The 63,794-nt window shown below is 30.6% G+C and overlaps 3 protein-coding genes and 1 non-coding gene across 7 annotated transcripts in view; 1 reads left to right on the top strand and 3 right to left on the bottom strand.

The window, feature by feature from the left end:
• Positions 1-1,320, top strand: part of LOC111629317 — a 37,449-nt gene extending 36,129 nt beyond the window's left edge. For 2 of the 4 annotated variants that reach the window (XM_023373199.1, XM_023373198.1), the window contains exons 2-5: positions 441-570; positions 643-786; positions 859-988; positions 1,057-1,320. In XM_023373199.1, coding sequence (XP_023228967.1) covers positions 690-786; positions 859-988; positions 1,057-1,297 — 468 coding nt within the window. In that variant the 5' untranslated portion in view covers positions 441-570; positions 643-689 and the 3' untranslated portion in view covers positions 1,298-1,320. Of the gene's footprint in view, positions 1-440; positions 571-622; positions 989-1,056 lie in introns of all 4 variants that reach the window. The other 2 variants (XM_023373200.1, XR_002757313.1) reach the window with 2 other exon arrangements.
• Positions 1,321-4,375: 3,055 nt separating this feature from the next.
• Trnat-agu lies at positions 4,376-4,449 on the bottom strand. The gene has a single exon. It is a non-coding gene; the product is annotated as a tRNA-Thr (tRNA).
• An 11,690-nt stretch (positions 4,450-16,139) lies between these two features.
• LOC111629309 (cytochrome P450 4c3-like) lies at positions 16,140-20,798 on the bottom strand. The gene is made up of 6 exons (XM_023373191.1): positions 20,551-20,798; positions 18,525-18,716; positions 18,277-18,450; positions 18,138-18,204; positions 16,413-16,592; positions 16,140-16,333 (listed from the first exon to the last, which is right to left on the bottom strand). The coding sequence occupies exons 1-6, from the start codon at positions 20,563-20,565 to the stop codon at positions 16,173-16,175; spliced, it is 789 nt and encodes a 262-aa protein (XP_023228959.1). The 5' UTR covers positions 20,566-20,798; the 3' UTR covers positions 16,140-16,172.
• Positions 20,780-33,017, bottom strand: LOC111629310 (cytochrome P450 4V2-like). The gene is made up of 6 exons (XM_023373192.1): positions 32,954-33,017; positions 21,538-21,650; positions 21,387-21,472; positions 21,128-21,318; positions 20,981-21,050; positions 20,780-20,912 (listed from the first exon to the last, which is right to left on the bottom strand). Exons 1-6 carry the CDS (start codon positions 33,015-33,017, stop codon positions 20,837-20,839), a joined length of 600 nt encoding a protein of 199 aa, XP_023228960.1. The 3' UTR covers positions 20,780-20,836.
• Between the last annotated feature and the right edge of the window lie 30,777 nt (positions 33,018-63,794).

Genomic DNA, 63,794 nt, shown 5'->3' with positions numbered 1-63,794 from the left:
ATGCCTTACGCCGCCCTTGGTCATAGAAATGATGTAATTTGAATATAAATTATTTATAAATACGTATGTCAAGTTATATTTTTATTACTACGTAAAATATATTTAAGAGTTTACGACCACTGTGCTGGATAAGACGTCGTTGAAACAAAAAAAGTTATGCATTCCATCACGTACATAAACAGTGTCGTAATTCGCCAAGTGCAAATCAGCAAATTCGTAAATTTTTGTTTATTTTGAACAATCCGGATAATCGAAAATCCGGATAATGGAGGTCCGGATAATGGAGGTTCTACTGTATTTTTATTATATTGTTTATATTGGCAGGTAAGTGCATAGCTGACAAGTGTTTCTTAACATAATTTATTGATATTTATTAGCATATATTGATGACATGTATTGAATTTCTTGTGAATGGAATTTATATTTTGCTTTATTTTAAGTGGCTGAAATATACGCGCTAAACTGTAGGTTTGAACGTTTCATGGAGTGTGGACATATTAGAGGCAGATTTACTCAGGAGTATGGTAAAGCATTTCCAAGTAACGAAAAAGAACTGAAGAGACAATGCGAGTAAGTACAAAAATTAGAATACGACATTAGTAATGCAATTATATTACTTCAGATTTCAACTATTTTGTGCAGATTATTCGAGGAAATGAGAAACTGTGTATAATTTTAGTCAAAACTGTATGACTAATATGGATAGAATAGTGGGGGATTCTATGGTTTCCGCAGCTGCACAGAAAATGAAGAATTGTTGCAACCCAGAAAAGCAATTATTCAAAGGTATGACATTTAAATAGATTTTTAAGATAAAAATTAGCGACGCAAATAAACACTTTTATATTTCTAATATAGAGTATTTAAAAGAAACCGTGTGTATAAACGATAATTATGAAACTGCTAAATTATGCTTCAAGGACAACCTGGATTCTGTAGTTTCTATGTACAAAAATACATCGAAAAATAAATTGCTCATTTATTGTTGGTAAGTTTTTTCTATCATCTAATTAATTTGTTAATTATTATACAAAACACGTTTATTCTATTTTAAAGTGGAATAAATCGATTGAGAAAATGCATCAACGATCACTATGAAGATAAATGCAACAAGAAGGCAGCTTCACTAATGGAAGATCAGCTGGAAATGATATTTTCTGAATGGACTTTCGCAATATGTGATCCTTATTTAGAAGTTATAAAAGATTGCCCACCAAAACCCATGTTAACTGATCGGGATAAATACAAACATTATTACTACATTCGTTACCTGTGGCCTTTCTCTGAGCTTAATTAATAAAATATACTCTTTTATTGACATTATATGTATATTTATTTATTATTTAAACATACGATTTCAAATAACATTATAAATAATACATTATTTCCTGCAGCTCCAGCTTACTGTTCCTCCTGATAAAATATACACATAATCCAATGTAGATTTGCAATTAGTCATGTGAGAGTAGCCAAGGGTATAAGGTAATTACTTATATCACTTACTGGCGCACGATCGTGTGATCGGCTCTCTAAACTTTTTATAGGAAGGCACTGTATCAAAATTGATCTGAACGGCGAAGTTCAGATACTCGTCAGGATTCCGTGACACCAGTTAATCAACTTTTTATACGCGGATTAACACGCGTATGCGATCTGATTCGGACACCCAATTAAGAGACATTCTTATAAAATAAAACATGAGTATAGTTTAATAAATCTCAAAGAAACGAATACAAATAACCAAATACAACGATTATACGACAAGCTATAGGCTCCGGCTTATATTTAAGCTAAGGCGCGTTCGAGAGAGAGAGCTCACAAAATTGATTCTAGACATACGACCTGTTTAATTGTCGTCTTCGTTTCTGTAGATATAGGACACCTCGCAGATAAAGTTCATATTACTTCGTATGGGAGATCAATTCGTGCACCAATATAAAAATATCACTTCTTCTAAGTGTAGACTCGGGACTTAGTCTATCGTGCTCCGTTATGGGCGTTGGCCATCAGGAGGAAACGTATGTGGAGTCTGGACACTTTCAAATCGGTCGGAGGACTCCCCGAATTCTGACTAATTTCTCCTTTTATTTCAAAATTTCGCCCAATCATCGTCCAGTAACTCTTTCGTGAGAACGGATGAGAGGGGGATGAATGAGGGGTAACCATTTCCCATCGGAGCGAGATTTTTAACCAGATATGGGAAAAACAGCGGATGTTCTCCTCGATGAAAGGAAATAACATTTGTTATGTGGGGTTTTTCCCACGTCTAAAACAATATTTTTCTCACCAAAACGAAGTATTATTTGGTGACATTATTTAAGCATATTTAATAAAAATTATTAAATGAGGCCTAGGGCCTTCCGGATCTCACAGTCAGATCCAGTCTGCATCTACGTATCCTTGAAGTGTTGTTTCTCTAGGCATGAAACATAGCTTATAATCAATCACATGTTTCGCACTTGTCCAATGCTCCTTTGTGTGTTTGTCGTTAAACTGACTAAGGCGTGTGACGGCAAATGCGATATCGTAGGCGTTAGTCTACTATGTGAGAAGTCGAATGACATTTGGTGACATCACGGTCGACTCAACTCACTATCATTAGTTGAAGTGGAACATCGACTAGTTTGCAAATCCGCTCGGTGATAGGGACAGTAACGTTTTTATAAAGTTGCCAATTCCAAGCTAAACAACTTCCGCATTTATTTAGCCAATAGAAAGGCACGATACAAAACGAAAGGAGTTATTTAGTAATATGACGGAGAAGCTGGTAACAGAGAGACAGCTCGAACTAACGATTAATTAACTTTTTGGACGAACATAAGAATATGATATCTCATTTATAGGAAAAGATAGGAAAAATTATGGGAGGATTACAATGTTTTACTGAACGCCAGTGGCATTGGTTCTCTAAAATCTCAGATAAATAGAGAAAAGAAAGATAGGCTATATTTGTTTGTTTTAAATAATAACTAAATAATATAATTGGCAGTTTTAATAACGAATTAGTACGATTTATTTATGTTAGGCATATAGGCTATTAAATTTAGTTACAGTATATTCTTGTGTGTGTGTGTGTCGTAGATCAATAAAAATATAGCTCATTAGAACATTATATTGCTAGATAAAATTAGACTAATGAGTCTCTAACGTTTGTACATTAATATACAGCATAGAATTTTAAATAATGAAATATTTAAAATTCGGAAAAACTATGTGAATCGTAATGTGCAAATAAATCTTTGGTAACCAAATTTAAAAATTAATTTCAAAAGTTATATTAAAAATATGTGTTCGTATCAAATGAAAATATAACATGTCTATCAATAGTCAATACAACCAAATGATTTAATTTATGAAATTTTTTCATAGATATGGAATGATCCCAAAGTTAATGTGAAACAAAAAGCATTGTTGAAAAAGAAATTGTCTGGAAAAACTGGTGGTTAGGTTAGCGTGGTATGTTAGGTTAGGTGGCCTTGCGAGTTGTTAGCATTATTCAATGAGAAGGTGAGAAGAGTTTAATATAACGGATAATCAGGTGACACTCGAAAAGTCAGTTTTTTTAGATATGAAATATATCTGTGAGTTTCACTATAGTTTTATTCAATTTGCTTCTATGAATGAATTATATGCTTTTAGACTTTTTGCTTATCATTCCTGTTAGAAGCCTGTAGCTGAAGAGCAAGCAGCCAGCCGTCAGTAAGCCTTTGCATAACTGCGATAAGCAAGACAATAAATGTGATGCTTATTCATTGCTGAATAAAATTTCCAAATACTGTTACATAATTAACATCATTGAAACAAAAGTTTATAAATTTAGGTGATAGATGCTATTGATAAAACACATATATTTCTATAATTGCACCATCACTTAATGATCCTGTGCACAAACAACTTTCAGTGAAGTATAAAACATTTATACTGCACTAAAAGTTATACTTGTTTAAACTTTATAAAGTACTGTACATATTTAGTTAGAAATATTTATTGAAAAAAGTATTTCTATTTAAAATTTTCATACATGATGTTAATACTATTGAATGTGTTGTATAATTCACTTTCAGTTTTAAAAAATTTATCATTTTTAATAAAAATATAGTGTGTAAGAAATAATACGAAGCAAAAATTAGAGTAAAAGCAGTAAATTCAAACAAAATTACAAAAGAACTGAATACATTTAAAACAAGAATTAAAGAAATTTAAGTGAATTCTCTTAAAAAGCAATTCCTTACAGGAAAATGTACAAAAATATCTTATTCGAAAAATTAAACGGTATGTATTTTTAAATATAATCGACTAACAAAATAAACTCGCATTAGCAACTTTTGTGGATAAACATTAATAAATGCGATAAAAGTAGTGAAAAACTGTAAATAGGCACCGGCGAGATTCGAACTCGCGATCTCCTGTTTACTAGACAGGCGCTTTAACCAACTAAGCCACGGCGCCAGGTAACAGAAAGCCATCTTTCAAATCGATTTAATTGTTACTTGTAGAAAAGAACTTTTCGCATATTTAGTTTTTAATTTATATATCTTCCTGTTTCGAATTTGTGCAAAGATTACTTCACACAGATATGTATCAATTAGTGTTGTAACGAATAGTATATTCGGCCTGAGGCCGAATACCGAATATTCGGCCAAACTATTCGGCTTGATAAACGCACGGACGAAAATTGGCGCGCAAACCGCATTATGGCAAGGACCCTGCTCTCTATTGGCCCGCTGTCACTACGCTTCGCCAATCGCGTTAATTCTTGGCAGTTGTAGCGGACAGACAAGAGTTTCATGGAAGTATGTGATAAATGATGATATCAAATGTGGATAACAATGAAATGACCTACACGTGTAAATAACGGAAAAAGAACAGAGAAGGACCGCGAAGTGAAAATGTGAAAATAAATATGAAATTGAGTTGATAACATAATCGAACAAGTCGAGGCAGCTTATTGGCGCGAAATTCGCGGCCGTCAATGCCAAACAATTGTTGTCATAGACTTCGGAAAGCTAAATGCTTGTAATGAAAGTCACTTAGCGTGCACGGGCGAAAGCCTGGGGCCGTTCGGGCTATCAAGCTGTCTCGAATCTGTGAAATCATAACTGTGACTTATATCGACGTCCTATCTGTCTCTTTTCTCCGTTATCACCAGGCTGAGTCACGTAATTGTAAAATGGGAACTCTACGACGGAAAAGTGACGAATCGAAAGTATCGTGAGCGCGTATTATGATGTATGCACAGGCATACGTGGATTAGAGCGATAGAGGAAAGAGAAAGGGAAGAGCAAAGACGAGCGCTTAAAAAGAAGAATAGGCAGGGTCAGACCCTCGGATGTGCGACGATTCTCGAACGAATAGGTGTGTACGTGTGCTGATCCTTGTAATTATAAATTGTGAATACATGTGACTAATATTATTTTTTTTTTTATTTTGTGCATGTTACAAGTTATAAATAAATATAAACAAACAACACTAACTCGATAACATTAAATCTAAATACCAAAATGATTAATTTACTGTGTTTTTGTTATTTACTACTCCTGCCTTTAGGTATTTGATATTCGGCCGAATAGTGATTAAATATTCGGTATTCGGCCGAATAGTGAAAAATAGGCCGAATAGGCCAAATACCGAATAGTAACCGAATATTCGTTACATCACTAGTATCAATATATAAACACTGCTTACGTATGTTTATAGCTACAGAAGAATAAAGACAATTTTTAGTAGTACAAAAACTAAAAATTATGTAAGGTATTTTGTTACATGTGTACCTTTACCGGTAACATTACAAACAAATCAATTTATGATAACCAACAAGCTATATTAATATATATGATGTTATCATGTACTGTACTTAGCATTTTCCAAGAAAACGAAACTGACTTCAGCAGCTTAGAATACTAAAACTGTGTGAAAGAAAATCTAAAATAAAAAGTTGTCGTTGAAATAAATGCAAACTGACAGCAGTCGGAAAGTCGATTGACATGTAGAGCACGACCAGCTTACAACCGGCAATCGGCCAAAGATTTTACATGACGAACTTTGACCTCGAATACCTTAGTCTATAGATAGAATAAGGACCAATGTAAGTGATATAAGATTAATGTCGTGAGGAAGCCGGAATTTTGTAATGTGTGATGAAATTAGTGTTCATGCGGTTGCTTTAAAATTTGATCACAAACAAAATACTTTCTGACATGCACATGCACAATGCTGCTAAAAAAGCAGATTTGCCTGTACTCTAATGATAGAAAACTGTTTTCCAATAATACTAGATTTGTCAATTCTTTGTACTAGGTATTTTCTAGGTAAAGGAAACTGAACTCCACAGCTTAAATGCTTCTGTTTCGACTTAATACAAAAACATAAATGTGATATGCTTCTAACGTTAACTCTAAAGCAGTTTAAAACCCGCAGGTACGGAGTGATGTGCATGTCAGTCTTCATAGCCGACAAAAAGTCAAGAAACGTTTAAAACACCCATGTGTGTAGCCAGTCTCCTATCAACTCCAATGATCGGATAAAACACGCCTATGCGCGGCCTGTGGACACATATGTGCGAGTTTTAAAAAGTTACTTTTGTCACGACATCGTGCATGTTAAATGCCCGTCGTAATGATCAAAATAAAAAGTTGTCGTAGAGATAAGTGTAAATTGATAGCAATCGTAAACTCGGTTGACATGTAGCGCGCGACCATCTTACAAGTGACAACCCGCCCATAGAGCTTAAGTGAAAAGAAATACTCGTATGATCCGAATTATATCACCTATAGAGTTTACGTGGAAAAATATGATCTTGAATATTTCGATCCATTGAAAACTCCGGCTTCTTCACGATCGACCTTATCTAGTTCTACATATAGTATTTGCAAAAAAAAAAAATGCTTAGTTGTTCTTCGGTTCCTTTGAACTTCGATCGCAGACAAAATACTTTCTAATTTACGAAGAGTTCCGTTCAATAATTCGTTTAAAAAATACAGCAACGAGTTGCTTAACTTTCCCGGAAACATTCGGTGACGCCATCTGTTATCATATTTTATTATAAACATTTTTTTATAGTTTTAACTATTATAAAATGGCAAGAAAATTAATTTAAAAGGTAGGGATAAGTTTTATAAAAAAAAAAAATTGTAAATGCTAATAACTAGTAAATCGTCATTAAGTCCGAATCTACTCGAGATACACACGAATCCCTTTATCTCCCCATCCCTTAATCGCCAAAATTTAATAGCATCAATCCCCCTAATAAATAAAAAATTTCAGAAATATTTCACAAAAAGCACAGGAATTATTAAGTATCAAAGAGGACAAACAAAATCGTACCTCCACCACACACACACACACACACACACACACACACACACACATTAACTAACATCTATACATACAGAAAAACCCCAAATGTTTTGTATTTCTCCACGTTTCAAGGTTCCCTGAGCACAAAAGTGGAAGGAGGGTCATGTTTTTGACCGATCGCCATACTTTCCCGGCTGTTATATAACAGCCAGGATAGTAATAATGTAGTTAAAATATATGTACAGGCTGTCCTCAACTTTTGCATATTCGTCTTTCAAATAACTCGTACTTTCAAATACTTTGTACTTTCCACTGAAAAAAAATTTAAAACTTTTCTACTTTAATAAGAGATTTTAGGCTTTCTATTCAGCCCTCTGGAAACGGAATCCCTCTTTATATCATGCAACTGTATTACTTTGAATAAGTAGTATAAGCATGGTAGTATAAGCATTCTACAATAATTACTTTTTCTATTATCATTTTTAATTTTATTAGCATTATTGCTAGTCTTTTATATTTTATTTTTTATTAATATATCGAAAGTTGTCTAGTGCTTGAGTGCAACAGTTTGCAAAATATTGACATAAACTAATTTGTTAGATAAAATTATCGTCTATGTAAAAATAATTTTGCACTTCAAAGTTTTAAAGTAATCTTCTCTAGCATAAAAAATTTAATTAATTTATGTTAAACTATTCATTCCTGCAGCTATATAACAGGATATATCATAATACTATGCAAATATTTTAATATTAAATGATAATTTACAGGCTCTAAAAGTTTTTATACAATCGAGAGGAGGAAAATTGTTTTAATGAAAGGAACTCGTTTGGTAAGTTTATCAATGTAGGCTTTTAAATTGAAATCGTAAACTTAACTCTAGATAAGCTCAGTGAGTTGTACCAGAAGTCACGTTATTTCAATTCAAGAATTTCTCCCTGAAAGAAGTTAGATAGATGATTGGCACGATTTTATTGCTAGCATGGAAGTATGATGTACAGGGGCAAGCTATTAGTAATTTGAGGTGGAGAGCATATATTTTAAATTAAATTAAAATATGATTAATAATTGCAGCCGGGCATTGTGAAGATGTCACAATAAATAATTGCTCGTTTATATTATATATACAGTAATTATTATTTAGATTTAATAAAATTGTAGACTACTAAATAATTAAAACTTAACGTAGAAAATGTATAATTTTTCATCTCTATTATAGTCATTCTGAAGGTAAAAAATTATTATATTTACCGGACGTTAATCATATATAAAATGGAAAAGTATTGGAATCGTGTCAAATTTGACCTTCCTAGTTTTTGCAAATCTTCACGTTTTAAAATCTCCTGACCCCAAAAAAGTATAAAAAAAGCAAAAAAAAAAATTGTGTGTGTATGTCTACTTTGTTCAATATCTCAGGATAGGATAAAGTTAAAGAAACGAAATTTGGCGTGGTAGCTTGTATATAAATGGCATTGATGCTGTTAAATTTCGGTGGTGAAAGGTCGAGGAAATTGGAGAGATAGAGGTTGAGGAAATTGGAGAGGATAAATTGTGAATGGATCATAACAAATGATCCATTCACAATTTATTTATCAGTAGTATGATTAATAATATAAAAGTTTATTTTTTGAAAGTAAAATCTCATAACAGCCGGGAAAGTTACGCAACTCGTTGTTACGTTTTTTCTTTTATTTAGAAAACAATAAAAGGTAGATTTGTATGTTGCTGATGGAGTATTGCATTCAATATCACTTTAACCTTGGCGACTCTCGATTTTCTTAAACTAGTTAGCTGACAAGTTTCTGATTAGTTTCTTAAAGATTGTCTTCTGTGCGTGACATAAACATGCGTTTGGAAACTATTACCTTTACATTCGTTTAAATTGGTAAGTTTCATTTAATTTTTATGCTGTTAAATTTAAATTTTATAGAAAATAGATAAATTAAACAAATACTTAAACATGTATCGTATATAAAAGTTATTTGTTTTTAAAATATATTATTTTCTGTATTTATTCAGTATATAGATATATCAGTACAACTGATGCGAAATACTGTATGAATAATTGTTACTTATTGGCTCAATCATCGAGAGATGTGACCATACCACGATTTAAGTGTAATCTGAACAAGTGATAGCAGCATAGGGTTTCGCGTTCACTAGTGGCTGAGTAGATGAAACCACTGAACACCGGTAGTTGCTCGTGAGTTCGCACTTTTCCAATTGGCTAGCAACGTGGAGAATTTCGGATCTTTACGTTAGTGACACCTAAATAGAGGCCAGTTTTTCGTGTATCCCGTTGCCGTATAGGAAAAAAACAACTAACCAACCAATTATAGAGGGTTTCATACTGTTCTCACATACAATACACAATATCAAGTGCCATTGTATGACAGATGACTTAATCGGCACTGGCTACATACTTGTCGAATCAACTTTGGAGAATTTCGGGTCTTTCATCTTTCTTATAATAAATTCCGTGCAAAATGTTCAGAAGAACAAAAAGGTAAATTTTATCATAAGTTTTGAGCTGTTAAAGTTTATTTTGTACAGAAGTTTAGATCTGTGAGAGGAATATATTTCCACTCCACAAATTCCACAATACAGTATATATAATATGGAACCATATTGTGAAATTATTTACTGCAACGTTATATTGTAGAAAATACATATTCTTTAAAAGTTGTACTTATATAAGAATTTATGAGCACATGTTGAAAAATATAAAAGTTTTCCGTATAAATGTTTGGAAAGTGTATTTATGGTGCTTTTAATGGCTGTATTAAAAAATCTTTCCAAGGTTACCCATTATACACCGTGGTTTTAGAACACAGAACCATATGTATCGTATAAGTGTGACAATTTTAAATATTGCACTGAAGAGGGGCTTAGCATTTATATAAGTCCGAAATGCATATGTGAAAACAATAAAAGAAGTGTCTAACCTGAAAGCTGTAATGATAGTCTACCGAACTTAATTTCGGATTAAAAAAACATACATTCATAGTACTTTTTAAAATGTTTTAAATTATATTTAATGGTTATATGTCGATTCTGTTTAATAAAATTCTTGAAATTGATTATCATTACAGAAAATATAAAATAAACTATAAATAATTGATTTTTCTTTGTTAACCATTAGTTAAGCTTATCTCAAATCAACTTTTAAACATGAATAAAAATTAAGCCTATATAATCGTTTACATCATTTCTTCCGTATTTAAAAAAGAAGAATAGATAAACGGTAAAAGGAAAATTTTTATAATAAATTACTATTATTAAGACAGCTGTGTTATTAAAATATAAAATGTCCTCTTAACAGGTTTGAAGAATTTACAAAAAAATGCCAGTTTCTTGACATTACATCATGATTTTCCGACTGTCATAATACAGTAGTTCAGTACTTATTATGTTTTTGTTAAGTACATCAACCGTTTCTACGATATGGAATAAATCATGGCTGTACGAATCGGAGGAGCATGAGGCTAACTATCTCACAAATTCGAAAACACAGCGACGTAACATAAACAATCTTTAACCGAGAAATTAAATTTAATTCAGTCCAAGATCTTCACAGTGAAATCACTTCTTTAAGTAACTTAGGCTAAAGGTAGATAGTTAACCCATCAGCTTCTGTCAAATTTAACAATTCGAAATAGATTAATTAATTTAGAATGAAGAATTTAGAGCAGAGAATAGTAATCCAGAGAGACTAACGAATTTTTTCATAGAAAAGTATTAAATCTTTTCTGCCATATGTTGGAGATCGCATGCATAACCAGAGGTTACAATCAGCTTTAACATATAATAAATCGATTAAATCCTTAGAGTAAGGAATAAATTCAAATCAGTTTGATTGATATTCGTCATTATAATATCAATGAAATGATAAAAAAAAGAGATATATCAATCTCAATTTGAACACAATCCTTCTAAACAAGAACCAGTTTTCCGTGAGAAATGTTTGGGAGCAGACCAGTGGAGAGCTTCTCTGGGACCCAAAAATAGAGCAGCCCCTTAGCCATCTTGGATTTGACTTTTTTCCAATATATTTTGAACAAATGAAAATTTTACATTCTGTTAGTAAAAATAATATTAATTTTATAAGGATAGGAACAACTCTATGTTTTCTTCAGACTCGGGAAAAATCTCTAACTTTCTCCTCTCGACGGTCCTGCATATGAAGCATCGAGAGGACCTTTTTGATAGATCTCCATGCCTTGAATTGCCTTATCCCATCAATCTAATTAATTCAAAATACACTTTCATATATTTTTACAGGCTAAAAGTTTATACATGGTAAAAATCATTTTTATAATGTATTGAAATTTCCTATCTGCAAAAACTTACATTTAATGCTTGTATGCAGCATTAAAATATTATTATTATTACTATTATTATTAACATTGATTTATTAAAATTACAGATGTAAATTTTGGAAAATATTAAAGAAAAAACAACTAATCATTTTTGAATCATAAAAATCTATACTAATATAATAAAGAGGTAATGTTTGTATGTTAGTTTGTATGCAGCAGGTAATCTCCAAAACTACTCATCCGATTTCAAAAATTCTTTCACCAATATTTAGAATGGAACCTCAGGGTGGACATAGGCTGTCGAATACATGTCGAAATTACCCCATTGGGGGGAGAGGGACAGGATTAAGGCTTACTGTGAAAAACTTGGCTTCTATTATACTATTTTAGATGCGGGTTTTTGCGTTTTTGATTGCGTTTTAATAGGGTACGTCAACAGAATGTACACTAAGAAGGGATTTTTCGATATTCCCCCCGGGGGGGGAGGGACAGGATTAAGGCTTACTGTGAAGAACTTCACTTCTATTATAAAATTTTAGATGCGGGTTTTTGCGTTTTTGATTGCGTTTTAATAGAGTACGTCAACAGAATGTACAGTAAGAAGGGATTTTTCGATATTCCCCCCGCGGGGGAGAGGGACAGGATTAAGGCTTACTATAAAAAACTTGGCTTCTATTATACTATTTTAGATGCGGGTTTTTGCGTTTTTGATTTCGTTTTAATAGGGTACGTCAAGAGAATGTACACTAAGAAGAAATTTTTCGAAAAATTTTCTCCCAGGGAGGAAGTGTTATACATTTAGGCCTATAATAGATACATTTTGAGCCACAACAAGGCGTGGCGGGGTCTGCTAGTTTGTAATAAATTTAGAATTTATTCATTAAAAAAGATATTTGTCCTTAGAGATTCGTATTAAAGATTTTTAAGTCAATAAAATAATAAGCGTGCCAAACCAGTTTTACAATTAAAGTCAAAAGAAAAAATTATGATAAAATTTGTTTTGTAATGTGACAAGATAATGCCATAATTTATCCTGGAGAACTATTAGTGGATAATTATAAAATATATATACTTATTATTTAACATATAAAAACTAATAACATCAATTCACGTATTGCATGTATTGCATTAGTGTTAAATGAATTTTGTTTTTAGCCAGGAAAAATTTAAAATAAGCTAATTATAACGTGTTCATACAATAAGTAATTTGTTTACTTACAATAGTTAAACGTGCGTAACCGGAATCGTAACGTACTGAAGTCTCCCGTTTAAGAACGTTTTCGTTTTATTCACGTAGACAGGTTTTACTGTATTGTGAACTTTTTCTTAAAAAAACGTCAACCACATTTCAATTTTATCATTTACTTTATTAAACGAGCAGAAAAACATAAATTTTAGTGTCAACACTTGCAACTTTTAAAACTAGTTTTGAAGTAAATAGATAAGTTTTTCTTTATAAAAAGAAAATTGATTAATTGAAACTAAATAAGAGATTTTAATCAGGCTGTAATCTGGCTAATTAATTGTAGATATTAAAGAAAATAATATTCTAATTGAGCATTATAAATATCAACCTAATATTAAGATTGATACGTTAATAACTACTATTATTCAAAGACCTATCAATTTAATTGACTTATGCTTGATAAATATATGCTCCATTCAATGTTGCAAACTACAGTAAACTAACTCTATAACTGATTAAGTGAAAGAAATGAAGGAATACCGTCATTAAATACCTCTGGATTAAAATACCTTATAAATATTTAATTTTTGAAATTCTGCACATAAAATAAGATAATAAAGTAAATTAAAATTTATTCATATTTTTTTTTATTGCTTTATTTTATGAAAAGATTTTAACGTATATTTTTCTTTGTAAATTAGTATTATATAGGCCTACATAATATCAATATGATTAATGAAAGAATAATTTTTGAATAAAATATCGAAGTAAATTTCTATATCTAACAAGTAAAAATTCGTTACGTTTTTACATTTTGCATCAAAATTTCAATAAATAATAATTAATTTAAAAAAATAAATGTACTTTATTAAACAAATACAATTTTGAAACTGTAAATTACTATTTCGTGATAAATGGTATTGTTTTTATACAATAAAATTCTTCCATCTTGAAAACTCGCATACAATATTTTTATTAGAGAACTAAGAGTAGATGAGAAAGTGAATGTAAAAAAAACTTCTCGCAAAATTTAATGTTGTTCATATATCGTTTTTAATAATTTTTCTTTTTTAAGTTTTATATAATTTTATTCATGCGAATACAAGAATAATAAGTTTAACTATACCGCTAAACTCTACAACTAATATCTAACGTAATAATAATACATATTAAAACTACTTGGACCTATTTAAAAATCATTGGAAAAAAAAAAGGTTTTTAAATAGATCCAAATTGCTATATTTGTTATAATTTAACTGGCTTCTTAGGTTATAAGAATTGCATATTTTATAAATTTACATAAATTATAAAATCAAAGTTTAGTTTTTAGAATTACCGATATGGAAACATCTTATAAATCACAAAAGTTTGATTGTGAAAACTGAATGTTTTTATTGGTTAATAAAATAAACATCTACGTGAGATTTATTTTTCAATTGAATTCTGTTTGTACAATTGATTAAAAAACAAAAATATTAATTCGAAACCAGAAAAATCCCAGCCTATTCAGAAAATTATCTATGTCATATGATTGAGGGGTTAAGCCAGCTCTCGGTAAGTACGCATAAATTATATGGTTCAGTGAGAACCGCTGGAAAAAGATGGGCATTTATTTATTAGTAATCTAACTTGTTCATTAATTTATAATATGCTATTATTCAATTTAGTCTTTATATCATCTCTAAAATAATGTTATATTCTTTCATACAATAAATATAACATTATTTTAGAGATGATGTAAAGACTTATGAATGCAAATTAAAATTATTTTAAGATGTAATATTTTTCTAAAATAACCATATTTCTTTAAAAAGCTTCATAACTTGTGATAATTGATTACACATTAATTTTTGATTTTTAGCGGGAAGAGAGGCTATCTTACAAGTTTTGGATCTATTCAATCATTAAAGTAAGATCGTGTATTTATTGTAATTAAGATAAATTCGATTAAAATAAAAACATTTTTGCATTAATTTTAATAAATTTGTAATATTGAAGTACAGTTAAATTTTCAAACTTTAGTATAGTTATCTTTCACTGAATATCATCCATTAGTTTCGTGAATTTTATTATAAGTAATAAATTAATACGATTAATAACCGAAATAATTTAATAAAAGACTCACACATTAAGTAATTTAAGAAATAAGAACTTAATACATAATTATTTAAGAATATTATGTGTATATAGCATATATAGATGCTATGGATATGTTACAGAATTATAATGGGCATTATAAACAAAGCCCTGCCATTATGAATATTGACAACTAGCATTGGTCATTATAATAAATTTTATGTTTATAATAATAATTTATCACATTGACTGATCAATACGAATAAAGCTATCTCCTGTCAGGCAAACAGCTTTTTCAAATCAAACAGACAAAAGAAATGTAGCTTTATGCATAATGTCTGGTCAATTAACTAAATTAATCAATATTTATCAGGCTGCACAGCCATTTTAGTCATGATTTATAATAGCCAGGAATTATGAATAATAACCAATTAATCATTTGCTCATAACATATATAAGACAAACATGTTGGCTCTATAAAAGTATAAATTAGTAAATTTTCATAATTTATGTGAAACAATTAATTTTCAACCAAAAACTTAATTTTTTTATTCAAATAATTATTGCATAATGTACTAATATTAACATAAGTCCTAAAATAGTAATGTAGCTATGTAGCTATATTTGCTGGAAATCTAAATATATAAAATTACTTGTCCTGACTGACTGACTGATTGACTGACTGAGTCACTGATTCATCATCGCCCAGAGCAAACCGCTAAACCTAAAGAGGTGAAATTTGGTACACAGTTAGGGTACGCAATGGGAATGCACACTAAGAAGAGATTTTTCGAAATTCCTCCCCACGGGGAGAGGGACAGGATTATTAAGGCTTAACCGGAAGAACGGCTTCTACTGTACTATTTTAGATGCGATTTTTTGTTTTCAACTACGTTTAGTCTTTATTGAGTACTAGGTGTATTAAATTGATAACATTTCAGACATTGTTATAAATATTTTTATATATTTCAATTTTTTAACCAAATGTTTGAACCGTTTTAAATTCGAATTTCTTTTTGCGTATTGATTCGATTACAGAACGATTGTAAACGTTCCAGAAAACTGATCAAATTGAAAATAGTAGGCTTGATTCTGAACAATTCTCATTATTCTCAGCGGTAAGTGTTATATAACAATTACTATGAACAATTGAATATAAATGGGGTTTGCTTGCAAAACCTTCGCGGGCGAAGTCGCGAGTAACAGCTAGTACATTCATGTTATTAATTGAAGTTTAATAAAATATTTTTCATTTACACCAGTTTATTTCATAATTCATAACAAAAACTTATTCATTATCTTCTTGGCAGGATTTTCATTTTCAGTGGTACTTTTGGACGAAGAACTAATTCACTTCCCACAAGAATTCGATCTCGTGGATCTAAAGACACTAAACTATATTTACGCAATACTCGAATAATTATTACTTTCACTGATAGTTGAGCATACTTCTGGCCTATTAATAAAGATTTAAGCATTACACACTATTATTTAATAAATTTACAAATGAACAACTACGTATAGAATAGACATACCTATACAATTTCTAGATCCTGCAGAGAACGGTATATATGCGAATGGGTTTCTGGAATGAGAATTTTCCACGGAAAATCTATCGGGATCGAACACTTCCGGATTTGGAAAAACTGTAGGATCTCTATGAAGTTCGTACAAATATAACATACAAGTAGTCCCTCGCGGAATGCAATAATTGCCTACAGGTTAAAAGTTTAATTATATAAAGTTTAGATATTTGAAAGGCATCTACAACAATGCGACAATCAAACATATTCAAGCAAGTTAGTTAAATATTTAACTGATAAATATTAAATTCTACAATCTTTCTTTCAGCCGGGTGACTGAAACATTTAAAGATGGGTTTGCAATTCGCTCGATCAGAATCGACTCAATTTGAAAACGTTCACCCTAATAACCGATAATTGGTGGCCGTTTTCCTTTAAGCCAATAAAAATCGTTAGTACAGTTTCTCTAAGTAAGGAATGATATCTGCCGAGTATGATGGTCGCGCGCCTCAAAACTGTGATAAAACATTTATTACTACAAAAATGTAACAATTTAAATTTTATTGTTGATTTCATAGGGCACTTACGTTATGTATAATTAGTCTACTTCATCTGCAGAACCGTGACGATAACTAAGATAATAGCGATTTCGACAAGCAATTCCATAACATTTCGTTGAACGAACAATATAACTTACTGTATATTTTCGAATTGTATTTAATACAGTGCGTATATAAAAATAGTATTATGATTATACAGTACAGATTAAATGCAATAGTAATTCAAAAACTTATTTTTATACTAGAAGACGAAGATACATTGTTTAAGTATATCTCGTCACCATTTCAACGTTGTGTTTAAAATAGGAAACACCAATATAATTGACAACGTCCTCTAATGTTAATATTTCAGCTTACCTGCATAGGCATATTTCAGCTTACTTAGAATACCTTCACAGAATTGCATTATGTTTAAAATAATGGCTGACGATCACAATAAAAAAATGAGAAGGCGATATCAATTAAGACAACATGATGACGACATATTAAGATATTAACGAAAGAGTAAGCTTACTTCCTCATAGTAGAACCTTCTTTCTGAAACAAGGCAACGAAATGATAATAGTATGTACTATTGCCAACGTGCTGCATTTGGAAGACAGTTCTCCATTGAACTGTATTGTCTTCCCGTTTTCCGTTAGAATACTGTAGTTTTATATATATGTTTTTGTTTAATTTTACTTTATTATCTTTAAAATTACCGACAAGTGACGTTCAATATTTTAGTTTCGTATTTATCACTCACCACAGACAAAGACTCTACTATTAATTAGAATCGAATAAAAAAATAAAATTTATCGAGACAATCTGTGTATACATTTAACTTTTTAACTTTCTCCGTCATGTGGGCACTAAAATGAATCTCTAAAAAGAATCTCATTAGTGCCTGTGGGCACTAATAAGATTTTTCTTAGCATTTTCGTTATAGGATGACCAAAAGACTCCAGAAAGTTTGTCACGTACATATTGCATTTCTCCCTCGTCATCCGACCGATCCATTATGGGCCCAGCCGATACCACGATAGGTATGATTCAAAGGCCCTTTTCGTGCCCACAGAGCGAAAATAGTTAAAACTTTAAAAAAGTCTTTATTTTGGAATTTACTAGTAACAGATAAGAATTAACTCTAAATTCCCATTATAATATTAAACGATAACAAAACTAATCATTGAATTACCAACTTGTACATCTTCTAATAACTCTCTCCCTATAAAAGGTACACTCGGGTAAATTCGTAAAGATTCCTAAATGAAAAGAACGAAAAAGTATTAAATATTATTTTAAATATAACATTATTTTGTTTAAAATAAACTTTCTTTTAACACGCAATCCAAATATTTAAAATGTTTTAAGTGTTCCGGTTGTACAGGACTATCGTTTTCTTCTCCGAAGAACAAGTCAATTTCATCTTGCAATTTTTTCTGTATATCTGGATGAAGACCAAGAAGATAGAAAATCCAGCACAGATTAATAGCCGTGGTATCGTGTCCCTGTGTATGAAAAATACCTTGTAGAGTATCAATTTATTCTACAAATTAACTAATAATAATATATTGAAACTAACAGCAAACATGAAGAGATTAATTTCATTCAAGATATCATCTTCTGTCAAACTGCGATCTCGAAAATAATGATGTAGAAGCAGGTCCATGAAGACTTTTTTCTTTTTAAAACTTTCATTGACAGCATTATCATTAAAATCGTGGGATATGTTGTGTTTTGTTGTTAGAAATTCTTGCTTTTTCTTCTCAAATATCTGCAAATAATCAGATAAATTTGCATTATATTTGTTTGATTTATATATTAATAATAATATAATAGAATATATAGGGTTTATAAAAGGCTTTTCAAGACATCAAAAAAGAATGAAAAAATTTTATCTATATTTTTAATATAATAGATTAGAGTTTCATTTTAGTATTATAACATAGTTTACATCTATTATAATTTACGATAGTTGATAATATTCTGCTGTTACAATTAATATTATCGCGTTCAAATTATGATCAAATAAAATAAGCTAACGTTCAGTACTTTGTGCTGGGTATTATTTCTTAGTACTGTATAATTAAAAAGATTGATCAAGCATACGTGTTGCGTAGTCTTTTGGGATGGGTAAGTGCGGCGTCGTTATAGAGCGTTACATAATTTAATGACGATCCTTTATTCAAAAATTTAGATCAAAAATATGTTTACACAGAAATATTTGCTAATGTCCAAAATTAAATGAATAAACGCATTTTTGAATAAAACTCTAACATTAGATAAGGAGACAAAAAATAGCAAACGTAAATTTATATCTATAAATTTATTTTATAAATTCACCTATCACAATCATTTGATTTCAACACCAAAAGTATTCAAATTTTTAATTATTGTTGATAAACGCTGGATGTTGGCATATCATATCTCTATTATTCTTTCACACATTTAATTAAAATTTCACACATTTTGAATAAATTTTGATAAACAATTATGTGAAGTCATTACTTCAGTGAAGAGAGTAGTCTTTCTAAAGACAATCAGTGGCATGTTTCCCTCTTGCATTTTGTTATGGACGAGCGCACTTCAATTGGTATAGTGAACATCAGTTCTGGACCCTAGATTGGTAGGCCAATGTTATCTTCAGTAACGAGTCGCGATCCATTCTAGACGCTGATTCTTGATGAAAAAACCTAGAACCCGCTCGATCCCACTAATATAGTACCCCAAGTTTCAGAGACTGTTTGAGGGAGGAGGTCTCGTGGTTTGGACAGGCATCATTTTGAACGAACGTGTTTCAGGGAGGCATCCTGACTGCTCAAAGAAAGAGGGACTGTATTCGTAAACCCTATGTAAACTTTTAAGGGACGCAATTGGTCCCAATTTATTTTATGGGTGATAATAATTGTCTATATATGGTAGTGCTGGTTGATGAAGTTTTCAAAAGTGAGGATATTCAGAAAATAAATTGGCCAGCCAGGTCTCCTCACCTGGATATGATAAACTTGTCTGGGATGCCCTAGGTAGACGCATTAGGTCTCGTCACCCTCTCGAAACCTTCGCCAAGCTAACAACCGCTCTTTTGGAAGAATGGGATTTATCGCCATAAGACTTCCTCCAAAGCCTGGATTTCAGCTTGAAAGTTCATTGTGAGAGTTGTACAGAAGTTGGAGATCATTCTTCCTATTGAACTGTTATTTTTTCGAGGATGGCTGTTTTATTATTGTATATATTCGGCGTAATTTGCATATTTGGTATTTTGCTTGATCATTTTTTATCCATATGGCTTGGTTTATTATTCGTTGAATAAACTATTGTTGTACAAATTTTTTAAATTTCAGTAAAGTAATATATTTGGTAGAAAATAATAAATTTTATGTTCGTTCACTTAATTTTAGACACTAGTGTGTAAATCCTATATTATATATACAGTACGAGAGCACCATTATTTTTACAGTACTTGTAAAAATAAAGGTGCTCATGCTATTTTTATCCAAATATTTTTATCATTTATGCAATATTCTTCAAAATTATACATTATCTAAAGTTTACTCTGTATAATATTTTTAATAGTAGCAATGTAATTTTTAAAGTAAATAAAATCTTACTTGTTTTCCGAACATCTTGAGACCTTCTGCATGGTATAGAAATTGCTTTCCAGTTGTCGTAAAAAAGAATAAAATATCAAACCATAGCCAGGGTTTAATTGCTCTAGATAAGAACAGTTCTCCTACTCTAAAACACGTAAAATTGTAATATTTAGTAGTATCATCATCTTACGTAACAGTTTTAACAACATAAATGTATACAGTTTAGTTCCTTGCAGAAAATTAAAAGGGTAAGAGTAATAGTTTTCCTTTAATTGATTTACATTGTGGTTTAGTTCTTCATGTTTCATATCATCTTGCCGCTTAGAAATGAATCAGTTCCATTAGTTATTTTCGAAAATTTATTTAAGTTTTGCACTAGACTGTGACAATGTACATAATTTATCAATAAATTTATATACGTTTTTGAAACCAACTATTAAAAACATACCTTTCCAAATTACTTCTATATCCTCTGTCTTGACAAATTTGTGAATTTAATTTTACACCCATTGCTGTTTCTATAAAATATATTGCGTATAAATCAGAATAAAAAAGTTATAGATAAAATATATGATAATGTATACAGGTAACTAACCACAGATAATATCTAGATTGCATCTAGTGATAATCGGTACGATATCAACCCAATCGTGGTCAACGCAATTGTTCATTATATCTAACATAACTGAGCAATGATCATTGAAAATTGGGAAAAAGTCTTCCAAAATTTTAAAGTGAAACGAAGGAGTAAGAAGTTTTCTTCTGGCTCGCCATTTCGATCCAGAGCTTTATTTGAAAAAAAACAAAATTTTAGTACAATACTTGTAAAGTACAATATTTCTTTAGCATTATACCTCGTAAATAATCCATCCTTAAGCCAGACGTTAAGAAATCGATATCCTTTGTCTTTATAAATGTTCACATTGCTGCTTAAAATTGTCTTAAAAAAATAAAAATTAATATTTTAGCTTTTATCGAATCAAAATTTATATTTATAATTCTCACCTCTAAAATTTCAGCTTTATAAATTATGACAACAGGATATATCCCTATATACGTGCGAAAGAATCCAATTTTGCGATATACTTCCGCCCAAGAACTCAATAACTGAAGATGCCCTAAAAATATTCAATTTTTTAAATAGTAAATTGTTCTCAAACACCGATAATTAATTATATGATATCGACCAAAATATAAACATTTACAACTAATTTTGTATTTATTTATAACATGGGAACACGACTACTGCTGTTAAACCGTAGATGTGTATTGTATGCTTATAACATATTTCGGCGTCAAAAACTGACACAAATTAATTATAAGGCAATAACCGAGAATTAAAAGTAAATATTTCATTATAATAAAATAATCAATTCAAGTCTATTGTTATTTTCTTTGAAACGTCGAGTAGAAGATTCTAATAATATATCCCCGACATCTTTATTTTAATTTGAATCGAGTTTGTTCGTCAGAAAAAATGCAAGAAAGCATTCACCTACCTCTGTTTATTTTCGGGTTTATGTTTATTATTGTAATTTCAATTCGACATAAACTTTGGCAAGAAGTCATTTCTAATAAAATTTATTATAAATTTTATAGTACTTGAGATTGATAATTTATATAATTAACAATTGAAGGTTGGTGACCTCCTTTCATTTCGTTTTTTCCACTTCGTTTGCAATTCATTACCGCCTTAGGCTTATTTACTATTAAAGGAAACTTTAACCGTATTCACCTGAAGTGTTTATTAAATTTATTCTGAGATTTTTATATTCATTTCCATGAAAGCCACAACATAAATTATTGTTAAGATGTCTTAATTATATTTATAACTGCATAAGTTATATATAAAAGTACTCTGTAAATGATAAACAGACTTATCCACATATAATATTGGATAAAATTACAATAAATTCAGTTCAAATCGGAAATAAATTTTAAGACATCAACCTCAATTTGAACTGATAACATTTCATGCTTTGAGAAATCTCATTTTACTTTTGTATGACTACAAATAGCGTTATGTCTATAAAATTAAACAATGCTAGAACTGTAAAATTTACCGGCTAATACACCAAACACACGCTTAATCTGGGAATTGCTTTCTCTTCTGTACTGATACTTAGAATGCAATATTCGCAATATTAGAATGAAATCGCAATATTCAGAATACTACATTTTGATTCCAAAATTCAGAGAAAAATTAAAATTATAATTTATTTTACTACGTTATTATTGTTATAAAAGAAATTAAATACTATACGTTTTATGACTGCAGTAAAAATAAATAAATTAATTAATTAATCGTTAAACACAATTTATAGATGATTTATGAACATTCGTTCAATCGGGAAAAGTTCTGCATTAAATTAATACTGTACTGTGAAGTCACCGAATTTGAGATAACCAAATGTCGGATGTGGGGTGAAGAAAAGTGAGGCAGACAGCTGCAGTTACAGGAAAATCCGTTTTTTTGTCGTTTGGTACGACTTTCATTGACATCTATCATCAATGTTTATGCCGTCATCTATTTTCGTTGGCAAATAAACGTTTGTTTTATGTGTAAATAATTTTGCGCCAGCGATTTTTTAAAATGTCGAGTGTAATTGAGCAAAGAACGTGCAATAAAGTTTACTTTTGCAACGGAACTACTGCTACAAAAACATTAAAAATGTTACAAAACCCTTCGATGACGATAGTCTATGAAAAACAAGTTTTCGAGTTGTACTGTACAAAATGTTCGAGGAAGGCAGAGAACGCGTCGAAGATCAACCGTGCTCTAGTAGACCATCCACTTCAACTGATGAGAAACATGTCGCTCAAATCAGATTTGGTGCTCGAGGGGCTTTGTTTAGCAGTTTGTCTTCTTTTTATGGTGCTGGGGCTTGGGAAGGAGGGGCTATATTTTTTGTGTGATCGTCGTTTAACAATAAGAGACATTATTGATGTTCTAGTATCATTTGAACTTGTCGAGCAATTTAAAAGATTATTTAGGCTTGCGGTGCGTCGCTTCTCGAGTCGTTCCAAAAACGTTAAATTTTTTCCAAAGGTAAAAACTTGTTCGAGTAGCCCAGGAAATGCTTTCTCGAGGCGAATCGTTCGTAAAATGCATTATTATGGGTGATGAAACGTGGATCCAGGCTTTTGACACCGAAAAGGCTCAACAATCCAGTGAATGGCGTTCGAAAGGTGAAGCAAGATTGAAAAGACCACGTCAAAGTCGGTCAAAAATTAAGGTCATGTTGACTGTTTTCTTCGCTATTCGTGGTATTGTGCATCAAGAATTCCTTCCGACTTGCTCAAACTTTCAACGAAGAAAATTATTTGAGTGTTTTGCGTCGTTTGTATGAAGCAATTCGTAGAAAACGAACGAGTTATGAAGCGAAAACTTGTGGATTTTGCATTACAATAATGCACCTGCTCATAATGCTCTTGCTGTTGGCACAATTAAGCAAGCTTCATATTCACCTGATACAGCACCGTGTGACTTTTTCCTGTTTCTTCAACTAAAATTTTCGAGCAGTTAGGGTGACAGAACTGGAGTACTCGGGAAAGAATCCATACGGATCTGAAAGATCTAAAAAACCCAGGAATTTTTCCGGAGCAATGGTTCGTCTCGAATATGTCGGGCACCGTCCCTTTCCACTCGAGCGCTTCATTGTGGGCCTGATAGAACCCACAAAAAGCTTGATTAAAAGGCTTTCTTAATGCCCACACGGTAAAAAGAGTAAAGCAAAACTTGAACAGCAAAATTGAATGGTGTTTTGGTTAATAACAACATTTAGTTTTAATAGGCGCCCATCAGTTGCCGAGTGAATAAAACCATTGAATACTAGTAGTTGGTCGTGGATTCGCGCCTCGCCAACAGGAAGGCAACTGTGTTGCGTTGCCGTAATCGAATAAAACTAGTTTCAATATTTTAGATTTTAGTTTTAAAATAATCGTTTTTGTATTGATTATAAATATTTGCAAATTTTACTTCAATTTAGAATGTAAAATATTTAAAGGTAAATTATGGTATTTTAGCAAGGATGTGGATAATTATTTAAAGATAGCCAGCCATACGCTTGTAAGAAAATTCGCCACATCTATTATGAAGAGAAACACTGAAAAAATGAAAATAAAGTACAAATTGCTTGATCCCTTGTGCCAATAAAAGCTTAATTCACACTGAGCGAATAGCGAAAGCGAATGCAAAAAGCGAAAAGCGATTTTTATTCGCTTAGCGAATACAACCAAAAGCGAAAAGCGATTGGGAATTTTAAGCAGCCAATCATTTGCAAGCAAGCGAAAACGTCATCTCGAAAAAGAAAAGGGCCGCTTCCGATATTCCGTCGTTAACCACATTTGTTTATTTATTGAGAAAGGAGGATAAGACGAAAAGAAAACGAAGATGTGTGAGAGAAATATTAAAAATCCGTAATTACAACATTTATTCTAATGCGTGAGAAAGTTTCTGTAGCCATCTTGAAAACAACAAGAACCACGTGGCAACTAGCGGGAATACCATTGGTGGCAAAATTTTTTTGCTAGCAAGAAAGCTGAACAGTTCCGAATTTCGAAGCGATTCGCGAAATGATAAAATTCGCCGGAAACGACGTCATGTCTGACGTGTTATTCGCTCTGTTTTTCGCTTTCGTCAGCGAATCGCGCTCAGTGTGAACTAACCTTTACTGTAATGCGATTACAATTTCTGGTGTCAAAGAGAGACATTACGTCTTGGTATTCAATTGTCTTGTTTAGTGTTGTCAATTTAGCTAAATTTAGTGGATTTATGAACAAGTGGGAATTATCAAAATTATTGCCTAAATATTCCTATGACTCTAGTTATCAATAGTCAAAGAGTTATAATAGAAACAAAGGGATTTGATATTTTATATAAATGTCTAGCTATAAGTTGGGTTCTGAGTTGACAACACTAGGATTGTTTGCTGTGATTAGTTCTAATAAAGATCATAGATTGCCGAGCAGTTAAAGTGTCGGTCTACTTTTTCAGGGAACCCAAGAATGAATCTGGACGGGTCGAAAAACTCCAGGAATGCTTTCTGGGATGGTTTGTCAAGGATATTTCAGACTCCGTCCCTGACCACTTTCTGCCTCATTTTGCGCCAAATAGAATCCATGATAAGCTTGATAAAAAAGGCCATCAGAGCAAAGTCATAAAAGCTAAAAAGGATTACATCCGGAAACACGTCATAGCGCTAGTTCTCAAGAACAATAACATTTTGAAATCAAGGAGTTTTCAATTCTTGCATTCCAATATCTTTACTTTGAATCAATTTTTGTAATTTTACTATAAAGTGAACGTAACTATGTTAAATTTATCTGACTTAATTTAAAAATAAAATAGGAAAAGAAGTAATAAAACCTGTTCATATCGAAAACCTGCAAAAACGTAAAAAAAAACTATACTGTTAGATTCCTGTCTATACAGGCTTAAACATAAAATATTCTGTAGATCTTATTGTGATAACTCTACTTTGCATAAAATCGTTGCCACGTTTATTTTTATACGATACACTTTTAAAACAGATTTTAAAAAAATTAACAACTGGTATTTAAAAGTTTATCTCTTTATCATTTAGTTTTTCATTTTCATATGAATGGAATTATTTATGGATTATTATAAAGTTATTATTATTATCTATTTATAGAAATTTCCCATTTCCTAAATTACACACCCAACTCTTCCACCAAATTAATAGTGGGCATTTTTGTCTTTTTTACTGTAGAGCGAAGTAGGCCTACGCCACAGTTTGGTCATACATATAAATCCGATGTTGTTACTATTTTTTAAATCTTATAAAATAATTATTATTTTCGGGAATTATTCTAATAATTAATTTTCATTTATTATTATAGCTTCTTGTCCTTTATTTCCCTTTTCCTTATATTTTTTGAGAGAAATTTGTTTAATGAGAAAATCTTTTACATTATCGTTTCAAATGTAAGAGGAAAAAACCTTAAATGTACTGTACAATACATTTGTTTGTTTGTACAATATTGTAATTGAAATTTGTTAAAAAATAAAAATTCCCTAAAGAAACATGATGTAATAAGTGCAAAACTAATTGCCAAATACGTATATAGGAATAAAATATAAACAATAATCAATTTTCAATTCATTGTTAAAATAATCCAATCAAAATAATACATTTTTATACATTCGAACTTCAAATAACGGCCATTTTTCAGAAACTTTTTTAAACAAAATTGCATTCAAAATAGCCTACAAACAACAGCAACCTCTGAATAACGGCTATTTTTTAAGTTTCCGTCAAAGGTTGTAGTTTAGAGGTTTTACTATAATTAAATGAAATGTATATTTTTATAATATTAAAAACTACATTAAAAGTCTACTTAATAGTTAATTGTTTTATTAGGAATTTATCTATTATATATGAAGTTAATAATAAAATAATATACTTACAGACATTTCTGTCCATATATTTGTTCTGGAAATAAACTTTTAAAACAATGAAAATCTCTAGAAGTGGGTGTAATTTCAATCCTGGAAGAAGATTATATGGATTTCGACTACTTCCTAGATAAATAATGTAAGTAAATACGATACCAATAAGAAGAATTAAAACAAAATTCCACAATAAACTGCTGTAAAGACATGTTTGGAGAATAAGGAGAAGTAACATTTTGTTTTTCTGCTTTCAGTTGTAACACGTTTTACTGCTGTAGTATGATCAAGAAAAGGGTTTGCCTGATTATTTTAAAAGGTATGTTCTCTCTTGATTGGCTGAAAAGAAGGAGGAAGTTCTGTCGGAATGAAACTCTGAGAGAAACGGTGCATTTGAGATATTTTCAATTGATTATTATAATAAAAAATACATATTTAATATGAACAATACACAACATAAAAAGTTTAACGATTTCAATCAGTAGACAAGTTATTATTGTCGTTAAAGATTTGAGTTTTTGTCATGATTGTAGTTATTGTTATTCAATTACCATAACAATAATTAAGATAAATTGTATTTTTCATTTTTTTAATATTGTTTTATGTATCAATCATAATATTCTGATTATATTTACTTTATTATATTGTTGACAGATTAATACCTGTACTGTGCATGCTTATAAACGAATTTATTATATTAAAAACAGGTTCTATCTGAATTTCACACCCATTTTTCTCTAAAGATAGCTGCTGTAAAGAGAAAAAACCACTTGTATCTTTGATGAATTATTAAAAATGTAAGGAATTTGTTGAAAAACTTGCTTATATTTTAATAATTTATCAATATTTTATGATTATTATATCATTTATTTCCGCATGAATAATATAGTGCGTGCAGAGCATATTTCCTGAGTATTAGTATCTGTCTTCGTTTTTTTTCCTGATAAATATTCAATTGTTAATTATATATATATTTTTTTCATTTTAAGTGTAATAACAAAATAGTTTGAGAAATTTAAGCCTATAGTCTACATCGCACGCGTTTCTCGATAACGTACAGTACAACAATGGATAAATTTTTATCATGATAAGAATCTAAGGTAAAAAATCCCTGCATAATTTCAGAAATTTTCGACAAAAGGAACAGGAGTTATTAAGCTTCAAATTATTTAACAAAGCTGTCCCCCATATACACACTAACATCCATGCATACACAAAAAACCCGAATTTTTTGCATTTATAGACATTTCAAGGTCCCCTCAATGCAAAAATGTAAATATCTTGGAGGGTATTTTTTGACCAATTGCCAGACTTTCCCTCTGTTATAAGTGGTTACGGTGTCAATCTATCTCTGTATGGAGGCTCCCCTGCACTTTCTCACAACGATGACGTGCAGATGGTCGAAAAAAGTTTTTGGAAGTGTGAATGATATCGCTTCTCCTCTAAGACAATGCAGTGTGCTGTATAGTACAGTTACGTTTGGGTGATGGTGTCTACAACTATATGTTACTAAGTCTTGGTTTAGTATTTATTATTGCACATACGAGTATGTTCAGCTTTAGCCTTTTATTTTTATTTTGTTTAGTATAATAAGCTATATGTACAGTATATGGAATGCTCAGAGGCTTAATGGTACTTCTCTAGCCCTTCTCGGTATATTACATGCTGTTGTCCCACAGACTACCGAATGGGTAGCCTCCCTATGCACTGGTGAGTCATTCTTGAAACCAAATATACACTCTTGTAACTCTCTTAGTGCTCTTTGAGCGGGAAGAGCGTGTCTCATTAACTGCCAACTTTTACAAAAAAAAAAAACAAGAAAAAATATCAATTGTTGGAATGATAGTAAAAAAATAAAAAGTTATATGTTGAAATATCGTTATTCCACGCATGACTCAATGAAATAATTGGATTATGTGGTACATTAGAGCGTTAGCGGTCATTTTACCGTTGTGATAATGATTAATAAAAAAGTTATTGAATGAATGAATATTGTTAAAAATCTAAAAAAAATTTAGTTAAAAAATTCATTTTGTAATAGAAAAGTATAGAAATCTAAGCGTCATTTGGTATCAAAACATTAGCAAAGCACCAAACAAAACATTAGCAAAACACCAAACAGAACATTGACCTAAATAATCTGTTCGCATGATTTCTTCTGCATTGCGTAATTATAATACGATACTAATCTACTTATAATCCATTGTTGCCTTGTAGAATAAATTAATGTAATTTGTATACAATATAAAGTAATCAGTTTAAGAAATTTCCTTTAATTCATTTGAACTATTTATAATTTATTCGTGTGCTTTAAACTTCTGATGAAGTCTAAACAGGAAAAGCCTCTTTGTTTAGTTTTTAACACAGATTGCTTTTATACGATATGATATTTGCATTTACAATATTAATTATTTTATTAATACATATCATGTGTTCATTACTTTGAAATTTATTAAAAATGAATTAGTCAAATAAAACTGTTATTAAACATGAAATGCATTTCTGTATGCTTCTTAGAATATGATTTAATATCCATGTATTTAATCATAGTTATTATGAGTTTCATCAAGCTACAATGGCATGGCCAGGAAGACCACACAACCTAAAAACATAAGGCTTTTCGATCGCCGGAATAGATTATATGGTCTTCAGAGCTGTAGACTAAAATGTTAACTACCTCGTTTGTCCGGTCGTCGTCAAGTATGGTTGATATCATCAGCTAAATAATCAAAAACTATTCAAAGCAAGTATAAGACAGAAACTTTGATAGCACATATTGTGTAAAAATTGATTAAATATAGTTAAAATTATTAATGACTGTATAAAGGATATAATAGATTAAATAAGGCAATACAATACTTGCCCGATATATCAAGGGACAGTGCTTCCCGGAAGGACTTTTTATGGAAAAGTGTCTCCTATTTAGAGGGTAGATAAGTGATTAAAATCCGGAAAACGCCACGTAATCAGCCCGTTGATGAGGAGCGAACATGCAACAACTAAAACCAAACAAAATCGGAATTAGTACGGATATAAACTAAATAAGTAGGCGTATAGCGAACCCGCTGTACTCCTATTTATTTAGTATATATTCGTACCAATCCCGATTTGTGTAGCCTAGATCATTCGATCAGTGTGCTTAAAAATAGGGAGCACATTCTTTAAATAATAATAATCAGTTTTCTCAGAGATATTAAGGATTATAAGCAGAAGTTTTATATTTATATAAAAATAGATAAAGTTGTAGTTGATAAATTTACTTAAATAATTAATTACTGTTTCTGTATTTTTGAAAACTTTAATGTACAGCTTAATACAGCTTAAGCTGTAATAAGCATCTTAGTAAGTGGGACATGAAGATATAAAAAAGACATATAAGTATAAAAAATATAATTTATTTTCTTACTATTTTTAAAATTATTTATGTAAATCTATACTAATATTATAAAGAGGTAAAGTTTGTAAGTTTGGATGTAGAAGGTAATCTCCAAAACTACTCATCTGATTTCAAAAATTCTTTCACCAATATTTAAAATGGACTTTCAGGGTGGACATAGGCTGTATATTATTCCGTTAAACATTCATATAAATTAAAAGATATTATCTAGGTAAGCGTTATATTTTTGGTATCAGCGGGTGGCGAGAGGCAAGAGGCGTACGTATACGAGATAGGTAACCGCACGGCACAGTAATGTGGTCAGCGAGATACGCGGTGCATGTGTCCGAACTTGTATATTACAATCGAAATTCCCCCCCCCACGAGGGAGAGGGACAAAATTAAGGCTTACCGTGAAGAACTCGGCTTCTATTATACTATTTTAGATGCGGTTTTTTGCGTTTTAGTAGGGTACGTCAAAAGAATGTACACTAAGAAGGGATTTTTCAAAATTCCCTCCAGCAGGGAGTGTTATACATTTATAATAGATACATTTTGAGCCACAGCAACGCGTGGCCGGGTACAGCTAGTAGTTAACATTTAAAGTTAATAATAGTTTATATTTAATTTTTCATCACGTCACGTCGAGTTAGGGGTAGAATTGCCTATCGTCCTCCATTTTTAAACATGCTGAAAATTTTAGATAAGACTCTAAAAATTCTAGTTTTTAATTAATTTTAGCACAAAATTAAGTTATTTTAAGTTGAAATATAGGCCCTATGACTTGCAAATCGTCCAACCTTTGTTAGACTAGAATAAAAATAATGAAAACTGTCGTTCGAAATTGTTGTAGACTTGTAATATTTACCCAGCTGCTAAAATATAAAGGGCAAAAACTTTAGAAAAAGTTCAAGTTTGTGTTGAAAGCGGTTTGTCAAAAGGTGACTTCTTTAGTTTAATAACACTTAACAGTTTACCTTTCGAGGAAATAAAATTTACCCACGCCTATATACAGTATAAATTTACCTTCTTTTTGTTACCTGTTTTTCAATTATATTTTGTAAAGATCTATATCTATTTGTTAATAAAATTAATAATAATAATTAAAAATAGTTATATTTATGAATATTGTTAAACCGGAAAAAATCATTAATATTGTAAATAAAAGAAGTTTAACTACTCTGATCTTATTATAGCCAGGAGTCTCGCACCGCTTAGTGCCAAAATCGCCACTTGGAGATATTTTTATAAAAGTGGTGATAAAAATATAATATTGGCTATATATTTATATATATATATACCGTCTGGGAGTTAGTACAGCGCAAAAATGGAACAAACGAACACAAAAATCAACAGCAAAAGGTTAGAGTCCAGGCGATATATCCATTCCAGTGATTCTCTATTACACTGACTTGATGGAAAGTCTCTGCGAAAGAATCGCCGTGAGCAGTCTTGTTTAATGATTTGAATCCCCTGCAGTCGCTACATGCATCTCTGGACATATTCCATTTATTGAGTATTTACCGAATGAGTTCCGGATTCTATTAATGGTGGACCAGGTATAGAGTGGCAGGTCGAAACCAGGTCTGGCTGTAGGATCCTTTACCAAATCTTTATTGGGAAGGGATAAGTTGTTCCAAAGCAGCAGTTCTTAACCTTTTTTAGTGGTCAGCACCCCTTGAATCTGAAAATAAGCTCTTGCATCCCCCTTATAAAAATGTGTGTATATTTTTTATTTAAGAAAAAACATTTATTGCATAAACAAATGCCGTATTTATTTACAATATATATATTACTATATAACATAAAAAGTAATATTTAAATTTAATGGCTAGTTTGTTGTTGTTTATTCATAATAATTCTATTAAATCGAGGCTCTTTTTTTTAAAGAGCCACGCGTAAGTCATTTTTTGATGTGCAAAAGTGCTGTATTCAAGGTGTGCAAACACGTCTCAACTAGTTTCGCACTACACGTGACAATATGACTACATTAGCGAGGTTGAGGCCGAAGTTTTAAACACGAAAACGTGTACGTCGGACGTTCAGCGCCCCTTTCCTGTAAGAAAGGGACGCTGAACGTCCGACGTACACGTTTCGTGTTTAAAACTTCGGCCTCAGCCTCGCTATTAACTGCATGTACTGACGACTGATGACAAGAGCTATGTGCTGAGAGACGTAGAGTAGAGAGTGTAGAAGTGAGACGGTATAGAATGAAGTGATACGACCTTTGTCCAAAATGAGTTAGTCAATTCTTGCGCCATTGGCTTCCGTTCTCGTGTAACTTGGAAGCTGGCTGCACCTCTTATCACTCACATTCACTCGTTTATTTGTAAATTTCCGACACCATTCTGCAACAATTTAACAGAACTTAACATTCTTCCTATGCACTTGACAGTCTGAGATAGATTTTAGTGAGCGGAATGGTTTGGTTGCAAAAATCAAAATTTTCTCGTACTTTTGCGTCATTCTAATCCTTCAATGTTATTAATACCAACCTTCGTCCTAAGTTTGTATTAGCTTACTCTTTTCTTTGGATACTCTTTTGATAGTTGACATCAATCAATTAACATGTGGCCATTCGTGATTGCGGATGGCCACATATATGTCTGTGGAAATCTAACTTATGCAATTACCATTACCAAAACTATCGGTGTCGACAATGATACTTCTATCTGTCTTTCCACAAGGCCTAGCCATGCATTAAAATGTAATCATTCCGTACCGCAATGCATTCATATTTCATTCAGTCTTCCCATAATTGTTAATGCATTTCAGGCAGTAGATCGTCCATATTTCACCCAGAAAGATTTCTGGGGATTTATCGATCCGTCCGAATTCGAACCTGGGACCCCAGAGTGGCAGGTTGCCACCTTCATCGCTCGGCCCTTCGGCCAATTAGAACTGGTTATTAATATAAAGGGTTAAATTTTCTTAAAAACTGTTCTCTCGGCCAACGTCCCATGATTTTTTTAATTTGGGGTACACACAATACTAATAGCACTATATTTTTATATGAAAAAGACTTAAAATATCAAAAAACTCTAATAATCTTTGACTGACATGCCCGCTTGTATGCTATACAGTTGAGCTCCAACACACTACAGATAATGGGACATTAATTAAATTTCTTATGACTGCTGTTTATATATAAATATTATAAAGTCTCTGTAAATCCGCACGAAAAATATATAAATTTTCGGTTTAGCGGTAGACCATCACACAGCAGATAGCTAATTACTTCTCTTTATTTAATCACTGTATATGCATTTCGGTCCTATTAAAGAACCCTCTTCAGTACTACAAAATATAAATATTATAATAAACCTTATGCGAGTAAAACTACCAATGTAACAATTAATATTTTAGTTTTTCATTACCATTTAGGTACACAGCTTGGATTCACATTTCATTAGCACTTTCATATCAAGTGTATTTAGTAACGTTTTCTGATTGTCTATGGTCGTATTTCTAAACTACTATAATAAATATTATTCTAGATTAAAACATTATCTATAATTATACACAACAATTCCAAATTTTTAAAAAATCATTCCAAAAAATTTTTAAAAAATAAATTTTAAAAACATTTTACATAAGATTCTTAAAATTGTGATTAAATATAACTTATAAAATTTAATTTTTAAGTAACATACCGTTTACAATAAATCATACTCTAGGCTTCTGTTCAACGGTCCGTCGTTGGTACAATTCTAAATGACACACCCCCTTTGACTATTCTACGTCATGACATCATCTGTCAATTTCCTCTACTACAGAATACCATCTTTGATCTATTTGCATTCCGTTAGATACATTTATTAATTGATTGTTATTTTTATTATTATATTTCATTATTTCAACATGCTCTTTAAATTTTCTCTTATAAATATTCTTTTCATTATGTAATATTTGTACATTATTTTTATCTAATTTACAATTATTATTCTGAATTACGTGATTATACCATGGTGAATTATTATTTTTTAACCGTATAGCGGCCTCATGTTCTTTAATACGTTTTTCTAATTTACGACCTGTTTCACCTATATAAACTTCTGGTATATTACATTTACAATTTATCATATATACAGTACCTATTTTTTCTTTTTTATCTATTTTATTTGAATTTGTATGTATTTTAATATTATGAAAAAGTTTATTTGTCAAGGATGCTAAACCGCTAAACCGAAAATTTATATATTTTTCGTGCGGATTTACAGAGACTTTATAATATTTATAATGGGACATTAATTAATTGCGACACGTGACACTAGTCTGACATTAGTGTTCCGTTACTACTGTTGTAGTATGTATAGTACCATCGAGCATCTGACTGACCATTGAAAATATCGACGAATTAAATCATATTTAACGAATTGTATTTTAAGGTTACTTTTTATGACGTTTTAGCTTTAGGTTAAGTTTACCGTTTTTATGGTTTTCATTATCTTGTCAAATATTAATATCATGATTTCGGTTCGTTCCGTTAACAATAAATCAGTCTCCACTGCTTATAAAGGTATAAATAACTCTAGCACTTGTATAGGATATCGTCAGAGGACTCAATCCGAGACTACAGCAATTACATCTCACACGAGTCACATCTCAAATCTGTATTGGCACATTCATACATCACTAGACTAAACGAATTTTATTGTGGAACCTTAGGGTTTTGCCAATAAAATTTGCGGGAACACAAGTTGGGAACTCCTGGATTAGAGAATAGTTTCATCACAAATACATTATTGCAAACCAGAAAATGGAAATTAATGCAAATTGATCAATGTCAGATGGTTTTACAACGTATTAATATGCAACATTTGTTCTATAATTTAAAATGTTAAATTTATGTGCAGTAATAGATATTTTACCTTTTTTATAACATTAAATGTACAGAATTGTGTGAAAACTTTAAGGCGCATCGATTTTTTGCATCGGCGTTTATAATTGATCAAAACATCAAACTAAAATGAAAATATTTAGTATCAGTAACCCTTCGTTATATCACTTATTCAGATGTATCTCTACTCTGTTTTTATCGTCTCCAAAATATAAAAGCGCTTTAGCCAATAATGGGAGGTACACACATCGGTTATATCGTGCTATCTGATATATCGCTCATTTGCTTTGTCTCAATAAAAACGCGATATAGCGAGATGCTACTGTAAATTATTTTAAATAGAACATAGTTATTTCTTGATATATCAAACAAATGTCTAGAATTATAATTTATAAGACTTTTTAATGCTTTCCTAATAATTTTATATTATAAATTACGATGTATGTCCTATTATAAAACTTGATAATTTATTTATATTCATGTTTTTTTAGTAGTGTATAAAATCAACTATTCCAGTTTCAGATCCAGTTTCTAAAAATAAAACGTACGAAGTAATTCGATGTAAAATTTGCGAAGATGTCTTATGTAGCCAAGTGGATAAAACCCTAAATTCTGCTAGTTTGCGGGTCGGGCTTGACCAAGGACATTGTCCAGTGAAGTTTTCCATATTTTCTTCGTCGTGTCTAACACATAAATAGAGGCAATAAGAGTTTTCCCGGCAGGCATCTTCCTGTTGGTAGTTTGCGTTTCGTTGCGGTATATCATAAATCCAATTTACTTTATTCGGGAGGCAAATTGCCCACATGTTGCGTTGCCTTCTCCAATCAATTCTAATCCAAAAATTTCTAATTTATCAATACAAATACTGTAAAATTAATGATATTCCAATAACATAAATAGATACAGGACTATATTCAAGTATCAATGAGATAATTGTTTATTATTTTTATTAGGTAATCATTATTATCGGTAATAATTACTGAACACTTTATGCACTCTGGCCAGCAAAACATTACATAACAATTAAACAGGTTATTACTTTAAAATTATCATAAAATTTATATTTACAAGTTTCGGAAACGTAATTAATTAACAAATTTTTTTTTAACTAAGAAACTGGTTTCTATATCCAATTGCATTTATTCGCGATCTTTTTATTTCATCTTATATTCAAATTAATTAATAAATAAATAAAATATGTAAATTTTATTTTTTCACTTAGAATTAAGTTTAATTATAGTACATTATTTATATTGAGTAATTTAATATTGAATTTTGCCGAAATTATTTTAATTTTAAATATAGTCGAATCTGTAATGAGGACCTCCTCCCAACCACGGCTATCTCTATACGGCGGACGATCTTCAAGGACGTTTATTTTTGAAATTCATACAAACTAAGCTACAAGTTACTGCCATTTTTTGTGTTTCCGTCAGTGTTCGTTGTTTAGAGGTTTAACTGTATACGGATTTAGTATCATTTAAAATAGTAATAAATTATATTTATTAAACCAGTTCTGCTATTATTATTATTATTATTTATTAGTGCAATGTGCAGCCTGGCTCCGCATAAGCACTACCAGGTTACAAATACAGATGCAATAACATGTAATTACAGAAGATTTAAAAATTAACACAAAATGAAAGAATAAAACAGTATAACATAAAACGATAAATATAAATAGACAGCGCAATGGTAAAGTACATCTACGATAACACACATGACCAGTAACAATGCTGTAGACACGTAGAAACAGTGCATGATATGCAGTGATTAAGAGTAGGAACGATACATTTATATGCATCAAGAGAATCTGCGATGACGACGATGACAGAGATGAGCTTGTGGTAGACCTGAATGATGATGTTAAGGTGAGAATATAGTTCTTTATTGTTGATCAGATGATGGCAGTCACACGGCCAGTTGAGTTCACTCTTCAAAACTGCACAACGGACAAAATGGTGTTGAGCTATCAGAAATTGAGCCAAGAAGAAGACAGTTTTATAAACGTTTTTTTTATATTCATGTCATGAATTTTATAAACAAAAATTGAATGAAATGGAAAATGAGGCAACGCAACATAAGGTCGATTTGTTAAGTGAGATGCCTTTCGGGAGGACTTTCTAAGTGTCACCTATCAAGGGGTCAATAGGTTCTAAGTCACCTATTTAGGTGTCAGAAACGTGGAAAAACCACGCGACAAGCTCTTGCTCAAACCAAACTCGCGACTAATTTCCTGTTTTCAGAGGTTTTATCCTGGTTCACCGTAAAACTATGCAAATTTTCCTTGTTACATGTCGTATATATTATATTATCATGTAACTTAATTGGCAGAACTTCAACTTCGCGTATTGGATAAAAACAAATCAAATTAGTATAAAATAAAAGATACAGTAGAACCTCGATTATCCGGATTAATTGGGGATGAAGGTAGTCCGGGTAAGGAAAAATTCTGATAATCGAAACAAAGACTTTAATTTGTCTTTTAATGCTAATACAACGCGTTTTCTTTTCGATGACATATCGGTAATATTAAAAGTAAATACTGTATTTAAATCGTGATCAAATTTTCAAGAAACAAACGTTCGTATTAAATTTGGACTACTATTGACCAACGCTAACAGATTACCTATTGTTTAAAAGGCCCTCTGGTGGCGCAAGAAGACGGATTTTATAAAATAAAAAGCAGTTGAAACGGCATTTTTATGAATAAAAATTTTACAAACTATTTACCGTTTTATGACGAGTAAAATTTTTTCTTCGCGTTCGCGACTTTTAAGTAATACATAAACCTTTGAAACGCGAAGCCCTTCGGACCGCGAGGCATAGGCGGTGGCCCACGTTGCCCATACCTTACGCCGCCCTTGGTCATAGAAATGATGTAATTTGAAAATAAAATTATTTATAAATACGTATGTCAAGTTATATTTTTATTACGACGCAAAATATATTTAAGAGTTTACGGCCACTGTGCCGGGTGAGACGTTGTTGAAACAAAAAAAGTTATGCATTCCATCACGTACATAAACAGTATCGTAATTTGCCAAGTGCAAATCAGCAAATTCGTAAAATTTTTGTTTATTTTGAACAATCCGGATAATCGAACATCCGGATAATGGAGGTCCGGATAATCGATGTTCTACTGTAATTTATTATATAATATTAAAATACTCCCTTTTGTGTTACATAGGAAGAAATTATTTTTCTGTTATTTTATTACAGTAGAGCCTCGAAAACTCGGCCTAATGTGGACCGAAGGGTGGCCGAGTTTGTGAAAATTCCGGGTTATCGGGAATTGGGTTAAAAAAGGATAAATATGCGTGTTTCCTCAGAAAATATTGTACTGTACTTGTATGTATTGTTTGCTTGAGAATACAACAGAGAATAAACTGCCCAAATAAACTTAAACAAAGGAAAAGTACGTCCTTTATGAAGGCATAGAGCCTTTACTACATGAAAATAAAAATTAATGAATACACTGTGTACAGTAATTTACCTGATAAGACAGACCTCAGAAAAATACTTTATGAGGCATAAAGCTGTCTACGATGAAAATTAATTATCTAAGGTTATTTTTGCCCTGCCAGGGTGTAGCCGAGTTATCCGGAGTGCCGGGTTATCGAGTGCCGAGTTTTCGAGACTCTACTGTAATAATAAAATATACAGAAAATCATATTACACAGTTAATAAATACACTTTAAATCAATTTAACGGACAGAACATAATTGAAATGGGGCGTAACACTCAACTGTAAGGAGCGAAATACTTAATTAAAAAACCTGATTTACTTATTTCTTTCGGATTATATTTTGTGGTAATAACGGGACATTCGTTTTTTAGATTTAAATAAGGACTACACAATTCTAAAATCCATTCTGCGAAGAGAAATTCTATTTGAAAGTCCATTAACGTGGCCACCTTCTCGTTACATTTGTCTTTGTAATAATCCACGATACAACTTCTCAAACGATTTAATCCGCTTAAAATAAAGCAATCATCGAGTTAACGAACTTACTAAATATTTCATACAAAATTTGAAGAAATGCTTACCAGCAAAATGTTAAAAGTTTGTCTGTCGATGAACTTTGGTACAGTCAGTAGAAAATTCAGATTTTCTTCGAAACAAGATTTTACTCTTTTGAAATTAGCACTTTATGCACTTTATGCAGGATGCTTTTTTCATATAATCTGGTTAGGAATTTATAAACATTTTTTAAAATTAGATTTGTTTAAATTTTCATATTGATGTTTTGAATCAGTGGTTTCAATCAATCAATGGAAATATTAAAATTGAATGATATGAATGTAAAGAATATGAAGTACGAACAAATACTTATGTTCCAAAAGTGCTTATCTTCATAAAGCTGTTTTTGTGGGTCACAAAAATTTTTTATCTTTCGTCTAGTTCTACTAAAAATAAAACCTCCCACTATTCTATCCATTGAAGTCATGCAATTATTGGAGAAGTTGTACAGTACATACATTACTCTCTTCTTCGAATATTCTTTACAAAATAAATTCTCTTATAATTTATTGCAAAAATTTATATGTGAATGACTCACCGACATTGTTCCTTTAACTCTTCTTCATTATTTGGAAATGGGGATTTCCCAGTTTTTGACAAAATCACTCACGCTCATTAAACAGTCAGACATCTGTTAGTAGTTTTCGATGCACCTTTAAATATAAAACTACAACATATCATTTAACGTACAATACAATACAAACAAATTGTCTTTTAAAAGTTGGCAGTTTCATGGCTTTCGGATAACTCGCTTTATCGTAGAAGCATTCTTTGCTTAACGTATCCCGGTAAAACGTCTTTTGGTATTTAATAACTAAACTTCACAGAACATACGTATTTTTCGATATAACGTTTTAATATTACAATGTTTATACAACAAAAATTTATATTTTATTGCTTGTAATACTTTTTATTTTCTTGAAAAACAATCAAATAAGAATTTAGGTCTAATCTTGAAGCCCAAATAATCAATTAATATGTTTATCTTAATATTTTATGTTATCCGAAGCAATTCGCTGAAAACGGTCTGAAAGACGCAATAAATTGATACTCTATCAAGAGAAAGCTAGTCCACAAATAATTGTTAAAATCATTACGTATCATTTGATAAACAATATTTTAAATATTTAAAAGAACAGTTAATAAAACTCCCAAAAGACGAATCAATATATTGAAAGTCAAGAATTGCATAAAATAATATTAAATAATTTCTTTTATATTTTAAAACGTTTTATGACTCATTCCTGAAAATGCTTGAACATACCTCCTACATAAAAGTTCTTTTTCTGTCTACTTGATAAGATAATAAATATTAAGTTAAAGAATTTATATTATTGTTACCTCCCTAACTAAATATTCGTAAATAATTTTACATACTAACTTAATTATATATTAATTAAGTTCCGTCTCATAAAATGAAATATAGAATTAATTCGAATACATACCTATTGTTAAGAAAATTGCACATAAAATGAATATTTTCATTTGTACAGATTTTCGTAATAATCGGGTGTACAGAGTATTGATTTTACAGCTCGATTTCACGACATTCAGTTTCGATTTGAAGTCCTACCTCTACGAAAACACATTAAAATATTTTCATGCTCTTATTTTTTTTAGACTGTTATATTGTCTTTAATGTGTGTATACGTTTACTTTCTCGAAATTAAAGATCAAGATTTCACCTTGAGTTTTTTGAAGGATCTTTAAAAAAAACTCAATGTGAAATCGAGGAAAATATATTTTCCTTGTCAATATATCAAACCTTAACACTTATATGTTGTAAATTAGGGCGTAGCCCTATAATAAAATTTCTTAATTTATATTCATGTTTCATTTAAAGAAATGTCGAAAATTAATTCATTCCGTTCCAAATTCAATTACTGAGCATAAAAAGTAAGAAGTAATTCGGTGTAAAATTTTCAAAACTTATACAAATTATTTTCAAAAACTCAAAAAGCAATTATATAAGTTAAATTTTATAAGATTTCTAAAGGTTATTGTATTTGTTATAAGAAAAGTTACATAAATATTAATTAAAGCCTCCCAAGATGAAAACATGGAAGCGCAGCATACTTCTTTTTCGTAAGAATAGACGAATTTGCGGCGTTACAAGTGTTTTATAGTCTTACATAGAGTAGAATAGTCTTCTACTTGTAATTAATGTTACGAAATGAGATTTAGTTTATTTTACTATATGTTCTACTTAAAGTTTATGTATATATGTGTGTTTATTGTTGTTTATCAGCAGTTTTCAAAGCAGTGGATCGATGGCAAGTTGTCCGCTTTCACGTATGCCTATAGCAATTAATTTACTCATTTTTTAATAAAGAAAAAACATACAGTATTCAGAGAAATCTTGGCAGCTGTAATTTCAAATCGGTTATATCTTATTAGCCCGCAGCTGACATTCTACTGTAAAAAATTAATCAATACATGAGCATATACGAACTCATCAATGAACTGCGTAGAATGAGTTGCTAAATATCGCAATGAATTTTAAAAAAATAAAAATTGTGCGAGTTTTAATTTAATTTGTTAAATTTTTTTATGCTATTGTAAAAATGATTTGAAAGACTTAATTGTTTGATATTTACGCAAAACTCCGGCAATGACTTCATTGAGTAGCGAGTTGTGTAATGTTTATGTGGAATTTATGTAAATTACCTTTCATGTGTTGCTACCAATTTTTCCGAATCTTGAATACGCCCCGAATACCAATAAGTTAAGAACCATTAACGTGAATCATTTGCATATTTCTATTATTCAAATATAATCTATATCAGGGCTGGCCAACACGTAGACCGCGGTCGACCGCAAAGGTTTTGAAAGTAGCCCGGGAAGCTAAGTTGAACAATTTGCTTTCACTTAAATTAATGTTTAAAAATCTTAATTCGATAATTTATTCTTACAATAATAGACTGTCTGTGCAACGTTTTTGTAAATTTCTACATTGTGTTGTTTTACCGTTACACTGTTTAATGTATCTGTTTTGTATTTTGTTTTTCTAAATAAATGCGATGCAGGCGCCATGATCTTCCACCTTTTCCTGCCCCAATTTCATCCACTACTCTTCGCAACTCTTCTCCTACCTTCTTGGTTATACCTACGAGTGGTATCAGAAGGCCCCCCCTCTTTCAATTTTTAATCTGTCTGTGCAACGTACCCATACTGTTTGTATTTATCCCGATGAACAATGCAAATGAATGTTAACGCATGCGCATATAAAAATCCTAAAATTGTTTGCCTATATTCATAGTCGCCTGCATACTATATTTTACCAAAAAAGTAGCCCCTAAGGGATAAAAGTTTGGCCACACCTGATCTATATCATATATGAAAATATACGTGTAATACGTTTTAACTTATCTAATTTATGTATATAGTATATATTATATATATATATATACACTATACACTAAGAGATCTGCTTGGCGCTGCTCGGGCGAGAAGTAATAAACGTAAACATAAACTAAGCCATAAAAGGTTGATTATTTTCTTCCCATTGTTATTTTCATCACGAAGTGTCAAAGGACAGAATGAATGTCTAGGTTTCATGTTCATGGTAATCTATATCACAGTTTCTGAACTTGTTTAAACCCAAGAACCAGTAAAATTTCACAAAAATTCTACGATCACTAAGTTATGTAGGTCTAATCAATAGCTGATATTGCACAAACCGTTGAGTTTAAACGAGCAGCGGACCTACTAAAAATCACTTATTATTTAACGGCCATAAAAATTATGTTTATATTAATGATGTCTCCAAAGTTCAGCAAATTTTTCGCAGAAAAATAATTTATCAGGAAACACGTGCCCGTCGTTCGATGCGCCGCTCCGCGACAAAAACAAGCTTAATCAATGGTGTCGTCGAACGGTGCACACTCGGTAAGTAATCCTACAATTTTTTGTTTATAGCATAGTTTATTGTGTGTATTTTCAGCATTTGGGATAGTGTGTGCCATTTATAACATAATAAAACTAAAAGCATATAAAGATAAACAAAACACCTTTTTTGCCGAGAAATATAATTTTTAAACAACAAACGTTTTCAGCCTAATTAATAGGCCATCTTCAGGTTGAAAACTAAAACGGAACGTAAATGTTCCATGAATAGAACATAAAAATTTAAATCAAAACTTTTACAAGAGAAAATAACGGAAGAATATTTAAAAATTTAAATAAAACACTAAAACAAAAATAACATAAATCTTCAATGTATTAATTCTGGTCGGAGCTTGTAGTATATTTCTTAACCAAATATTTCCATGCCGAAGGCAGGCTCTCGGAATCCCTCGCATTTAAACAGCCTTCTCTTATCTTACTTCTGTATATTTCTATTTTTTCTGCCGTCATTGCTAGAGTTGGGGAAGACAGAGGTTTGATGATTGTTGCCTCGTCCCATTTCACCTCAGATCCTTGTGCTTGCGCCATTTGTGACAAAACCGTTGAATTAGACGCTTTTCTTATGGCATATCTATGTTCCTTGAGCCTTACTCCCAAGCTTCTGGTGGTGACGCCGATATAATCTTTTTTAACGTCCAGTTGTAAGTTTTCATAAGGAATCTTATACACCCCTGCTCTCTCCTCCGNCAGCAACCTTAGCAGTGCATCTGCTTGTCCGTTACCAGTCATTCCTCGACGCGCACGAGTTTAGATGATGAAATTTGTTGTCCGAATTACAAACAAGATTGTGAATGTCAGAAGCAGCAGATTCGCTGTCGTTGATGATTCTATCTGATTCTGATTTCTCCGCATGAAAGACGAAGCAGTGTTCCCCTAAACGGAACTGCATGTGGGATGATTCAGTGCCATCCTGGTAGATAACAAAGGAACAATCAATCTAAAGAGACATTGTCGTTTACTTTTAAGCCATCAGTACAGATGATAGTATACAGAAAAATAAACAAGTGATTGACCGCATCCTCGAAGAAATACGACTAACTTTTTTCAATTGCTCATTGCGCAAAAAATACAGTTTCTGTTTTAAAGCAATTTGGAGTCCGTTAGATCCGCATACCAACTATTTACAAAAATGTGTAGTCTCCAGAAAATTAAGCGAAATTGTAACAACACATCAAGCCCAAACTTGTCTGAATTTAATGTAGAGCACTTTCGAACTTCGTTGGCGTCGACACTAAGATCAGAAAGACCAGATTCCATAATAAAAAGAAATTAATTTTGTCAATTTTGTGTTTCTGAGTAAACTTCTTGTAAGTATACAGAACTTTGATGTTTGTGCAGTGCTTTTGTTTACACAACCTTAATGAAATCTCGAAAATAAATAAATACTTTTGTCTCCTTAAATTGTGACGTTAACACCGGAGTGTTAATGTTACAATTTATTAATAAAAAGCGAACTCATCTATGTCGTAATTTATAATGACTTTAAACAGTTTATGTGTTATCTAAAAATAATATACAGTAGAGCATCGATTATCCGACCCCCGATTAACCGTCACATCGGTTAACCGACTGTTCTAGTCGGCAAATTTCAAATGTCCGCTAGTGATGTGGCACTACAATATTTGGCTATGTCTTGGCTACTTTAATATTATTTTCGTTAAATTTTTGCGTGTTTTAGCTGGCATCAACGGCTCGACCATTGAAGAGAGGCCAGTATTTAAACGCGACTTAATTTTCTAATTATGAGTGGTTGTTTTGTTTTGTGAGCAATAAAATAATTTAAAAATAATTTTTAACGATACAATAGCGACGATTATTATTATAAAAAAGTTTAACATCGATGAAAATTCAACACGAAGTTGGTTAATAGCGATATACTAATATACTAATTACGTGGGATATACCAATATACTATGCTAATAATGTATTTTTTTTTTCATTCTTTTCGATTATCTGATTTTTTTTCAGTTATCCGACCAACCTGAGTCCCCAATAGAGTCGGATAATCGATGCTCTACTGCATATTAATTTAAAAAGTTAAAAAACTATTGGAGGTCGTTTTTGACATCAGAAACTAGCTTTAAATAAGTTTACCNATACGTGTAATACGCTTTAACATATATAATTTATGTATACTGTACATATATATATATATATATATATATATACAGTAGCAGATCTGCCTGGCACTGCTCGAGCGAAAAGTAATAAACATTAAAATTCCGTATTAAAACTGATTATTTTCTTTCCATTGTTGTTTAACACGAAATGTCAAAAGGATGAATGACTGTCTAACAAGTAAGTTTCATGGTAGTCTATATCAGTGTTTCTCAACCTGTTTAAGCCCCATCCAGTAAAATGTCTGAAAAAATTCTACTGACCACTAAATAACGTAGACCTAATCTTTTTAAACCAATGTGAGTTTACCAACATTTGGAACATTTGAATTCATATTGAAACATCATTAAATTGGATATAAACTACTAAAATCACTAGTAAAATTTTAGTAGTTTACATCCTATTGAAGAAAGTTTAATTCTTTATTAATTTTAATCTGCCTGAGGTGGTCACCTGTCTCGTCATCGCCGACCACAGATCGGTCAAAAGATTTATAAATACAAAGATAACAGACAGACAGCCAGCCATTCCATTTTATGCACGTGTATATACAGTTTTTCAAAAGAAACGCCCCGTAGAAAATCATGCGTATAAACTTGCAGACAAATATCAAGGGCAAGTATACAGTGCATTGATTACTATGGCGTATTATTTCACGCCCACATACTGTCAAACTGAAATTAATTCAGAAAAATTCATATGCATAGTCGAATAACTTTCAACTAATGTAAGCTTAATTGAATAGTTCTGTAACTAACCATTATGTTGAGAGGATTGAACTTCTTATTTCTAATACTCTACAGTATGCAGATAATGCAGATTTAACATTTAAATCATAATTGTTATTTGGTTTTCTTCTCACGTATCGTATTTTATTGCCACCTAATTAGAAGTTAGTAATCAGCGGCGTAACTTTGTTCTGCACAAAACCGGGCTACCAGGATGCTATAAAAATTATAATATTATATTAAAATTCACATATATTATCACCACGAATGAATCTTTACAAGCAATAGAAAAAATAATTTGAAAATATACAATTTTAATTTTTCTTAGATTGGCAAGAGTCCAAAAATGGTTAATTGGTTTTATGAGATAATGGAACAAGATGCTGTCAACAGGGTTGCCTCTTTAAATTAAAGGTTTCTATGGGAAATTTATCCATATTTAAAACGTGAAGAAAACCCGGAAAACTCTATGCCACCAGTTCGTTGTTGCTGGATTACCCGCTAGACTCTTGTGGCACTAAGGGTCCCAAAATTATAAAAAAAGTAAACAATTTTACCGTTGCAATTATGTATCGTAATTTATAAGTACTGTATAGCCACAAGTCTAGACGTTATTAGCTTATCATGTCATAACATTATTTAGAGGTGCTCCAATCTTCTGTACCCTAAAGTCACAGAAGATCTTAATCCGTCACTTCAGGCGCTAATCCGGATCAACTATTAGAGTTCAACAATTTTATCTGCTCAGCCAGTGTTCAGCTAGTGAATGTCGTAAACATGCAAATTAACTAAAGATTAATATAACAATATTCTTTACTAAATAAATTGATGCTGAACTTTTTGCAAAATATGTTAAACTGGCAGAAAACTTCATGAAATCGGCAACGTAAAACAGAAATATTCAAAAAATTAATAAATAATTTTTTATTCAGCTATTAAATGCAATACTTTTCGTTACAGAATGAATGCATTTTGCATGTAATGAAAAACATCTAGAAATTAAATACAGTAGTTTCTGAGTAATTTTTGAACTCCAGTAAAAAGTCAGATTAGAAGGATATAACAATTTGTTTATTAGTCCAAAAAAATCCTCTTTTAGGTGGTTAGACAAGTACTTTTCCTCTGTTATATATAACGGCAGGGAAAGTAAGAATAAAATTATTAAAATTATTAACTGGATGATGAAAAATGTATTTTATTAATTTTGTAAGTTTGTTAATCTTTTAATGAATGATACCATAAATTCAGCCGATTTATTTCAAATAATATGCGGTTTTATGAAAAGATATTTTCAGAAGTTAACACAGGAATATCGTTTTTATTGACTATTCCTGTAATAATAATAATACAGCAGAGAAATCATTCAGTAAATTTTAATAAAAATAAATTCTATGTTTGAAATGATAAAGATAATAATTGTAATTATTTGTCTTTAAATGAAAATTATTTAATATAATACAAATCTACAAAATTAATTAATTATTATAGAATTAATTCGTGATCTCTCCTTCTCATTTCTTATATTGTCAATGTTTTTGGATTAATAAAATTGCATTTCTTAATCTAAAAATAATCAATATTTTAGATTCCCAAATCTATAAGTTTGTTTTTCTCACGTGTATATATTTAAAACATATATATTTTAAGCGCTAAGTGCAAGCAATTTTAAGTAATTATCTCTGTATCTACATTTTTTACAAGCATGTCTAAAAATGTTTATTAAAAGTGTAGATATGAAGGTTGTTAACCTTTTTCACTGGAATTTTTTTTCATAGTTTTTATAGGTTCTTAAATGATTTACAATTTTAAAATTACTAAATAGTGTAATTACGCCAAAAACAGACATTTTAGGAAATTTTAGAGACTTTTTAGGAAATGTATGATGACTGAAATCGTAGAAAAAAAAAACCTAAATGATACTTTTTATTACAGATATCAGTCAAAATATTTGACTTATCTCCATTCATTTAATGAAGGCGTGGGAAGCGAAACATGTAATGAATTTGTTATGAGTCTTTTGTTGAGGTGAAAAGATAAGCTTTATATCTCGTTCAAGTTCATCATTTATGTAAAAGTTGATTAAATATTCTAACTTATGTTATAAATAATTAAAAATATTCTTTAAATTTTTATATTAATCACTGCAAATAAATAGGTTATCGTGATTAAAATATAGCCTATAGCTTATATATATAGGCTATATTTTAGTCACGATATAAAGTTACATAGGCACGTTTGATGAATAGATTAAAACATTGCTTCGTGTCTCCTGATATTTGAATCAAGTATCAAATAACAAAAAAAAATCGTAAGGAATCAGATAAATTTAATTTCAATAAAAAATAACTTACTGTGCAATAAAATTTTATCTTCCTTTATGATAGAAACATGAATGAATGCTGTCCATTAAACCAAATAAACCTATAATAATAAATAACGCTTCTAGCCCACAACTTTAATTTAGATTGAATTAATTAGCCTAATAAATAGAGTTGTATTAAATTGGAGGGTTTATCATATCAGGAGCTGACTGGAAAAAGCAAAACAGATGTTAGAGCGAAAGTCACATCATAGTGTAAAGGAAATTAAAGGTGTGAAAAAATTGAATTGTCCTAATGTAATGATATTTAAAGGAAAACTAATTATTAATCAATTATCTTTCGGAATTTGGAAAAAGAAAGGGGAAAAAAGAGAAATTTACCGATCCCGAATAAAATATAACACATTAAAATTTATATACTCGATAGTTTTTGGTTTTAGTATGTTGTAATGTATTAGTTATATTATGTAAATAGTTCACTGTATATATACGGAAAATGTTTTAGTCTTGATTTACTATTTATTTTATGATAGTCTTGATAGATACTGGTGTTTATACTGTATGGAATATAAGTAGGCTGATGAGGGTCTTTGTACCCGAAATGCATTCCTACTAAAATTTGATTGTGGTTAATTAAAGACCATTTTTAGTAAAATTTATTCTATTTATTTTAGTCAGCCCTTGATATGATAAGCCCTCTATTTTATTACAACCCTATTTATTAGGCTAATTCAATCTAAATCAAATAATCCTGCTTTAGCCATCTTCTCCGAGGTCTACTCCTTAATCTTTTTATTACTACAGGCAGATATCGAATGGCAACTTTGAGTAATATGTTTTCTACTATGTATTAAAACAAAGCATTTTTAATTAATATATAACATTAGTTATTACTGGTCACTGTTATGATATTTAGTATATCAACCCACTAATAATTTGTCTGATCATTACCTTCTCCATTTTTCTTTGTCATTTCTTCATCTTCATTAAAAAAATCCTAAAACATGCTTTAATGATTACATTTTATTTGATTATTTCATTTATCTCAAAAAGTTCATCAGAGCAATATTTTGTATACATAGAAATCTATTATATTGATCAGCACTTCTTAAACTTTTACTTTTCCGGTTCTGTTATATATAACAGAGGGAAAGTATAGCGATAAGTAAAAATTACCCCCAAAATTTTTATATTTTTGGACTCAGGAAACCTTCACATGTCGAGAAATGCAAAAAAATTTGAGTTTTTTTTCTGTATGTATGGATGTTTGTGTATATGTGTATCGGGGCACGATTTTGTCCACCTTCTTCGATGCTTATTAACTCCTGTGCTTTTTGTCGAAATTTTCTGAAATTTTGCAGGGAGGTTTATTTATTGGGGATTGATGCTATTAAATTTTGATGGTTAAAAGTCGAGGGGTAGGGAGACAAAGGGAGTCGTGTGTTGTATCTCAAGTAAGGTCGAACTTAATGACGATTAAGTTCGACACTTTCAACGAGTTAAGCAACTCGTTGCTGGATTATTTTTCATTCGCACACATCTTTTTGCCCGAGAACATTTTACTCCGCCCTTGTTTATAATCATACGCAAGTACATAAAAAAAAGAAATAAACTGATAATAAATCAAATAAATTTAATTTCAAACAATTCTTTGTTATACTTATAATATTACCACTTATTACAATTTATTATGTCGAAGGATAATTTGCATTGTAATGAAATGGATTGGCTCGTTTATTTTTGCATAAAGAGTTAAATCTTGGCTAAATATTTGATACTGTAGGGTTCAGGACACCTTCATCGTTTTTCAGAGTCGATAGATATTTCGTCAGTGCCGAAAACGAAAGAGAATATAACAATTGCAAAAAGCGTAATGAATAGATGAATTAATACTGTTCTGCCACTTCATACAATGATAAGAGTAAAGATCTTAAGTATGAATTTCCTCTCTAATTGGAATTGGAAGAATGGATTCTACAATGCTTGGCGGCAATCAAAACGAATGAGGTAAATCAAAACTTTCAGTTCATTACCTCAGAAAATAAATATTTATGAAACTTCTGATTTTGTTTATTAAGTTACGGCAAGTCAACACTTCGGCGATCTGCCTAGGGATGCTTTCCGGGAGGTCTTTTTAAGTGTAACTGGCCTTTATTCAGGCATTACAGAAGTGGAGAGAAACCCGGAAAATTCCACGTAGCCAGCCCGTCTTGGCGAGGCGCGAACCCACGACCGAACTCCCAGTATTCAGAGAACGGAACCGTTTGGCCACTGGTAGGCCATGTCTGTAATGAATTCATAATTTTTAATTTTAAATCAAAATGGTTTTCGTAATAATTTTTGCATATGAGTGTTGAAAAATCTGACAGAAAAACATTATGGGTTGACATTCTTCGCGAACAGTTGTCAAAATTTTCGCGACCCCCTAATTCTGGTACGAGACCTCATATTGCATGTAGATGTTTTGCATTATAAAATGGCAACCAGCTTTCAGCTGTACTGTATTTAATAATCATCCATTTTTTTTACTTTTAATAAATAATGCTGCAGATAAGATTTTAAATTAATTCTAGAAAGATTATCTGCTATAAGCTCTCGACGTTAAATTATTCAATGAATTTATTATAATAATATAAGGAATTTGGGTCATATACTCCGCTTTCCGCTTAAAAAGGTACTATACTATATGAAAAATGGCATATGAAACAGTTATTATTTCGAAGTTCTATACTGGAATTATTGTATAACTTTACATAATCAAGGTCTTTCATTCTACAGATACTGTATATCTAATTCTAAATGAGAATGGCCTAGATGGTTAAGGCTAAGCTCACCGCTTTGGAGGACCTGGAATTGAATCCAGGCGATCTAAAATTTCCAGAAATTTTTCGGAAAGTGGTTTATCTCGAAAATGCCAATCCTGGTTCTTTACAATCCGGAAGCACCCATTGTAGGCCTAACTAAATCCATAATGAGCATGGAAAAAAACGATTCTCTTTATGTCCAGAAGGTAGAGAGAGTCAGAAAAAGAAAAATAGTACGTAAACGTTTTTTCTAATTTGATCCCACATAATAAATATGCTTGTTTATTATGTGGAATATTATTATTATATTAACTAAGCCTTGAGATTCAGAGTGCGACTATTGATAATTACTGTACATTCGAATACTTAAAATTTGCCATAAAATTTGATTTATTTGTCAAACTAAATTATTAGACTAAATGCATAATTTAATGCAGTAATTTAGTTTAACAATGCCTTTAAATTTTTATATATTTCTTTTAATGGGCAAGAAAACTTGTATATTTGAAAATTTTCTAATTCCATCTACCGTATTATAATAGAAACTAATAAATAGTCACACTAAATAAATACTTAGATTTTACTTAAATTGACAGCTCTATTAAATATTTATCTGCATAATGAGGAAAATATTTAGTANGTTCTAGTCGGCAAATTTCAAATGTCCGCTAGTGATGTGGCACTACAATATTTGGCTATGTCTTGGCTACTTTAATATTATTTTCGTTAAATTTTTGCGTGTTTTAGCTGGCATCAACGGCTCGACCATTGAAGAGAGGCCAGTATTTAAACGCGACTTAATTTTCTAATTATGAGTGGTTGTTTTGTTTTGTGAGCAATAAAATAATTTAAAAATAATTTTTAACGATACAATAGCGACGATTATTATTATAAAAAAGTTTAACATCGATGAAAATTCAACACGAAGTTGGTTAATAGCGATATACTAATATACTAATTACGTGGGATATACCAATATACTATGCTAATAATGTATTTTTTTTCATTCTTTTCGATTATCTGATTTTTTTCAGTTATCCGACCAACCTGAGTCCCCAATAGAGTCGGATAATTAATCGATGCTCTACTGCATATTAATTTAAAAAGTTAAAAAACTATTGGAGGTCGTTTTTGACATCAGAAACTAGCTTTAAATAAGTTTACCGAAGTAAAATCCGTGAACTACAACTTTAGAACAATTAATTAAATTTGATTAAAAAATTCGCATTAAAAAACAATTAAGCGTTAATTGTGCGTCATTAAAGGTAAATTAAAATCGGAATAAAATTTTTTCGAGCGGGAAAAAATTTTTGAAAACATTTGGAGACTTAAAAAACATTCCAAAAATCCAAAAAAAAATTGGGGGGCCTAAAGGACCGCGTTTTCTGTAACGCTATGTAACCTGCCAGAGTTATCTCGGGTCCGGACGTCAATTAATTAATTAATTAATGAACATATTATTCATTATTAGCATTTAAAATATTCTACAAAACTTATCCCTACCCACAGAATTAAGCATTTTGCCATTCGATAATAATTAAAAATATAAAATATTTTTATAACAAAATCTCATAACAGATGGCGCCACACGCAATTTTTTTAATTGTATTAATATAAAAGTTATTTTAAAATAGAATTTTATAACAACCGAGAAAGTAACGCAACCCCTTGCCAGATTTTTTTAAAAACTTCTAAATCATATATATTTAGAAGAATATTGAGAACAAATGGATCGAGAAAACAGGTTTTTCGTGTTAATGGTGAAAATGTATTTGAGGTGTTTTTAATGGCTGTATTTTAAAATCTTTCCAATGTTACCCGTTGTACACCGAGGTTTTAGGAGACAGGATTATAGTATTGCACTGAAGAGAGGCTTAGCATTTATATAAGTCCGAAATGCATATGTGGAAACAATAAAAGAAGTGTCTAACCTGAAAGCTGTAATGATAGTCTACCGAACTTAATGTCGGATTAAAGAGACAAGATAGAACATAATAACAGCTATCCAAAAGTGATATTTAGAAGAATATTTATTTCCCTTTTGTATTGCTGATAAATATTGATAATAATTTATTTAAAAATTTTATTTGCTTTTAAACTACCGTACTTTTTACTTCTTATTAATTCTTGAAGAAAAAATAAATACAGTAAAACTCCTGCCAACACGGACTTCACGTAATTCAGACAAAGTTTTTTCCAAAATTGTACAGTAATGTAAAATTCTTTGACAGTTATAATTAATAAGTAATTAGAATTATGATGGAATTATAATTGAAGAGAGTTTTCAATATCCTGAAGTCTTTGTGATACCCTGCGTTATATTACTGTACTCGGGTAAATTAGTATAGATTGTACACTGCTGTATGCTGTACTGTCATAAAATATTTTGAACTCATCTCCAATAATAATAGATCAAATAGTAAAATATACTAAATATCAGTAAAATTTGGGAGAAAATACCTCGCTAACTTGAAGAATCGTCATTCCCCATTAGTCCGAATTGGAGGGAGTTTACTGTATATTAGTGATGTGCCGGATATCCGTATCCGTATCCGCGGATATCCGAGGGAAAAAAAGATCCGTATCCGTATCCGTTACTTTTTAGCGGATCTTTAACAGATCTTTTATCTTAATGAATTTCATTACTTTCATGAAATTTTAAAGATAGGTAGCAATAAAATACTAATAACTTCAATTCAAATCACTTTTTATTTCTTAAAATCACATATTTGGCACATTCATATTGCAAAAATTTTATCATGCAAAAATCATTTACTATCGTAAAATATTTCCATATTATACTACTAAACTTTTTTGTCGACATTGTTTTTATTTGAATTTAACCCAACACTCTCCAAAAACACAAACGTAATCTATGCTATCCCGTGTCACACTAAACTATAAACAAAAACACGCGCACTGCAAGTCAAAACTATCGGTCCAAGGTCACCGGGGCTGAAAGTTGAGATCTGTATCTGTATCCGTATCCGCGGATATACATTTTTAATGATTCGGCACATAACTACTGTATATACGTACGAACGTCAAATACTTTAGCACTTACCAGAGGCAATTTCTTTAATCCGCTACTGGTTACAGCTACTTTGATTATTATAATTTTCAGAATCATTATTTAGTTCAACTAGAAAATTGCGAATTTTATTTATCAAAAATATTTTTTTGGCATTAAGCCATCAATGATTCAAATATTCTCATATCAGGCATTACAGTGTGGCATAAATTAAATCCGTTTAATATTAAAATATATCCATAAGAAAATAATTTTTTAATCAAATTACTGTATGTAGCTTATTTTCAAGAACATCCACTAATAGAATCATTAATATTTTAAGCAGTTTTTCTACTTTACATAAACATTCATTAGAAGTCGTTATCGTGGCATGTCGCGTGTGTTGCATTTATTTTGCCAAACCCTCGCTCGTCAAGTCAAGTGTTACATTCAAATGTATTATGAAAAAGCTACGTGACGACAAAGTGACCTCTTTTCTCATTCTTATGTGAACTAATTCTTACGTTAACTGGTAAATCTGTTAGTGACTGATTTCTGGAAATTCTAAAAAACTTCATTTGAAAGAATAGGAAGTTTTACAAATGAACAGTAATTTTCTAAAATTCTAATAAATATACAATAAAGAAGACATTTTAATTAATAAATAACAATTTCGTATCGATTTTTTCACCTCTTTTCTTATTTCATTAGAATTAAAATTGATTTTATTAGTATATTTTATTAGTATTATTTATATAATAAATATCAAGTTATAAGCGTCTTTCATTACTTTTCACATTAAATAAATGCATTATTATTATATTTTAATCTTGCTGGTGTTTTCGCTTCAACGCTGCTTTTCTGGAGAAGAAGGTTAGCAAAGTAATGATCTTTCAATAATGTTCTCTAATGTATGGAGCGAGTTAAAAGTCCATTGCGCCTTTTTAATTTTAAAACTACTGAAGATACAGTAATTTCTTAATGTAATTACATAAAAATCATATAAGGAGCATCGGAAATCTACTAAACTTCAAATATAAAAAAGAATAATAAATATCATTATAACCAAAAAGGAGTCCTGAAAAATTTAAATTGCTTGGGGCCCTTTGAAGGTAAATCTGGCATGGTTGGCTGGACTTGTCAAATTCATCTAGTCAAGTACTCACGAACTAGGTGAGATATGCACACAAGTGTCTGTCTGCTGATTGTAGTTATGGACGATAAATTGATAACGAACTTTTCATTGATGAGGTGAAAAAGTATCCTGAAATGTGTAGTGTGTCCGCGGAATTATACTGGATAAAAACAAAAAGCAATCTGCCTGGATTTTAGTGCGCCGGGGGGCTAAGTGCTAAATAAGAAGACAGAAACAGAGAATAATATTTGTGTTTTCTGTTTCAGTACACTCACAGTACACCAACTGTAAGTAATTACAAATATAACGCGTACAGTAAAGTTAGAAATTGTTGCACAGTTATATAAAGTTTTATATAACATAATTAAATCATATGAAATTTTCTTGCCAAGGAGCTTGGCCAATGCAACTTTTGATATAATCCGCAAATCCATTCCTATTGGAATTTACACTGTGTACAGATGGAGTAATGTCTTAATGTCATCAGTAGACAAGTGTCCTCGAACAGCATCAGTTCTACTCGAAAATATGAAATTGTAAGGCGAGTAGTCTCGGCCTCCCGTTGGTGTCTTTTACAGTAAGGGCAATTAAGTTCAAATTCTCATATCTAGCAACATTGTCTTCAATTTAATATTTACTGTATACGCATAAGTATTAGAAAAAGAAGTTTTTTGACCATCAAAAACAACATGATTCATTTTCTTTAGTTAACTTTCCAACTTAATTTTATGTTAGCGCCTACCTAACGTGTAAAGGATCAAAATATTTATAAAGTTTTAAAAAGCTAGCAAAGGCTCTTGCACGACTTCCCCTATACTTGAACAGGATATTAAGGGTGTCTTTAGAAGGTATAATTTTCAATTATGCTAGGATCATGGGCATTCGCAAAAGGGCCAAACGGTGGCTCTTGTTCCTCCCAGGAATCGAGTAAAAAATTCCACAAATTACAATCGTAACAGTGATTGAAATATGTAACCTTACATTCGCGACCATGGGACGCTTTGTCCGTCTTTTTATTTCTATAATCTAATCATAAAAACTTTTAAAAGTTAAATATTTAAATAATAATTTATTGGTGTAATTATTTGTCTCCAAGCTTTACACCCCTGAAAAATTTTCTTTGGATGCTCATAATTAAGATACAAAATTTACGTAATAAGAAAAAGTTAAAAGAAGACATTTTGTTGAATGATGATAAAATCTTCATTTTTAAAAAATATTAATATTTAAGTTTAAAACACTATGATATCAGCTCAAAGTTAAAATTATGTGTAGGGCGATCTGTTATGAGATGTTATTAAAAATAACTTTTATATCATTATTAATTATTTAAAAAGTAGTAAAATTACAAAAAATCTTTTTAAAAAATTTGTACAAAGGGCTTCATCACATTTTAATTTAAAACAAATATTTTAAGGAATCATAAAATGTTTCACAGACTTTCACACAAGTTTGACAAAATGTTTGTCAAACTTTCACAGACAAAAGGTAAATAAAACTTAATTTTGAGAGTAGAGATAAGTTTTTAAAAATATTGTAAATATAAATAACGAGTAAAATTTTCAATAAGTTAAATCCCACTCGAAATACTACACATGATCCCCACTTCCCCACTCTTTTGACTTCCTTGCTCCAAAATTTAATAGCATCAATGCCCTTACATTATACAAGTTATCACGCCAAATTTCATTTCCTACTCTGTATCCCATGATAACATATTAAACGAAATAGACTCCAACACACGAATTTTTTTCTTTTGGGTTTTGCTTTTTTATAGTTCAGGGATTTTAAACACAATCGAGATTTGTAAAACACCCGGAGGGTCAAATTTGACACGATTACAATACTCTCCTGCGTTATGTTGTAACAACCGGGAAAGTATAATTGTAAATAACATCAACAGAATGGCGAAAAAGTTCTACGACTATTTCTGGCCAAAAATTTGTGTAAATCATTTGATTTAAAGCTATATTAATTTAGCATTGCTCCAATATATTATCTAGAATGTATTTCATTTGTGTTTGCCATAAGTTTTGATTATTGTGTTATTAATTCCCTATAAGAAAGTAATTAAAGTCAATGCCTTTTCAGAGCAGATGACACTTTAGTATTTTATGTTTCCTTTGATTAAGAGTGAAGGCTTTATTTGCCAGCAAAGATATTTATCAATGCTGTGTTTTGAATACCTTAATTTAACTTCCTTTATTTTTTAAACATATATTAATGCATTTTGAAGGTACAACAGAATTCCTGCATTGAAATAAAAAAAAAACATTGTAAACTTAGCTAGAGAAAATAAATCTTATTTCTTTCATGGTCAAAATAATTCTTTTTCTTGCAGTTATGCATACAAATACTGAGTTAGAGGCAATATTATCCCGATTTAAGCGCGATTAAGTCGATATTTACAGTGAATTTTTATATTTAAGTATATATTATACATAAGATTCGAGTTCAAACTCAATTTGATTGTTACCATACCCACTCTCGGTATGGTAATTCGGTAATTTCTAGGCCACTGACATCAAACCAACTTGCTATGATGGTTGCATCATAGCAAGTTGGCTTGTCAACTATTTTCTGTTTTCTGTGGCAGTTTTACAAAATATATCTAAGCATACAAAGCTCAAGATTGTTTATTTTTTCCTCTGTTTTTTTGTTTTTATATAGAAAACTCTTTATGATTTGGTAAGTAAAGACATTTAAGGTAGTTAAAAATTTTGTTTAATAAATATTTATTATATAAGTTGTTATAATGAGAAAAATGTTATGTATTTCTTGGATTTTATACATGATGGATATTGTATATGTCACTTACATATTAAGACTGTTATTTAATTTTTTATCATCAAGGATCAAATTACTATCAATCTCTATACTGTAATGAAGATCGTAATTTTTCTGTAAAATGTTTACTGTATTTTTCTCTCTATTTTAAATTTTAATTATTATTAGAGAGGTTTCTGTCGTCGTATTCAGCCCAAAACGTAAACGGCGGACAGTCCAGCGCCGCAATCCGGCAAGTCTGGAAGGTTGACAATGGCGTTCGCTACGTCTAGCATGGCGAGTAGACGATCGGCTTAAACTTTTTCATTTTTTTGTGTTTGAGGTTAAAATGATGACGTATTTTATAAAAATAATGATTATTTAAGCATTTATGAATAATATTGTAAAGAAACAGACGATTTTAATCCAGAAATTATTTAATTATTCAATTTTTTTGCAAGTGATGTGAAGTGACTATAGAATTTACATATATTTGTCTTCGTAATAACTTATAATTCTGTAGAAGTAGGTTTGTTCTTTCACAGCATCTTCTATCATCAAGAAAATAACACGTCAGTGAATTTTCTAAAATTAATTCCCCGAGCTGCTTTCGGATTTATATAAGCCACTACGTTCCTCAACAAAAGTATGAGGTAGTCCTATTGTCCTATAGTACGGTAGGAGACACGACGCTAATTAAAAATAATTATTAAGTATTACTAAACATCCTATAAATAATTTAAAATAGTTTAATTTGTTTATTTACCTTCGCTGGTAAATTTCGTCGTTGTTAAACGTTTCCGCCATTTTTCAATGATATCCCATGATTTAGTGCGTGACGTGAACGTATGGCGAAACGTGTTTTACTTGGAGTTTAAACGTCAAACGTGTACTTCTGCTAGTCGTAAAAGGATCCCTAGAATGATTGGCTGACACTTTAATCGCTTTGTCATCCGGCCGATCTTCTCTATTTTTTTGTTAGTTTTAAAACTTTCCTACAAAGGTTTGCAAAAGAAACTGGTTTGATTTAGTGAGATACGTCAATGCAACACTTAGGCGATCTGTCAAAGGGAAGGGTGGCTCCGAAATACTTTCTATAGGAAATTAGCCCTTATTTAGGTAGTAGAAACGTGAGAAAATCCGGAAAATACATGACTAACCCAGGCTCAAACTCTCAACCATCAGTGTTCAGTGTATATATACTCGATCACCGGACGAAAAAGAAACTGAATATATACATTTAATATTATAACATTATATAACTGTATGTATATATACAGTATATAATTTATCAGTTATATTATTTCATTATATAACTGTATGTATATATACTGTATATATACATACAGTTATATAATGTTATAATATAACTGTATGTATATATACAGTATATAATTTATAAATATATATGTAAATTATATATATATATATATATAAGTATAATGTATACTTATTACATATATATGTATAAGTATTATGTATACTTATTACTTATCATTACATTATACTTATAGATAATAATATATAAGTATAATGTAATGATAATCATTTTTTTTTTAAATCTCAAACGCGTAATAAATAAGATAAACGGCGATTTTTTAAGTTAATAAATTACTCAGACAGACTTATTTGTTATTTAATATTACCTTGAACAGTCATTACTTTGACAACTCATAGTTGTTAGGAATTAACATCTGAATAAAACATGTAGACGTATGATTTATTTAATGACAAAAAACATTGTATTTACACTTTGTACTTAACGAGTTGAAAGAAAACTTTCTGTTCAGTGATTACGACAATACCTTCTCTAACGTTGCTTGAAGTTACATCTGTGGAGTTTGGAGTTTAAAATGAAGATATTTATATTTATATTACTTGGAATTTTCTTATCAGTAGGTAAGTATCTCGTTTATATATATATATACATATATTCATATTTAATACATTTATAAACTCGTTCAATATATTTAAGAATTTAAGACACGTTTTCCTTGAAGTAAAGTGTATTAAATTATGTTGCTTTTTTATATTCTTCATTACTTTCCGAGGTCTTTTTATATCATTATTAATTATTTAAAAAGTAGTAAAATTACAAAAAATCTTTTTAAAAAATTTGTACAAAGGGCTTCATCACATTTTAATTTAAAACAAATATTTTAAGGAATCATAAAATGTTTCACAGACTTTCACACAAGTTTGACAAAATGTTTGTCAAACTTTCACAGACAAAAGGTAAATAAAACTTAATTTTGAGAGTAGAGATAAGTTTTTAAAAATATTGTAAATATAAATAACGAGTAAAATTTTCAATAAGTTAAATCCCACTCGAAATACTACACATGATCCCCACTTCCCCACTCTTTTGACTTCCTTGCTCCAAAATTTAATAGCATCAATGCCCTTACATTATACAAGTTATCACGCCAAATTTCATTTCCTACTCTGTATCCCATGATAACATATTAAACGAAATAGACTCCAACACACGAATTTTTTTCTTTTGGGTTTTGCTTTTTTATAGTTCAGGGATTTTAAACACAATCGAGATTTGTAAAACACCCGGAGGGTCAAATTTGACACGATTACAATACTCTCCTGCGTTATGTTGTAACAACCGGGAAAGTATAATTGTAAATAACATCAACAGAATGGCGAAAAAGTTCTACGACTATTTCTGGCCAAAAATTTGTGTAAATCATTTGATTTAAAGCTATATTAATTTAGCATTGCTCCAATATATTATCTAGAATGTATTTCATTTGTGTTTGCCATAAGTTTTGATTATTGTGTTATTAATTCCCTATAAGAAAGTAATTAAAGTCAATGCCTTTTCAGAGCAGATGACACTTTAGTATTTTATGTTTCCTTTGATTAAGAGTGAAGGCTTTATTTGCCAGCAAAGATATTTATCAATGCTGTGTTTTGAATACCTTAATTTAACTTCCTTTATTTTTTAAACATATATTAATGCATTTTGAAGGTACAACAGAATTCCTGCATTGAAATAAAAAAAAAACATTGTAAACTTAGCTAGAGAAAATAAATCTTATTTCTTTCATGGTCAAAATAATTCTTTTTCTTGCAGTTATGCATACAAATACTGAGTTAGAGGCAATATTATCCCGATTTAAGCGCGATTAAGTCGATATTTACAGTGAATTTTTATATTTAAGTATATATTATACATAAGATTCGAGTTCAAACTCAATTTGATTGTTACCATACCCACTCTCGGTATGGTAATTCGGTAATTTCTAGGCCACTGACATCAAACCAACTTGCTATGATGGTTGCATCATAGCAAGTTGGCTTGTCAACTATTTTCTGTTTTCTGTGGCAGTTTTACAAAATATATCTAAGCATACAAAGCTCAAGATTGTTTATTTTTTCCTCTGTTTTTTTGTTTTTATATAGAAAACTCTTTATGATTTGGTAAGTAAAGACATTTAAGGTAGTTAAAAATTTTGTTTAATAAATATTTATTATATAAGTTGTTATAATGAGAAAAATGTTATGTATTTCTTGGATTTTATACATGATGGATATTGTATATGTCACTTACATATTAAGACTGTTATTTAATTTTTTATCATCAAGGATCAAATTACTATCAATCTCTATACTGTAATGAAGATCGTAATTTTTCTGTAAAATGTTTACTGTATTTTTCTCTCTATTTTAAATTTTAATTATTATTAGAGAGGTTTCTGTCGTCGTATTCAGCCCAAAACGTAAACGGCGGACAGTCCAGCGCCGCAATCCGGCAAGTCTGGAAGGTTGACAATGGCGTTCGCTACGTCTAGCATGGCGAGTAGACGATCGGCTTAAACTTTTTCATTTTTTTGTGTTTGAGGTTAAAATGATGACGTATTTTATAAAAATAATGATTATTTAAGCATTTATGAATAATATTGTAAAGAAACAGACGATTTTAATCCAGAAATTATTTAATTATTCAATTTTTTTGCAAGTGATGTGAAGTGACTATAGAATTTACATATATTTGTCTTCGTAATAACTTATAATTCTGTAGAAGTAGGTTTGTTCTTTCACAGCATCTTCTATCATCAAGAAAATAACACGTCAGTGAATTTTCTAAAATTAATTCCCCGAGCTGCTTTCGGATTTATATAAGCCACTACGTTCCTCAACAAAAGTATGAGGTAGTCCTATTGTCCTATAGTACGGTAGGAGACACGACGCTAATTAAAAATAATTATTAAGTATTACTAAACATCCTATAAATAATTTAAAATAGTTTAATTTGTTTATTTACCTTCGCTGGTAAATTTCGTCGTTGTTAAACGTTTCCGCCATTTTTCAATGATATCCCATGATTTAGTGCGTGACGTGAACGTATGGCGAAACGTGTTTTACTTGGAGTTTAAACGTCAAACGTGTACTTCTGCTAGTCGTAAAAGGATCCCTAGAATGATTGGCTGACACTTTAATCGCTTTGTCATCCGGCCGATCTTCTCTATTTTTTTGTTAGTTTTAAAACTTTCCTACAAAGGTTTGCAAAAGAAACTGGTTTGATTTAGTGAGATACGTCAATGCAACACTTAGGCGATCTGTCAAAGGGAAGGGTGGCTCCGAAATACTTTCTATAGGAAATTAGCCCTTATTTAGGTAGTAGAAACGTGAGAAAATCCGGAAAATACATGACTAACCCAGGCTCAAACTCTCAACCATCAGTGTTCAGTGTATATATACTCGATCACCGGACGAAAAAGAAACTGAATATATACATTTAATATTATAACATTATATAACTGTATGTATATATACAGTATATAATTTATAAATATATATGTAAATTATATATATATATATATATAAGTATAATGTATACTTATTACATATATATGTATAAGTATTATGTATACTTATTACTTATCATTACATTATACTTATAGATAATAATATATAAGTATAATGTAATGATAATCATTTTTTTTTTAAATCTCAAACGCGTAATAAATAAGATAAACGGCGATTTTTTAAGTTAATAAATTACTCAGACAGACTTATTTGTTATTTAATATTACCTTGAACAGTCATTACTTTGACAACTCATAGTTGTTAGNGACGCGCTTGTATATTGATGACGTAATACACGTAACTGAGGAGCGAACGAAAAGAACCGAGTCGAATTAATTAAGTCGGAAAAAAGAAAGTGTGCATTATAATCGAGAAAATGCAAGTATTGTATTAATCTTTAAAATATTGGTGTTAAATTTGTCTTATAATATCATGACGACTCCTGTAAATCGGGTTATCCGATAAGAATAAAATAAAATACCAATATAGCCCTATCGTTGAAAAAATTCGTTTATTTTTGCTCACCTCGAGATTTGCTTAGTAGAAATGGCTAAAAAGTGCGCAAAATACGTACGGAAATACGGTAGTACAGCACCACCTGTATTGGACGATCACCTGTCTAAAAGACCACTTTTTGAAGGAACCGTGGGTGGTCGCCATAGACAGGTTTTACTGTATAAATATTCAACAGGTTATATTCTGAAAAATTTAATTTTGAAGTGCTATTTTCGTACTGTTCAAATAATGCAATAAATACACAATAAATACATTATAGAATTAAATGTTGAAAGCAATAAATCGATAATGAGAAATAATTTTAATAATTAACTAACACCTAAATTTAATTTACAGACTTTTTATTATAATAATAACATTTATAAGAATGTGTGTGTTTGTGTTTGAGTCTATTTCGCTTAATATCTCAGGATGCATTGAGGATAAAGAAACGAAATTTGGCACAGTTGATGTATGTAAGGATCATTGATGCTATTAATTTTG

This window comes from Centruroides sculpturatus, unplaced genomic scaffold, assembly GCF_000671375.1.
Source record: "Centruroides sculpturatus isolate CEXI.00-Female unplaced genomic scaffold, Cexi_2.0 scaffold525, whole genome shotgun sequence".
Taxonomy (NCBI): Eukaryota; Metazoa; Arthropoda; class Arachnida; order Scorpiones; family Buthidae; genus Centruroides; species Centruroides sculpturatus.
This window is presented reverse-complemented; position numbering and strand designations above follow the sequence as displayed.

Coding starts and splice junctions, on each gene's coding strand:
- LOC111629310 (XM_023373192.1), bottom strand. CDS start 33,017: ATGGCTAGGCCTTGTGGAAAGACAGATAGAAGTATCATTGTCGACACC. Junction 21,651..32,953: donor CACCGATAGTTTTGGTAATG/GTAATTGCATAA, acceptor GAATATTTTTAG/GGCATCTTCAGTTATTGAGT. Junction 21,473..21,537: donor ATAAAGCTGAAATTTTAGAG/GTGAGAATTATA, acceptor TATTTTTTTAAG/ACAATTTTAAGCAGCAATGT.
- LOC111629309 (XM_023373191.1), bottom strand. Junction 16,593..18,137: donor ATTAGAAGATGTACAAGTTG/GTAATTCAATGA, acceptor TTTAACCTGTAG/GCAATTATTGCATTCCGCGA. Junction 16,334..16,412: donor AGGATCTAGAAATTGTATAG/GTATGTCTATTC, acceptor CTTTATTAATAG/GCCAGAAGTATGCTCAACTA.